The sequence below is a fragment of the Henckelia pumila genome, chromosome 4 (assembly GCF_033568475.1).
Source record: "Henckelia pumila isolate YLH828 chromosome 4, ASM3356847v2, whole genome shotgun sequence".
In the NCBI taxonomy this organism is placed as follows: domain Eukaryota; kingdom Viridiplantae; phylum Streptophyta; class Magnoliopsida; order Lamiales; family Gesneriaceae; genus Henckelia; species Henckelia pumila.
In genome coordinates, this window is record NC_133123.1 from 67,861,430 (window position 1) to 67,933,518 (window position 72,089).

Consider the following 72,089-nt stretch of genomic DNA (forward strand, 5'->3'; position numbering starts at 1 on the left):
TATTTATGTAATATCAAATGTAACGTGTAACCCAACGCGTAAGCCTCTGTGTACAAGTACCATGACCCCTAATTTGAAATGAAACTTGTGAGTTTTCTTTTTGGTTCTCTAGATTGCCTTTATGATTATAATTTCCTTGTAAATGTATGAAATCCAATACTTAAATAAGTTTTCAGCTCTCATACGGAGACATAAAGACAATTCATAATCATGAAAAATTCAGTCTGATAGTACGCTAACACAACTCTAATTTATTTCGTGTCCCAACGTACTTATATATTCCATAAAAAAATCTGATATGTCCAGATTATCATTCTTTCACGAAACAAATGACAAACACTGCAACCTCAAATCTGGTCTATGTTCCCTTATATTTTAAGTTATGCATCACCTAAAATAAAATAATGCTGATTTACGTTTTTCCTACAAAGGTATTTGAATGAAATTTTAATTTCTTATTATTCTCGGTCTTAAGTTGCAATTAATATTTGATTTTGCTTTCTAGACAAGATAAAATAATTGACAAATATATTATGTATATCTCAAATATTTTGAGAATTATATTTGCCATGTTTAAGTATATCTTGATAAGGTAGATCATTGATATATTAAATATTCGATATTATCAAGATATGATTTTTTAAGATTTGATAGAATTTTATTCCTACTTAAACATGTTTCTTTATTCATGTAGGACTCTATCTAAGGAAGTCTTCTAGTCTTGGACTCCAATCTATAAAGAGAGACTTTCACGCACAAGAAAGTTAGAACTTCATACGTCGACTTCCAGAGCACAAATTGAAGATTTGTAGATACGAAGTTGAAGGTTTCTGAAGACGTTTTGTAATCATCGTTATTGCTTATCCCCGTGTTGCCATTCGTGTTAAAGACATCAGAGACAACACTGTGGGAACTGTGTTGTTGAAGATCTTTTCGTGTTTCTTCAATTTAGGCTACGAGAGTTGCATCTATTGTTTTTACTCTGTTATTTAGGATGCAAGTTTGATTTCTCAATTTGTTGAGAAATTTAGGATTTATTGATCTTTAATAAAATCACTAGGATTATTTTGTAAGACTGATCTTACGTTTACTAGTGATATTTAGCCCTAAGGCACCCGCACGAGTTTTATACTCGTGCAAAATTAATCACTTGTGTTTTATTTATGCTTTAAATTTTTGCTGCACTGTGTTGTCTGTGATGTTACAACACAAAGGACAACACTGTCTGTTTCACATAACAAACCACGTACAACGTTTTTTTCACGTGGTATCAGAGCCACCACTTGACTTTACTAAGTGAGTTCCTGGTTTTTGTTACAGGTTTGTTATGGATACTACGTACACTACTTCAATACGTCAACCTATTTTGGATGGGACAAATTATGGCCCTTGGAAATTGAAGATGAGCATATGTATTCAATCCATTGAGTCCAGGGCCTGACAACGTGTTCTTGATGGTTGGTCACCGCCTATGAGAGATGATGATATATCCGGACCAAAGCCAAGAGCACAATGGACAACCAATGAAAATACTGCGGCTATTTATAATGCAAAAGCTCTTAATGCTATTTTTACTTCTGTTGATATGAACATGTTTAATCTAATTGGTGACTGTATTTGTGCAAGGGATGCTTGGAAAAAACTTCAAACTCATTGTGAAGGCTCGGCAAGTGTCAAAAAGACAAGAATGCGTCTCATAAATTCAAATTTTGAGAAAATGAGAATGGAGGAATCAGAGACCATCATGGAATATAATGGAAGACTGATGAGCCTTTCAAATGAATCATTTGTACTTGGTGATCCTATTTCGAACGAGAGACTTGTGTCCAAAGTGCTTCGTTCTGTTCCTAAAAGATTTTACACCAAAGTTTGTGCTATGGATGAATCTAAAGATACATCTATAATGGGTTTGGATGAATTGATAAGTTCTCTTCGTACATATGAGATGGAGATGGAAGCCAAAGATGACACAAAAGATCTTGAAGAAGACTCTATTGCCTTGATTTCGAAGAAATTAACTGATTATCTCAAGGTAATGAAAGAAAAAAAGGATGTGAAAGGTGCACAACCGTCGAAATTTCCTAGACTGCCTACTTCAGAGAAGCCTCAAAAACCATCTACTACTCGAGGACCTCGTCAAAGGTATGAAGGTAAGATTCAGTCCTCAAGTAAAAATTTTGATAATGTTCAATGCAGAGAATGTAAGGGATATGGACACTATTCATATGAGTGTGCCAATCGCCTTCGTAAAGGTATGAATGTTTCTCTGAGTGATGATGATTCTGAAGGAGAACAGGAAAAGGCTGAACAGGTAGATCTCATATCTTTTACTGCTTTGCTAGAAGGAAAGAAACATTTTCAGATTAATCCACTTGGTGTTGGCTCCGGTGTTGCAACACCTGGGCGCAACACAGTTCAAAAATCTGTATGTTTTGTTGTTTTTAACCTTGATAATTTCAGAAATCGTGAAGAACAAATAGCTGAAGCATATACTCTGGAAGGTATACAAACACTCTATGAGGAGATGTACAGTGATTGGATCAAGAGAAATCAGTTAAATACAATTCTTTCTAAAGAGAATACAGAATTGAAAGCTGCTATGGCTAGACTGGAGGTTCTCATGAGTAAAAAAGATCTGGAATTAGGATTACTGAATTCGAATCTTGAAAGAGCAAAAACAACACTTGCTAAATTTAATTCCAGTTCAAACAAACTTGATACTCTTTTAACTATGGGTAAGAATGACAAGTTTGGACTTGGTTTTACAGAAAGTGTTTTTGAAACTGGTGAATCTTCCAAATCACCAGTGTTTGTGAAGGAAGGTATTGATTCCTTGAACCATCCTTCAATTGCTTCTAAAGGTAAGAAACCTATTGTTGAAAAGAATGTTTCTGTCCAAAAGCCAAAACAATGGAAGCGTCCTTTTGTTTGTCATTACTGTCTCAAACCTGGTCACATCATGCCATTCTGTCATAAGCTTAAGAATGATTATATTTTGTGGGAATCTAAGCAGGTGTTGCCTCCCGTGTTGCACAACACCAAGTGCAACACTGGCAGAAAAGGACCCACTGTGAAGAAAGTTTGGGTACAAAAGTCTGATGTTAAAAGTTTTGTTATTTATACTTCCTTGAAAGCTAACACTGCAGGATATTGGTACTTTGATAGTTGAAGTTCTCGGCACATAACAGGTTTGAAAGATCACCTCACGGACTACATTGAACAAAATGGTGGTAAAGTGACCTATGGAGGTGGTGCAAAAGGAAGAATTGTTGGCAAATGAACACTCAATGTGGAAGGATTTCCAAAGCTTCATAATGTGTTGCACGTTGAAGGACTTAATGCAAATTTGATCTCAATTAGTCAATTGTGTGATGATGACTTGCATGTGAAGTTTGATAAGAATACTTGTGAAGTTTTTGATAATGCTAATCATTGTGTTATGACAGGTACAAGATCAGTTGATAATTGCTACCAACCTGGTGAGGAATTGACTTGTAGACACTCAAAGGTTGATGAGTTTAGTCTATGACACCAAAAGCTTGGACATGTAAATTTCAAGACTTTAAAGAATTTGAGTAAGTTTGAAGCTGTCAGAGGTCTTCCAAATCTAAATTCTGGTGTTCCATACGTTTGTGGTGCATGCCAAAAAGGTAAGAAAACCCGTGTTTCGCACCCCGTGTTACAACACTGCGGGACAACACAGTGTCTTGAACTTTTGCATATGGATTTGATGGGTCCCATGGAAGTTGAAAGTTATGGAGGTAAAAAGTATTCTTTGGTATGTGAGATTTACATGGGTGAGATTTACATGGGTGAGATTTCTTAGAGAAAAATCAGACACGTTTGATATTTTTAAGAAGTTGTTTACCAAGATTACTAACCTACATACTTTGACAGTAGCAAGGATCAGAACTGATCATGGAAAGGAATTTGAGAACTCATCTTTTTCTTCTTTGTGTGATAAGAAGGGCATTTCACAAGAGTTCTCTGCTCCAAAAACTCCTCAACAGAACGGAATTGCCGAAAGAAAGAATAGGACGTTGCAGGAGATGACTAGGGTGATGATGAGCTCAAAAAATATCTCCAAGATATTTTGGGCAGAAGCATTAAACACAGCATGACATATCTCTAATTATGTTTATTTGAGAAGTGGTTCTTAAATAACTTCCTATGAAATCATCATGGGAAAGAGGCCAAATCTCAATTATTTTTATATTTTTGGCTGTGTGTGCTATGTTTTGAATGATCGAAATCACCTAGCAAAATTTGATTCCAAAAGTGATAAGTGTTTGTGCCTTGGTTATTCCACAAATAGTCGTACTTATAGGATGTATAACCTTAGGACCAGAACAATTATGGAATATATTAATGTTGTTTTTGATGATGGTGCAGATCTCAAAGGAAAAAACTACTGAAGATGATATTGAAGGCTTGCTGGAAATTCTTCTCTAAGAACACGTTGTTGTTCCTAATGTTACAACACCAAACACAACACTGGTTCCTCCAAAAACTGTTCATGAAGAAAATTCTCAAATTGATGAAGAAACTAAGGTATCTATTGAAAAGGACATTCCAAGCAAGATACAAAAGAATCATCAATCATCACAGATCATTGGAGATGTTCATGGAACAAGGTAAACCCGAGCTAAGGACAAAGTTGACTACCGCAAGATGGTTGGGTTAGTATGCATGAGTTCCGTGTATTCACAGGTAATGCATTCTTGTTTTGTCTCCAATGTTGAACCTAAAAATGACAATGATGCTTTGAATGATGAATTTTGGGTAAATGTCATGCACGAGAAACTTGAGAAATTTGTCCGAAATGATGTGTGGTTTTTAGTTCCACATCCTGATCATGGGAATGTCATTGGTACAAAATGGATTTTCAAAAATAAAACCGATGAATCAGGAAACATCATTAGAAATAAAGCAAGGTTGGTTGTTCAAGGGTATACGAAGGTTGAGGAGGTTGATTTTGATGAGACCTTCGCTCATGTTGCCCGCATTGAGTCATTCCGACTATTGTTAGCTATTGCATGTCATATGTGTATAAAACTTTACCAAATGGATGTGAAGAGTGCGTTTTTGAATGACATTTTAAATGAGAAAGTGTATGTGAAGCAACCCAAAGGCTTTGAGGATCCACACCACTTGGATCATGTTTACAAGTTGAAAAAGACACTTTATGGCTTGAAGCAAGCTCCACGAGCTTGGTATGGTAGGTTTACCGAGTATTTGCTCGAAATTGGCTTCAAACGAGGTGAGGTTGACAAAGCCCTTTTTATTCAAAAGACCAAAGGTGAAATTCTTATTTGTCAAGTTTATGTGGATGAAATTATCTTTGGTGCTTCTTCTCAAAAGCATATTGATAGTTTTGTTGAATGCATGTCTTCTACTTTTGAAATGAGCATGGTAGGAGAATTAACTTTTTTCCTTGGATTGAAAGTTAAGCAATTGAGTGATGACATTTTTCTATGTCAAAGTTAGTATGCAAAGAATTTGGTGAAAAAGTTTTGTAAAGAGAATGTTAAGAACATGAAAACTCCAATGAGCTCGAGTGAAAAATTGGGAAAAGACAGTGTTGCGGCTGGTGTTGACAACACCATGTATCACAGCATGATAGGGAGTTTTTGTATTTGACTGCTAGTCGTCCTGATATCATGTTCAGTGTGTGTTTATGTACTAGATATCAATCTAATCCAAATGTAACTCATTTAAAAGCTCTTATGCGAATTTTAAAATATGTGTTGGGTACATTGGATTTGGGATTGTGGTACACAAGGGAACTAACACCAATCTTGTTGGGTTTAGTGATGCTGATTGGGCAGATGATCTTAATGATAGAAAGAGCACTACGGGTGGGTATTTTTTTTCATGGCAATAATTTGGTTTCATGGTATAGCCATAAGAAAAACTATGTGTCACTTTCGACTACTGAATCTGAATATGTAGCAGCCAGAAGTTGTTGTTCACAAATTCTTTGGATGAACCAAATGATTGAGGACTATGGTTTTAAGAGTGAACCCCCATTATTTATTGTGATAATTCGAGTGTTATTGATATATCAAAGAATCCAGTTCAACACTCTCGCACAAAATACATTGACATACGTCATCACTTTATTCGAGATTTGGTTGAAAAATGTATGATTCGAATGGAGTTTGTTGGAACCAATAACCAATTGGCAGATATTTTTACTAAAGCATTAGATCATGAGATATTCTCAACCCTTCGAAGGTCTCTCAGCATGTGTGCATTGTAATTCTTTACTTGTGTTATTCTCGGTGTTACAACACCTTAGACAACACTGGCGTTCTTCTTTTCATGCATTTTTAGGTTTTTAGGCATTCTGCAATCACTTTGTGTTGTGTAGTGTTTAATCTCTACTATGCTGATTCAACTAATGCCAAGTTTTTCTGAAAAATTTTTCCTTTTACACGCTGGTCCTTGATATTCGAACTCTGACTAAACCACTAAGTAGTTTAGGGATGTACGTGTATTCCATGTTCTTGTTCCATGTAAAAGGTGGTTTCGCAAATTTAGTGTTTAGCTTTTTAATAAGTTTGATGACCAATGTCATGAAAACAAACTTTATCAATTATCAGAAGAAAATGGAAAAATCTACCTATTTGAGTCCAATGAAGACTGTTCTTTTAGTGTGCAGGCTACCACTTCTGGAATTTTCCAAAACCAAGGGTAATCAAGTGTGTAAGTTCCAAATACTTTTTGAAAAACTTTGGTGTTGTTGATGATGTTGCAACACGAGAAGCAACACTATACTTGTGAACATATCATTTGCTTATGATTGCATTTTTATTTTATGTTACATTCTGTTTAGGCATAAAATAGGTCATGCATATGCATTTTTGCTAATAGGGATCTATTTTTTTGGGTAAGGTTCTAAATAGACAAATTTTTATGATTTACCCTATTTACTAAAAATTGAATTTTTGTGATTGATTTTTGTTTCAGTGGAGTTAAGCTGATGTGGAATTATTTCTGGAAAATTTGGGCTGAAATATATATCGGATTATTGCCTTATTTATGGGATTTTATCTCTTAATCTCGGTTTTTAAATTTTGGCCGTTAGGAAAGTTACCTTTAGTAACTTGGAGAGATAAGAGATCAGGGTAATTATGAGTTTTTTAGAGGGAAAATGTTACCGTTTGAGATAAGATTCGTATATATTTGTTTTCTTTGTTATCAAGTCTTATCTCCTTCTTGATTTGTTCTTTAACCTGATTTCTTTCTCTGCAAACCTTACCTCTTTCTCACTCTCAAATTGTGTTTTAAAATGGCAGGCTTTGATCCTCAAGATATCAGAAGCGAGATGGGACATGTGGATTCCGATGTTGCCTCCGATGTTACAACACCGGAAAACCCATCTTCTGACCCTTCTCTGTCGATTGTCCATGTTCCTATGGAACCTGTTCCACTTGCCGTTCTCATGCCTGGTGAACCTGGAAACGAGATCGATGTGGAGAATTTGCCCAATTTTGATGTTCTGAACCGTGTTCATCCTCTTCTACCAATAGTCCGCAGATCAAAAAGGCAAGCAGGCTATGATCCCGATTTTACTCAGTCCAAGAGATTTTACAAAGGCCTGCGCATATCTATGGCTGAAGAAGATCGAAGCTTTGGTGATGATTCAGAGGATGCTGATTATGAATTTGTCGCAAGGAAGAAACCCTCACCCTCTGCATCCGCCTCTGCCTCCGCTCCGATTATCGAATCTGCTTATGAGAGCGATGATTCAAGCTCTGTTGATGAGGTTCCTCCTACGGACATTCCTGCAGAAGCTGTACCTCAAGAAACTCCTTTTTCTGATGAAGATGCCACTCTGGCACAAATTTTAGAAAGCCTTAAGGAAGGTAAGGCTACTTCTTCTGTTCCTCCCTCTGCTCAACTCTCTAACGATGAGCCTGATACTGAGATGATGGAAAAATTTGCCGAGGGCAAAGCACATCAAGATACTGATAATTCCTCCTCATCCTCTTCTGCTGATTCTGCTGCAAGTTCATCCGACAAAAGTGCTGATATAGGAGAGGAAGAATACTTTGAGGATGTTTCCAGCATGGATGCTGATTAAGAGCCTATAGAGAAAGAGGCCATTTCTGCTGGTGAAGCCAGTGTTGCTGTTGGTGTTGTCAACACCACAGACAACACTGTTGATGAGGACTATGACACTGATGCCGCTCATTCCCTCATGTTTTATTTTGGTGAAGCTGCTGCATTTTGGCCCCTTTACATCCACAGAGGACTGCTGGATGAGAGAAACATTGATGTACGCTCCTATGATAGGTACAATCTCGTTGATTTTATTAAAGTTCGCAAGCTCTACTCTACTGTCATTTCTGTTGTGCCATATTGCAAGAAGGCAATTTTGGAATTTTATGCAAATCTTATTGCCTCGGTTGGAGATCCAGAATCTGCCAAGTTGATAGTATTATTTTGTTTGCATTTTTAGTGTCATTTTGTTAAGTGTTTTGCATGCATTTTGTGTCATTGTTCATGTTTTTTTCTAGTTTTATTTTATGTCATGCATTGAGCTTCTTAACTTAGTTTTGATTTATTGTGTAGGAATTACCATGTTTTGATTAAAGAAATCGAAGTGCGTCCATGCGTCCAAAGAAAGCAGCAGAGCAGATTTTTCATCACAAAAGCATGCGCTCGATCCTGGCATTTTCCCAGATCGAGCGCGGTCATGAGATTTTCAAGACAGTAGGCTGCCTCAACTCGCCCGCTCGATCGCACTTTCTTCCCGGATCGAGCGCGCCCAAGGAATTTTCAAGGCAGAAAGTTGCCGAGTATCGCGCGCTCGATCCTAGCAATTTCCAGGATCGAGCGCGCGGGTCTGTTGCGGGAAGAAATTTGTAATTTTGGAAAATCTTTTAATTAAGGCTCTAGACTTTTATTAGGCTTTTAATTCCATTTTGGAGAGATTATCAGATTATTCTACACGCTTAGAACGCGAAGAACTCTCTCTGGACGGCTAGGTTTTCATCTATATTTTCTTAATTTTATTTTCTCTCATGAATTTTTGTAGAGAATTCATGAGTATTGTTGGCTAAACCTTTATACTTGGTTGAGGGAGATGAAACCTTGATATATTTTATTCATGAGATTTGATTCGTAGTGTTTAATTCTTGTTAAGTATCAATATTTGTTCTGGTTTATTTCATGTTTATATGCGAGATTTTAGGATTGGCCATCTTAGGATTTTGTTTTGCAAGCTATAGCTAAATTAGAATTCAAATCCGTAATTGTTTGAATGAACTAATTTGCGAAGCAACTACGTTTGATATTTTCTGTTGTTGAATTTATTAAATTGTAGGATCAATTATTGACTAGGCTAAATACAACCGCTGGTGTTTGTGTTGTCTAGGTTCGTCAGTTTTACTAGTTTGAATGCTACCGTGAATTTAAATCGAGATTGATGTTATCTGGGTTAATTTATTGGTAAGGGTTAATCTAGAATGCTGTTTTTTAATTAACTAAAATTAAGGTGAAACAGGAATTTGATTTTCAATGGCGAATATTTAATAGGATTAATTATTCTTAGGGAATTGATGATTGAATGAATGAATATCAAGGGTGTAGTCAACTGATACCAAGTCTCGTATCTTATTGATTTCTTCAGTTTAATTTTCAATCTTGATTGATAGTTATAGAATTTTATTATAAATTAGTTTGAAATTTTTAGTAGTTAATCTCAACTTCAAAACCCCCTTTTATTTTAAAGAACACTTTTAAATTTCCCTTTCCTCGTGGGAACGATACCTACTCACACTACTACATTTTTAGTGATTATCTGATTGAGTTGGGTAATTTGGGCGTGACACGATTAAGCGCTACTAAATTTTGGCGCCGTTGCCGGGGAACGGTGCTAATTTATTGTGTTCTTAGTTTATTTTATTTTATTTTATTATTCCTCGTAGTGCTACTCTGGTTTGTTCATGCTTTTAGGTGAATATTCGGAAGAAGAAGAATTTACATACGATCCATAGATAGAAAGAACCTTGCTTAAGCGACGGAGAGAAGCTCGTAGGAGGCAAGAAGAGGACGAAATTAAGACTGAAATTTCTAAGGAAGATATGGCGGCGAATGCGAACTTGAGTTTGAGAAAACTTGGCACTCCTGATCTCACTCAGCAGCCTTTATGCATTACTTTTTCTACTCTAGAAAATAATGCTAATTTTGAATTAAAATTTGGACTGATACATCTATTGCCTGCTTTTCATGGTCTTACAGGTGAGGATCCGCACAAGAACTTGATGGAATTCTATGTCGTATGCACCAGCATGAAACCACATGGAGTGACAGAGGAGCAGATCAAACTCAGAGCCTTTCCTTTCTCTTTGAAGAGCGCTGCAAAGGATTGACTATACTACCTACCTTCTGGATCCATCACCAATTGGACGACACTGAAGAGAATTTTCTTAGAGAAATATTTTCCAGCTTCAAGAGCGGCAAACATCAGAAAGGAAATTTATGGCATCAAGCAGCAGATGGGAGAGTCACTGCATGAGTATTGGGAGCATTTCAAGAAACTATGCGCCAGCTGCCCGCAGCACCAGATAAGTGAACATTTATTAATTCAATACTGCTATGAAGGGTTGTTGTCTCATGACAGGAGCATGGTGGATGCGGCCAGTGGTGGAGTTTTTGTCGATAAAACTCCAGTACAAGCAAGGAATCTAATCGAGAGTATGGCTGCCAATTCTCAGCAATTTGGCACCAACAGAAGTGATCCTGCGCCAAGAAAGAGTAATGAGGTAAACATTTCTTCCCTTGAACAACAACTGAGCGAACTGACGTCTCTTGTGCGTCATATGGTTGTAGGGAATGGACAGATTGCAAAGGTATGTGGAATTTGCACTCAAGTGGGACATACAACTGACATGTATCCCACTCTTCAAGAGGGATCTGCGGAACAAGTCAATGCAACAGGAGGATTTCCAGGGCCACCTCAGCAGAAGTATGATCCTTACTCTAACACATACAATCCAGATTGGAGGGATCATCCAAACCTCAGATATGGCAATCCTCCAGCGAATCAATCTGGACCTCAAGCACAATTGCACAATCAAGCTTATAGGCCACCGTATCATCCTCCACCACAGCGCCCACAAATTCCAACACCGGGTGAGTTTTTGGAAAATATAGTTAAGGATCTTGCAACTAACACTATGAGTTTTCAACAGGAAACGAGAGCAAGTGTCCAACACTTGAACACTCAGGTGGGACAGTTGGCAACTGCAATAAAAAAATTGGAAGCACAACAGTCTAGCAATTTGCCATCACAGACAGTAGTGAATCCAAAGGAAAACGTGAGTGCTATTATGTTGAGGAGTGGACGGGAGCTGCATATTCGTGAAGGATTGGTCCAAGAACTGGTAGGGACTAAAAATGACAAGGAGTCTAAGGTGGAGGAGAGTGAGCCTATTCCAAAAGATACACCAAGAGGTAAGTTCCCTCCTCTATCTGAATATAAGCCTGTTGCCCCTTTCCCCATGGCACTAAAGGATTCTAGGAAAGATGAGGGGATTAAGGTGCTCTATGAAACTTTTCGTAGATGCGAGGTAAATATTCCACTGTTAGATGCTATTAAGCAAGTACCTCGCTATGCTAAATTTTTGAAAGAATTATGTACTGCGAAAAGAAAACAAAAGTTGAAGGGATGTAAGAGAGTTGAATTGAGAGAACAGGTCTCTGTCGTCATTCAAAGAATGGTACCTACAAAATGCAAGGACCCAGGTATGTTCTCGATTCCATGTAAAATAGGAGATAGTTAGCTTGATACGACCATGCTAGATTTAGAAGCATCTATTAATGTCATGCCATACTCTGTTTATGCTTCCTTAAAATAGGGCCTTTGAATGAAACTGCCATTGTTATCCAGATGGCTGATAAATCTACTATTTTTCCAAAAGGATTGTTAGAGGATGTTCTTGTACAAGTTGGTGAATTTGTCTTTCCTGCTGATTTTTATGTTCTTGACATGAAAAACAATGAGTTGAATAGTCTTATTTTGTTAGGAAGGCCATTTTTGAAAACTTCAAAATCCATTAAAGATGTTGATAACGGCACTCTCACTATGGAATTCGATGGGGAAATTGCGAAGTTTAATATTTTTGATACCCCGAAAACTCCTAGAAGTGAAAGTGTTGTTAATTTTCTTGATGTCAATGACCACGTCTCACAAGGAAAGAAGAAGTTTGTACTTGAGGATAAGTTGAAATAGACTATTGCAATGCCTTCTGAAATTTTTCTCTCTGATATGTAGGTACCTATAACTGAGACAAAACATCCTCCTGACCGAGCGAAAAGAATCGCCAAGAAGTCAAAGCAGAAAAAGCATGGGACATTGACTGGAAAATTTTTGAAGTGGGTGAAGGTGGACAAAGGAACCAGATTTAAACCACCTTGAGGAACTGCAGCATTCAGTCGAGCCAACAGCCGTAAACAAAGGCGCTGACTGGGAGGCAACCCAGTATTTCTATTCCTTTTTAGTTTTTGTTTTTGCTACATTTTAATTTTTTTGTTTTGTTGAATTTTGTTTTTAATTGATTTTCGGAAAATTTTTGGAAAATTAAAAAAGTAATTTCTGAAGTAGTGCGCGCTCGATCCTGGCATTTCACCGGATCGAGCGCACAATTTTACCAAAGTTACTGTCCGCATTTTTAAGAGGCGCGCTCGATCGGGTATATTTCTAGGATCGAGCGCGCCCCTCATCTCGCCTTATTTCTGTGCAGTTTGATGAGTTTAGTCTATGACACCAAAAGCTTGGACATGTAAATTTCAAGACTTTAAAGAATTTGAGTAAGTTTGAAGCTGTCAGAGGTCTTCCAAATCTAAATTCTGGTGTTCCATACGTTTGTGGTGCATGCCAAAAAGGTAAGAAAACCCGTGTTTCGCACCCCGTGTTACAACACTGCGGGACAACACAGTGTCTTGAACTTTTGCATATGGATTTGATGGGTCCCATGGAAGTTGAAAGTTATGGAGGTAAAAAGTATTCTTTGGTATGTGAGATTTACATGGGTGAGATTTACATGGGTGAGATTTCTTAGAGAAAAATCAGACACGTTTGATATTTTTAAGAAGTTGTTTACCAAGATTACTAACCTACATACTTTGACAGTAGCAAGGATCAGAACTGATCATGGAAAGGAATTTGAGAACTCATCTTTTTCTTCTTTGTGTGATAAGAAGGGCATTTCACAAGAGTTCTCTGCTCCAAAAACTCCTCAACAGAACGGAATTGCCGAAAGAAAGAATAGGACGTTGCAGGAGATGACTAGGGTGATGATGAGCTCAAAAAATATCTCCAAGATATTTTGGGCAGAAGCATTAAACACAGCATGACATATCTCTAATTATGTTTATTTGAGAAGTGGTTCTTAAATAACTTCCTATGAAATCATCATGGGAAAGAGGCCAAATCTCAATTATTTTTATATTTTTGGCTGTGTGTGCTATGTTTTGAATGATCGAAATCACCTAGCAAAATTTGATTCCAAAAGTGATAAGTGTTTGTGCCTTGGTTATTCCACAAATAGTCATACTTATAGGATGTATAACCTTAGGACCAGAACAATTATGGAATATATTAATGTTGTTTTTGATGATGGTGCAGATCTCAAAGGAAAAAACTACTGAAGATGATATTGAAGGCTTGCTGGAAATTCTTCTCTAAGAACACGTTGTTGTTCCTAATGTTACAACACCAAACACAACACTGGTTCCTCCAAAAACTGTTCATGAAGAAAATTCTCAAATTGATGAAGAAACTAAGGTATCTATTGAAAAGGACATTCCAAGCAAGATACAAAAGAATCATCAATCATCACAGATCATTGGAGATGTTCATGGAACAAGGTAAACCCGAGCTAAGGACAAAGTTGACTACCGCAAGATGGTTGGGTTAGTATGCATGAGTTCCGTGTATTCACAGGTAATGCATTCTTGTTTTGTCTCCAATGTTGAACCTAAAAATGACAATGATGCTTTGAATGATGAATTTTGGGTAAATGTCATGCACGAGAAACTTGAGAAATTTGTCCGAAATGATGTGTGGTTTTTAGTTCCACATCCTGATCATGGGAATGTCATTGGTACAAAATGGATTTTCAAAAATAAAACCGATGAATCAGGAAACATCATTAGAAATAAAGCAAGGTTGGTTGTTCAAGGGTATACGAAGGTTGAGGAGGTTGATTTTGATGAGACCTTCGCTCATGTTGCCCGCATTGAGTCATTCCGACTATTGTTAGCTATTGCATGTCATATGTGTATAAAACTTTACCAAATGGATGTGAAGAGTGCGTTTTTGAATGACATTTTAAATGAGAAAGTGTATGTGAAGCAACCCAAAGGCTTTGAGGATCCACACCACTTGGATCATGTTTACAAGTTGAAAAAGACACTTTATGGCTTGAAGCAAGCTCCACGAGCTTGGTATGGTAGGTTTACCGAGTATTTGCTCGAAATTGGCTTCAAACGAGGTGAGGTTGACAAAGCCCTTTTTATTCAAAAGACCAAAGGTGAAATTCTTATTTGTCAAGTTTATGTGGATGAAATTATCTTTGGTGCTTCTTCTCAAAAGCATATTGATAGTTTTGTTGAATGCATGTCTTCTACTTTTGAAATGAGCATGGTAGGAGAATTAACTTTTTTCCTTGGATTGAAAGTTAAGCAATTGAGTGATGACATTTTTCTATGTCAAAGTTAGTATGCAAAGAATTTGGTGAAAAAGTTTTGTAAAGAGAATGTTAAGAACATGAAAACTCCAATGAGCTCGAGTGAAAAATTGGGAAAAGACAGTGTTGCGGCTGGTGTTGACAACACCATGTATCACAGCATGATAGGGAATTTTTGTATTTGACTGCTAGTCGTCCTGATATCATGTTCAGTGTGTGTTTATGTACTAGATATCAATCTAATCCAAATGTAACTCATTTAAAAGCTCTTATGCGAATTTTAAAATATGTGTTGGGTACATTGGATTTGGGATTGTGGTACACAAGGGAACTAACACCAATCTTGTTGGGTTTAGTGATGCTGATTGGGCAGATGATCTTAATGATAGAAAGAGCACTACGGGTGGGTATTTTTTTTCTTGGCAATAATTTGGTTTCATGGTATAGCCATAAGAAAAACTATGTGTCACTTTCGACTACTGAATCTGAATATGTAGCAGCCAGAAGTTGTTGTTCACAAATTCTTTGGATGAACCAAATGATTGAGGACTATGGTTTTAAGAGTGAACCCCCATTATTTATTGTGATAATTCGAGTGTTATTGATATATCAAAGAATCCAGTTCAACACTCTCGCACAAAATACATTGACATACGTCATCACTTTATTCGAGATTTGGTTGAAAAATGTATGATTCGAATGGAGTTTGTTGGAACCAATAACCAATTGGCAGATATTTTTACTAAAGCATTAGATCATGAGATATTCTCAACCCTTCGAAGGTCTCTCAGCATGTGTGCATTGTAATTCTTTACTTGTGTTATTCTCGGTGTTACAACACCTTAGACAACACTGGTGTTCTTCTTTTCATGCATTTTTAGGTTTTTAGGCATTCTGCAATCACTTTGTGCTGTGTAGTGTTTAATCTCTACTATGCTGATTCAACTAATGCCAAGTTTTTCTGAAAAATTTTTCCTTTTACACGCTGGTCCTTGATATTCGAACTCTGACTAAACCACTAAGTAGTTGAGGGATGTACGTGTATTCCATGTTCTTGTTCCATGTAAAAGGTGGTTTCGCAAATTTAGTGTTTAGCTTTTTAATAAGTTTGATGACCAATGCCATGAAAACAAACTTTATCAATTATCAGAAGAAAATGAAAAAATCTACCTATTTGAGTCCAATGAAGACTGTTCTTTTAGTGTGCAGGCTACCACTTCTGGAATTTTCCAAAACCAAGGGTAATCAAGTGTGTAAGTTCCAAATACTTTTTGAAAAACTTTGGTGTTGTTGATGATGTTGCAACACGAGAAGCAACACTATACTTGTGAACATATCATTTGCTTATGATTGCATTTTTATTTTATGTTACATTCTGTTTAGGCATAAAATAGGTCATGCATATGCATTTTTGCTAATAGGGATCTATTTTTTTGGGTAAGGTTCTAAATAGACAAATTTTTATGATTTACCCTATTTACTAAAAATTGAATTTTTGTGATTGATTTTTGTTTCAGTGGAGTTAAGCTGATGTGGAATTATTTCTGGAAAATTTGGGCTGAAATATATATATCGGATTATTGCCTTATTTATGGGATTTTATCTCTTAATCTCGGTTTTTAAATTTTGGCCGTTAGGAAAGTTACCTTTAGTAACTTGGAGAGATAAGAGATCAGGGTAATTATGAGTTTTTTAGAGGGAAAATGTTACCGTTTGAGATAAGATTCGTATATATTTGTTTTCTTTGTTATCAAGTCTTATCTCCTTCTTGATTTGTTCTTTAACCTGATTTCTTTCTCTGCAAACCTTACCTCTTTCTCACTCTCAAATTGTGTTTTAAAATGGCAGGCTTTGATCCTCAAGATATCAGAAGCGAGATGGGACATGTGGATTCCGATGTTGCCTCCGATGTTACAACACCGGAAAACCCATCTTCTGACCCTTCTCTGTCGATTGTCCCTGTTCCTATGGAACCTGTTCCACTTGCCGTTCTCATGCCTGGTGAACCTGGAAACGAGATCGATGTGGAGAATTTGCCCAATTTTGATGTTCTGAACCGTGTTCATCCTCTTCTACCAATAGTCCGCAGATCAAAAAGGCAAGCAGGCTATGATCCCGATTTTACTCAGTCCAAGAGATTTTACAAAGGCCTGCGCATATCTATGGCTGAAGAAGATCGAAGCTTTGGTGATGATTCAGAGGATGCTGATTATGAATTTGTCGCAAGGAAGAAACCCTCACCCTCTGCATCCGCCTCTGCCTCCGCTCCGATTATCGAATCTGCTTATGAGAGCGATGATTCAAGCTCTGTTGATGAGGTTCCTCCTACGGACATTCCTGCAGAAGTTGTACCTCAAGAAACTCCTTTTTCTGATGAAGATGCCACTCTGGCACAAATTTTAGAAAGCCTTAAGGAAGGTAAGGCTACTTCTTCTGTTCCTCCCTCTGCTCAACTCTCTAACGATGAGCCTGATACTGAGATGATGGAAAAATTTGCCGAGGGCAAAGCACATCAAGATACTGATAATTCCTCCTCATCCTCTTCTGCTGATTCTGCTGCAAGTTCATCCGACAAAAGTGCTGATATAGGAGAGGAAGAATACTTTGAGGATGTTTCCAGCATGGATGCTGATTAAGAGCCTATAGAGAAAGAGGCCATTTCTGCTGGTGAAGCCAGTGTTGCTGTTGGTGTTGTCAACACCACAGACAACACTGTTGATGAGGACTATGACACTGATGCCGCTCATTCCCTCATGTTTTATTTTGGTGAAGCTGCTGCATTTTGGCCCCTTTACATCCACAGAGGACTGCTGGATGAGAGAAACATTGATGTACGCTCCTATGATAGGTACAATCTCGTTGATTTTATTAAAGTTCGCAAGCTCTACTCTACTGTCATTTCTGTTGTGCCATATTGCAAGAAGGCAATTTTGGAATTTTATGCAAATCTTATTGCCTCGGTTGGAGATCCAGAATCTGCCAAGTTGATAGTATTATTTTGTTTGCATTTTTAGTGTCATTTTGTTAAGTGTTTTGCATGCATTTTGTGTCATTGTTCATGTTTTTTTCTAGTTTTATTTTATGTCATGCATTGAGCTTCTTAACTTAGTTTTGATTTATTGTGTAGGAATTACCATGTTTTGATTAAAGAAATCGAAGTGCGTCCATGCGTCCAAAGAAAGCAGCAGAGCAGATTTTTCATCACAAAAGCATGCGCTCGATCCTGGCATTTTCCCAGATCGAGCGCGGTCATGAGATTTTCAAGACAGTAGGCTGCCTCAACTCGCCCGCTCGATTGCACTTTCTTCCCGGATCGAGCGCGCCCAAGGAATTTTCAAGGCAGAAAGTTGCCGAGTATCGCGCGCTCGATCCTAGCAATTTCCAGGATCGAGCGCGCGGGTCTGTTGCGGGAAGAAATTTGTAATTTTGGAAAATCTTTTAATTAAGGCTCTAGACTTTTATTAGGCTTTTAATTCCATTTTGGAGAGATTATCAGATTATTCTACACGCTTAGAACGCGAAGAACTCTCTCTGGACGGCTAGGTTTTCATCTATATTTTCTTAATTTTATTTTCTCTCATGAATTTTTGTAGAGAATTCATGAGTATTGTTGGCTAAACCTTTATACTTGGTTGAGGGAGATGAAACCTTGATATATTTTATTCATGAGATTTGATTCGTAGTGTTTAATTCTTGTTAAGTATCAATATTTGTTCTGGTTTATTTCATGTTTATATGCGAGATTTTAGGATTGGCCATCTTAGGATTTTGTTTTGCAAGCTATAGCTAAATTAGAATTCAAATCCGTAATTGTTTGAATGAACTAATTTGCGAAGCAACTACGTTTGATATTTTCTGTTGTTGAATTTATTAAATTGTAGGATCAATTATTGACTAGGCTAAATACAACCGCTGGTGTTTGTGTTGTCTAGGTTCGTCAGTTTTACTAGTTTGAATGCTACCGTGAATTTAAATCGAGATTGATGTTATCTGGGTTAATTTATTGGTAAGGGTTAATCTAGAATGCTGTTTTTTAATTAACTAAAATTAAGGTGAAACAGGAATTTGATTTTCAATGGCGAATATTTAATAGGATTAATTATTCTTAGGGAATTGATGATTGAATGAATGAATATCAAGGGTGTAGTCAACTGATACCAAGTCTCGTATCTTATTGATTTCTTCAGTTTAATTTTCAATCTTGATTGATAGTTATAGAATTTTATTATAAATTAGTTTGAAATTTTTAGTAGTTAATCTCAACTTCAAAACCCCCTTTTATTTTAAAGAACACTTTTAAATTTCCCTTTCCTCGTGGGAACGATACCTACTCACACTACTACATTTTTAGTGATTATCTGATTGAGTTGGGTAATTTGGGCGTGACACGATTAAGCGCTACTAAATTTTGGCGCCGTTGCCGGGGAACGGTGCTAATTTATTGTGTTCTTAGTTTATTTTATTTTATTTTATTATTCCTCGTAGTGCTACTCTGGTTTGTTCATGCTTTTAGGTGAATATTCGGAAGAAGAAGAATTTACATACGATCCAGAGATAGAAAGAACCTTGCTTAAGCGACGGAGAGAAGCTCGTAGGAGGCAAGAAGAGGACGAAATTAAGACTGAAATTTCTAAGGAAGATATGGCGGCGAATGCGAACTTGAGTTTGAGAAAACTTGGCACTCCTGATCTCACTCAGCAGCCTTTATGCATTACTTTTTCTACTCTAGAAAATAATGCTAATTTTGAATTAAAATTTGGACTGATACATCTATTGCCTGCTTTTCATGGTCTTACAGGTGAGGATCCGCACAAGAACTTGATGGAATTCTATGTCGTATGCACCAGCATGAAACCACATGGAGTGACAGAGGAGCAGATCAAACTCAGAGCCTTTCCTTTCTCTTTGAAGAGCGCTGCAAAGGATTGACTATACTACCTACCTTCTGGATCCATCACCAATTGGACGACACTGAAGAGAATTTTCTTAGAGAAATATTTTCCAGCTTCAAGAGCGGCAAACATCAGAAAGGAAATTTATGGCATCAAGCAGCAGATGGGAGAGTCACTGCATGAGTATTGGGAGCATTTCAAGAAACTATGCGCCAGCTGCCCGCAGCACCAGATAAGTGAACATTTATTAATTCAATACTGCTATGAAGGGTTGTTGTCTCATGACAGGAGCATGGTGGATGCGGCCAGTGGTGGAGTTTTTGTCGATAAAACTCCAGTACAAGCAAGGAATCTAATCGAGAGTATGGCTGCCAATTCTCAGCAATTTGGCACCAACAGAAGTGATCCTGCGCCAAGAAAGAGTAATGAGGTAAACATTTCTTCCCTTGAACAACAACTGAGCGAACTGACGTCTCTTGTGCGTCATATGGTTGTAGGGAATGGACAGATTGCAAAGGTATGTGGAATTTGCACTCAAGTGGGACATACAACTGACATGTGTCCCACTCTTCAAGAGGGATCTGCGGAACAAGTCAATGCAACAGGAGGATTTCCAGGGCCACCTCAGCAGAAGTATGATCCTTACTCTAACACATACAATCCAGATTGGAGGGATCATCCAAACCTCAGATATGGCAATCCTCCAGCGAATCAATCTGGACCTCAAGCACAATTGCACAATCAAGCTTATAGGCCACCGTATCATCCTCCACCACAGCGCCCACAAATTCCAACACCGGGTGAGTTTTTGGAAAATATAGTTAAGGATCTTGCAACTAACACTATGAGTTTTCAACAGGAAACGAGAGCAAGTGTCCAACACTTGAACACTCAGGTGGGACAGTTGGCAACTGCAATAAAAAAATTGGAAGCACAACAGTCTAGCAATTTGCCATCACAGACAGTAGTGAATCCAAAGGAAAACGTGAGTGCTATTATGTTGAGGAGTGGACGGGAGCTGCATATTCGTGAAGGATTGGTCCAAGAACTGGTAGGGACTAAAAATGACAAGGAGTCTAAGGTGGAGGAGAGTGAGCCTATTCCAAAAGATACACCAAGAGGTAAGTTCCCTCCTCTATCTGAATATAAGCCTGTTGCCCCTTTCCCCATGGCACTAAAGGATTCTAGGAAAGATGAGGGGATTAAGGTGCTCTATGAAACTTTTCGTAGATGCGAGGTAAATATTCCACTGTTAGATGCTATTAAGCAAGTACCTCGCTATGCTAAATTTTTGAAAGAATTATGTACTGCGAAAAGAAAACAAAAGTTGAAGGGATGTAAGAGAGTTGAATTGAGAGAACAGGTCTCTGTCGTCATTCAAAGAATGGTACCTACAAAATGCAAGGACCCAGGTATGTTCTCGATTCCATGTAAAATAGGAGATAGTTAGCTTGATACGAACATGCTAGATTTAGAAGCATCTATTAATGTCATGCCATACTCTGTTTATGCTTCCTTAAAATAGGGCCTTTGAATGAAACTGCCATTGTTATCCAGATGGCTGATAAATCTACTATTTTTCCAAAAGGATTGTTAGAGGATGTTCTTGTACAAGTTGGTGAATTTGTCTTTCCTGCTGATTTTTATGTTCTTGACATGAAAAACAATGAGTTGAATAGTCTTATTTTGTTAGGAAGGCCATTTTTGAAAACTTCAAAATCCATTAAAGATGTTGATAACGGCACTCTCACTATGGAATTCGATGGGGAAATTGCGAAGTTTAATATTTTTGATACCCCGAAAACTCCTAGAAGTGAAAGTGTTGTTAATTTTCTTGATGTCAATGACCACGTCTCACAAGGAAAGAAGAAGTTTGTACTTGAGGATAAGTTGAAATAGACTATTGCAATGCCTTCTGAAATTTTTCTCTCTGATATGTAGGTACCTATAACTGAGACAAAACATCCTCCTGACCGAGCGAAAAGAATCGCCAAGAAGTCAAAGCAGAAAAAGCATGGGACATTGACTGGAAAATTTTTGAAGTGGGTGAAGGTGGACAAAGGAACCAGATTTAAACCACCTTGAGGAACTGCAGCATTCAGTCGAGCCAACAGCCGTAAACAAAGGCGCTGACTGGGAGGCAACCCAGTATTTCTATTCCTTTTTAGTTTTTGTTTTTGCTACATTTTAATTTTTTTGTTTTGTTGAATTTTGTTTTTAATTGATTTTCGGAAAATTTTTGGAAAATTAAAAAAGTAATTTCTGAAGTAGTGCGCGCTCGATCCTGGCATTTCACCGGATCGAGCGCACAATTTTACCAAAGTTACTGTCCGCATTTTTAAGAGGCGCGCTCGATCGGGTATATTTCTAGGATCGAGCGCGCCCCTCATCTCGCCTTATTTCTGTGCAGTTTTATGCTCTTTTCCCCCACTCCCCCTTTCAAAATTTCCCTCGGCCCTTAGAACCCTTTTTCCCCAAATTTTCAAAATTTCACAATTGTTCACAATTTGTTATCCATCTATTACAGGATCATTCAAGGGCTTGGAATCTTCATTTCTTCCCTCCTCTCTACTTCTCCACGGCCATATTTTGCTAGAAATGCCGGAATTGTTGGTGTCCACAAGGTGTTCGACGAATTGCCTCATCCACCAATTCTTGCAAATTTTTGGGTGCTCATGGGTCCAAAATGCACTACAGAGAGAGGCGAATCTTCTCGCCAAGGTACACGAGCTGCAACCGCATCCTTAAACTTTGCCAGCCGTTTTGTCAATCAAGCGGCCCGGGATCGCTACGACCACGCCAAGAACCATCGCTCCCCTATTAATGAGAGGGGTTTTGATCTAGATGTGAATGTAAATGAAGTGATGGTTCAAGTCTTGGCACGTGGGTGGGGAACGTTCTGTATGCAACCCGCTCCATCCATCGTCCCTCTTGTTAGGGTATTCTACGCTAATGCTGCAGAGCGGACGGATGGCAAGGCCTTTGCCTGGGGCACTTTGGTTTCCTACGTAGCTTCTGAGTTGAATGCCATGCTAGAGACACCAGATGTCGATGACATCATATTCCAAAGCGCTACCCTTTACCCGGATGTCCACGAGATCCTTTATCAGCTGTGCTTTACCGGGGCTGCTTGGTTGGATCCGGTTACTTACAAGTGCTTCAAAGAGAAATATCTTTTTGTGAATCCGGCCACCTGGTACACATTCCTATGCCTCCGTCTAATGCCAATCTCACACACGAGTGAAGTTCATGTTGAGCGTGCTGTGTTGCTATATGCTCTCGATGTTGGATTCCCGGTCAATGTGGGTCGAGTTATTCATGAACAGATACGGCGGTCGGTCACTTCTAGGACATCCGGTCTTTTTTTTCCCATGATCATTACACAGTTATGCATGCGAGCTGGTGTGCAAGCTAGAGCAGACAAGGAATGGTTGCAGCCGATGCGACCCATTGACCAAGCAGCTGTTGATGCCAAAAGGGCTTATAGGCGGAGCCAATTTGTGGTGGATGAGCAGTTTGTGGCGGTACACGATCCGGTGCATCCTATTCCACCTCCACGCCGCCCTACTGCAGTTACTGTTCAAGAGATGGCCACTTTCACTCAGCACCAGAACACGTTCAATGCGGCCACAGCTGCAAATTTTCAGGTGTTAGACTACATATCTCGTGGCATCTCCGAGAAACTAGGGATGGATCCCACCACGCTCCCAGTAGCTGTTCCTTTCCCGCCACCTTTTTAGTTTCCATGGGTCGACCCAGTGCCACCGCCAGAGCATGATGAGGACGGGGCGGACGCGAATCCATAGATTTGGGGAGTTTTCTTTTTACTTTTTGCATTGCATCGTTTTATTTTTTTGTTTTTATTTCTACTTGTTTTGTTGTGTGCTTTTGTATAGTTTAGTTCTCAATCATTGAGGACAATGTTTCGTTTAAGTGTGGGGGGGTGCATTCATGCATTGCATTTCATTGCATTGTTGTTTTTGTTGCGTTGTTGCATTTAGTTCATTTTATGATTTTAGCATTCTGTTGCATTTTGTATTGAGTTGAGAAAGAAACGGGTAGCCTGGCCAATGATGAAGCTTTGTTTGTGAATTCCATGCCTATCTGACAAGTTTTTGCACTGATGGAACTCAGTAGACGAGTGAACTCCTACATACTCTGTGAATTATACTCAAGTCTAAATTTTGAAACATACAAACATGGATAGGATTGAGGCATTGTTTGGATTAGTTGGGCCTAAATTTTCTTGAATCTTTTGTCCTTAGATGCCCTTTGAGCTTTCACATATATATGAGCACATGAGGTGCATATTTCTGAATTTTGTGCAAAATCATCGTTTACTGTTGATGATTTCTCTTTTATGCACTATTAATATTTGTATGAGTTGATTGTGAATTGAGACATGTCTAGAACTTGTTCAAACACCCCTCAAGGCAAAATATGGGTAAACTGTGACTTAGGAGTGATGTAGGCAATTTTTTTGAATTCATTTGAGCTTTTCAAGACACCCACTTTATTAATTATCCCTAGTACCTTGTTTGAGCCTGATTGAAAAACGAATGGCATTCGTGAAAACGTATGGTAAACCCCATTTGGCATTATTTCAAGGTCCTACAACTACTACCCATAGCCTAAACACTGTTTCCTACATTTAAGGTAGTGAGTTGAATGTTAAAATTATTTTATGCTCCTGCGTTGAATGGTTAATATGGAACGGTTTCATGATAGCTTGAAAGAAAAGAAAAAAATAGTAGTGAAAAGGGGATGGAAAAAAAATGATGAAAAAAAGTGGTGAAAAAGAAGGAAAATTTAATGGTGAAAAGCATTAGAAAAGAAAAAATGGAGATCAATGAAGTGAAAAGAGGTGTAAAAGCTGAATGAAAAGGAGTGAACTCTAAAGATAGACATATTTACTCCCTCTTTGAATTATTTTCCTTTATTGTAGCTATAAGTCAAGCCTACATTATAAGTCAATTAAGACCTATTGACCGAGTCACAATCGCCAAATATACTAGTGGAGAGGGGTTGCGAGAATTTTGCCTATGGACTGTCGATTGACACTATTGATGAGTATGAATTTTTTATCAAAACACGCACACACTAGATTTCTTTGTGTTTAACCGATTGTGAGTGTGTTGATTTGATTTCTATTAATTGTAATCCTGTAAAATCATGAAAAGTTCTCATGATCTATGAATGTGTGAATTGGATTTGGAGGCGAGTGTTTTGAACTTGAGTTGCGGGGTTTATAAGTTTGTGAGGTGAAATCAGTCTGGTTTTAAAAATTTCAAAACAATGTGAGTTGGATGGATGGATGTGAAAATTTTGAAAGATGAACTGAGGCCAGTGCTTCGTAGTATTTCTTGATTCTTGTTTGCATATTTTGTTTTGTATAACTTGCTCGAGGGCGAGCAAGGTTCAAATGTGGGGGAATTTGATAGTATTATTTTGTTTGCATTTTTAGTGTCATTTTGTTAAGTGTTTTGCATGCATTTTGTGTCATTGTTTATGTTTTATTCTAGTTTTATTTTATGTCATGCATTGAGCTTCTTAACTTAGTTTTGATTTATTGTGTAGGAATTATCATGTTTTGATTAAAGAAATCGAAGTGCGTCCATGCGTCCAAAGAAAGTAGCAGAGCAGATTTTTCATCACAGAAGCAAGCGCTTGATCCTGGCATTTTCCCAGATCGAGCGCGGTCATGAGATTTTCAAGACAGTAGGCTGCCTCAACTCGCCCGCTCGATCGCACTTTCTTCCCGGATCGAGCGCGCCCAAGGAATTTTCAAGGCAGAAAGTTGCCGAGTATCGCGCGCTCGATCCTAGAAATTTCCAGGATCGAGCGCACGGGTCTGTTGCGGGAAGAAATTTGTAATTTTGGAAACTATTTGAATTAAGGCTCTAGACTTTTATTAGACTTTTAATTCCATTTTGGAGAGATTATCAGATTATTCTACACGCTTAGAACGCGAAGAACTCTCTCTGGACGGCTAGGTTTTCATCTATCTTTTCTTAATTTTATTTTCTCTCATGAATTTTTGTAGAGAATTCATGAGTATTGTTGGCTAAACTTTTATACTTGGTTGAAGGAGACGAAACCTTGATATATTTTATTCATGAGATTCGATTCGTAGTGTTTAATGTTTGTATGCGAGATTTTAGGATTGACCATCTTAGGATTTTGTTTTGCAAGCTATAGCTAAATTAGAATTCAAATCCGTAATTGTTTGATTGAACTAATTTGCGAAGCAACTACGTTTGATATTTTCTTCTGTTGAATTTATTAAATTTTAGGATCAATTATTGACTAGGCTAAATACAACCGCTGGTGTTTGTGTTGTCTAGGTTCGTCAGTTTTACTAGTTTGAATGCTACCATGGATTTAAATCTAGATTGCTGTTATTTGGGTTAATTTATTGGTAAGGATTAATCTAGAATGTTGTTTTCTAATTAACTAAAATTAAGGTGAAACAGGAATTTGATTTTTAATGACGAATATTTAATAGGATTAATTATTCTTAGGGAATCGATCATTGAATGAATGAATATCAAGGGTGTAGTCAACTGATACCAAGTCTCATCTCTTATTGATTTCTTCAGTTTAATTTTCAATCTTGATTGATAGTTATAGAATTTTATTATAAATTAGTTTGAAATTTTTAGTAGTTAATCTCAACTTCAAAACCTCCTTTTATTTTAAAGAACACTTTTAAATTTCCCTTTCCTCCTGGAAACGATCCCTACTCACACTACTACATTTTTAGTGATTATCTGATTGAGTTGGGTAATTTGGGCGTAACACGATTAAGCGCTACCACAAGTATGGACTTATCTATCTTAGAGGAAGACTGTTTGAGTTCACTCCGTCGGTGATTAATGCCCTATATTCTACTCAGGATGTTGAAGATGGTGTTCATCCTGATATTAATTCAGTAATATAAGTTTTGACTGGTGGGTTGGCCACAAGCTTCTCTGATCACTTCTCGGCCGGCCAAGCTTACATCATTCTACTCTGCTTTGCACAAGATCTCTGTGCATAATTGGACGCCCTCCTCCAACTCCAATGTGATCACAAGACCACAGCCATTCATTCTTCATTCCATAGGCACAGCCAGTGCTTTTAAATTTTGAAGGATGGTATTCCAATCAGTGATGCCATTTGCTAATGGAGGTCTGAAGTCCACAAAATTACCTTTTCCATCCTTGATTTATGGCCTTTTGGAATCATAGGGTTTCATTCAAAATATCACTGAAGAACTCTCTGAACTCCCTGATGACTTGAAGATCGCAGCTGAACTTTTGAAAGAAAATAGGAAGATTGATCTTCCTTGGAGTGAAGTAAGTCACAATTCTGCTGCTGAAGTTGCTGATGTTGTACCTGGTGTTGCCAACACGGCTGACAACACTGAAGAAACAGTGCCTCCTACTCCTCAGGAATTCACTACTGCTACTATTCAGCTCTTAATGACTCGTGCTGAGGAAAAGATTGTTCAAGCTCAGGAAGACATTGCCTTGTATAGCACGGTCTTGACTGATTGTCGAAGAAAACTTGGCATTTTTGGCCAAACAGGAGGAGATAATGCAAAAGATGAAGCTGGTCCATCTGGGACTAAAGTTGATGAAGATGAAGCTACTGCTCAAGATGGATCTGATAGTGATCAATTTTAAATTTTGCTTCTTCTCTCATATTTGATTTGTTGTTTAGTTTTGATTTTAATATAACTATTTTGTTAGCTCTAGTTATGTGCCTTAATTGCTCTGATATGATTTAACTAGACTAACTACTTCTACCCCATTTATGCTCTGAATACGATTTATAGAATCCCTAACTCATGGTTCATGTTATCCTTGGTGTTGCTAACATGAGGGGCAACACTTCAGGGGGGATACTTACAATTCAGGGGGAGAAGGATTTTTAAAATCAGGGGGAGTTTATGTATAATTCTTACTTGTGCTTTGTTTTGTCCAGAAAGCAAAATGGGGGAGATTGAAAGGAATTTTAATTCCTTAATATTCTCGGTCTTAAGTTGCAATTAATATTTGATTTTGCTTTCTAGATAAGATAAAATAATTGACAAATATATTATGTATATCTCGAATATCTTGAGAATTATATTTGCCTTGTTTAAGTATATCTTGATAAGGTAGATCATTGATATATTAAATATTCGATATTATCAAGATATGATTTGTTAAGATTTGATAGAGTTTTATTCCTACTTAAACATGTTTCCTTATTCATATAGGACTCTATCTAAGAAAGCCTTCTAGTCTTGGACTCCAATCTATAAAGAGAGGCTTTCACGCACAAGAAAAGTAGAACTTCAGGCGTCGACTTCCAGAGCTCAAATTTAATATTTGTAGATACGAAGTTGAAGGTTTCTGAAGACGCTTTGAAATAATCGTTATTGCTTATCCCCGTGTTGCCGTTCGTGTTGAAGACATCAGAGACAACACTGTGAGAACTGTGTTGTTGAAGATCTTTTCATGTTTCTTCAATTTAGGCTACGGGAGTTTCATCTATTGTTTTTACTCTGTTATTTAGGATGCAAGTTTTATTTCTCAACTTGTTGAGAAATTTAGGATTTATTGATCTTTAATAAAATCACTACGATTATTTTGTAAGACTGATCTTACGTTTAATAGTGATATTTGGCCCTAAGGCACCCGCACGAGTTTTATACTCGTGAAAAATTAATCACTTGTGTTTTATTTACGCTTTAAATTTCCGCTGTACTGTGTTGTCTGTGGTGTTACAACAAGAAAAAAAACACTTCCTGTTTCACATAACAAACCACGTACAACGTTTCTTTCAGTATTTGGTATTTATGTCTCAAATTTTCAATCAATACATAATAAATAAACATAAACAAAGAAGATGAATAAATTATTTAAAACCAGAGGATAAGTGTAGTAACCTGTATCTAAAATGAGGTGATTAAGAGAATAATCACAATTAAATTAAGACAAAGGGGTTCGGAAGGTGACATGGCAGTTTGGATGAGAAGATCCGATCGGACGGTCCGATCTTGTTTAGGCTGACGTCATCAAGTTGGTCAGCATGGTGACGTCATTATGACGACAGTGATGGGACTTCAGATGCTCTGAAAGTGGTTTTGTACGTTCCGAACAGGAGTTTGGACAGGTGTGTGGTTGCATGAGATTGGATTGACACGTGATCGGGACACGTGGCGATCGGACGTTCCAAACCGGGATCGGACGGTCCGATCGAGCTTTATAAATATGGGTCCGAGAATCCAATTCCTTGCACCATTTCAAATCTTCTTCTCTTGTTTTCTAGCCCATTTAGGCGATTCCTAGCCTTTTAGGCATAGTAAGGGAATTGGCCAGGCGTTTCGGAGGCCGTAGCAGAGTTGTGCCCAAGAGTTGGGACTGTTTAAAGCAAAGGCGGACGACGAACGCATGTATAACTTTAAGTTCCTAAAAATATTAGAGAGTATCTATCAGCTTATTTAAGGCTTTAAGAGTTTTGTTAGTGACTTGGATAATATTTACTTGTAGGCTTGGAACCTAGAGTGATGTTATTAGGATTTTGCCTACCGTGTTAGAGGTACGTAAGTACTGGCCGATATAGTTGACATGATATGATATTATATGTTGCATTTGCATGTTCCTTGTTTATACCATGTATTACTACTTTAGCACATGCATGATTTTATTCTAGACTATATCCCGTGAGAGGTGGGTCGCGACTGTTTTCATATAAGGCTCATATCTCGTTACGAAGATGGGTCCGGTGGGGAGGCTCAACCCCGTATGTTTTTTTTTATCACTGGGAGACGCCGTGATGGAGGAGACTGATGCAACAGTGATAAGGGAGTATACGAGTACCCCGCAGACTAGCTATCCAACACGCTACTGTATATTCACTGGCGCCCCTGAGCAGACTGAGTTTTATCGGGTTTTAAATCCATCCTTGCATTCTTCATATTTGTTTATATATCATTGCTTCTTATTGAGCGATGTTGCTCACGTCCTGTGTTTTTAGTATCTTGGATACCGTGGTGGTGGGACAGGTCTCAAATTAGATGACGCAAGCGGTTCGCGGCATGGAGGAGACCAGGCGCTGGGCAGGCAGTGAGTTGTGGTAGTTGTAAGGATTTGATACCCTATTCGATTTGGTTGTATTATACAGTACTATTTCATAGTTTTAGTGTCTCTTGTATTCCGCCGACGGTGTTGAATTTAGTTTTTTTTTTCTTTCCGCTAGCTATTAAATTCTGATTATTCATGTGTTTTGCTTAAGTATTATGCATGGTTAATTAACTCTGATTAGTGGAAGATCTGGGTTGGGTCGCTACACTTGCGTCCGATCAGATTGTCTCATCCGAACTGCCACATCACCTTCCGAACCCCCTTTTCTTAATTTAATTGTGATTATTCTCTTAATCACCTTGTTTTAAGTACGAGTTACTATAATAAGAATCCATCTTCTCATGTATAGATGCAATTCTAGATGCAATTCAGAGTGTGAGAAGGATGAACACATATTTATCAACCAATTCACAAAACAAAAAAAAATGTGAAACGATCTCACGGGTCAACTTGTGAGACAAATTTTTTATTTGGATTGGATTACACATGAAAAAAGTATTACTTTTGATTAATAAAAAAAAATTATTACTTTTTATTATAAATGTTGGTTTGGTTGAATGAGACCGTCGCACAAGAGACTTACTCTAACAATTCTAAAACTATGTCTTAACGTGTATTAATTAAACCAACCATATAAAATTTTTTAAAAAAAAACGATTTTTAAAATGTAAAATAAAAAATCTCCACTTCTTTAATTTAAATCAATATAATTTATTTAACTAATTTAATTATTTAATTAATGATGATAAATAATAGTAGATGAGGAAGAGATATGAACAAACACCCAACGTTGAATAATTAATCACTAAAAGACAAATATATTCATAACTCTAATAATTGAGAGATGACATGTGACATATAACCCGTCCCCATCACTTACAAATAATTAACTTCAACTAGGCATGCTTAAGGATCCCACCGAACCGATTCCAATCGGTTTCGGATCCAGTGAGTTTGGAACCGGTTTAGAACTGATTTCGGCTCCATAACACCCTTGGAACCGATCCAAATCATGAGCCGGTTTGATATGAACCGGACCGATTCTGGTTCGGATCTAATCGGTTTCAGGTTTTTTAAATCTTTGACATAATTTTTTTAAAAAATGAAAATAAAGATTCGAAAGTTGCGTACATGTTTTAATTTTTCAAGCCCAAAATTATTAATTTCCAAAGTAATTTAAGCATTGAATTACATAATTGAATGTCTAAAATTCATCACGATTAACTAAAAAATATTTTGAATACTCCGGATCTCCATTAGAGCTTGAACTTAAAATTTGTCGATTGCTCCAGTGGTCCTATTCATTTTTTCGGCTGCAAACCAATCTTGGAGGCATGTTAGCATGCTAAGTGTTTCAGGCTTTAAATTAGTTGTTTGATCACCAATGATTCTGCCACATACTGAAAATGCTGATTCGGAAGCAATACTTGAACTTTAAACGGCTTGGATGTTTCTTGCAATTGCCACTAACACTGGATAAAGTTGAGAATTTACTTTCCACCAATCTAGAACATCAAAACTCTTGGTAGTCTCAATATATTGGCTCAGATAAATTTGGATCTCATTGTAATTAGTTGTTGTCGTTTTTCCCTTCAACTTGTGTCGTTTCAAACTTTGAAAGAAGTTTAGTGCTCCACTTTTTTCTTTCTCTATCGGTCGCTCATCCGGTTGTGCACTCGATTCACCTTGTTTTGTAGTATACAAATCAAATAATTCTTGGAGAGAATGTGTTATTGACTTCTTTTGATCGTCAATATTATTTTCAAGAAGTTTAGAGTAATATTCAAAATGTATGTATAACTCACCTTGACTTTGATTAGGATCAATTAATGCTGCTAAGCCATGCAAAATTGGGATATTCTCCCAATATTTTAAAAACATTTCTTCCATATTAAAAAAAAATCATGCATAAATGAATTATCACGATGTTCCAAAAATTAAAAATCATATTGAAAACCAAAGGCAAAAACATGATTGAAGTGGGGTAGTTAATGCCAGAAACTTTTTTGGCTGCTTCTTTAAAAATTTCTAACAAAGAAACACAATTATCAAAACATTCCAATCATCGTTAGTCAAGATTAAAGCCTCTGCCACAATATTATTATAATTTGAAGTAACTAAATCTTTAAAACGCAACAAAGTTTGAAGCAAATTATATAAAGAATTCCATCGAGTTTCAACTGGTGCAGGAAATTTTTTAAATCTAATACCATTTGATTCGACTAGTTTTTTTCAATCATGTTCATATCTTATTTCACATAATAATTTTCCACATGCTTTGAATTTTTCTATTACAATACACAAATGATCATTCAAGGAACATTTAACACATAAGTTGATAATATGACAAGCACGTCTAACATTAAGCAACTTACCATCTAAAATCGGTTTTAATGAATCCTTTATGTATCTAATTACAAGACAATGGGAACTCACATCATCTAATGTAATTGACATTATTTTATTTTGTATTCCATAAATATTAGCAACATTACAAACATATCTAGCTATAGTATATCCATTGTGTGACGATTCTAAATAATCGAGTGATAAAATTATTTTTCGAATACACCAAGTTTCATCAATTCAATGACATGTAACAACAAGATACGATTCAAATTTCATATTAGTCCAAATATCAGTCGTCAAACTAACTCTACACAAAATCTTTGAAATATGCAATTGTAGTGTTTCTTTATATTCCTTATATATATCAAAGAAATATTTCTGAAGTGTGTGTCTAGAAATATTGTGAAAACCAGGTTTAATAGTACTAGTTTCTTTATATTCCTTATACATATCAAAACAACATTTCTTAAGTGTGTGTCTAGAAATATTGTGCAAACCAGGTTTAATAGTACTAATAAACTCAACAAAATCTTCTTGTTCAGCTAGTATAAAATGTTGATAACATTTCGTAACAAATTTAACAATGGATTTTCGAGAAATATCTTTAGTAATCGTAAAAGAGTTACCACTTGAAGGATTAATTTGTTGTTGGGTTGGTTCTCAGCCGAATGGTTGTAGAGTATCCAGGTCAAGTTTATGTATCTTGACTAAATGTTTTTTCAAAGTACCAGAACCACCGAAATCACCACACGTTTTGTAAGAATATTTGGTTTTGCAAATTTTACATACGACAAAAGAGTTGTTCGTACCTTGTTGTTCAATATCAAAGTGATACCAAACTTTACTTCGCTTTTCTCGGCTTGTCATCGTAATCATTGACATTGTGTTGCTTTACCGAGCAGACGATGGTGTCCCGACATCTAAATTAGGGATTTTCACAGCTTATTCTTCCTCGTTCCCAGGTTTGACTTCATTAATTCGGGGATATAGGGAAAATCTTGACCAAGATCGAAAATACGTTCACCATCATCATCACCACCACAACCACGGTTTGAAGATGACACCATTGATTATAGATTTGAATTTAGAGAATTATAAATTTGAGAGAAAATCATAGAGAAAGTAGAGTAGATAATTGAGAGAAATTGTTGTGCAAAATGTAAAAAACTATCTAGTATTTATAGTAGATTTTTGGGGTGTAAAAAATTTAAAAAAAATACAATTTGTCCCCCAATTTTTAGTCCAAATTGTAATTCCTCATTCTTATGCAGTAGCCGTTTGGCAACGGCTACTGCATGGGGCCATGGGCCAACTGATACAATTTGTAGCAGTTGGCCAACTGGCCCAAATTCAATTCTTTTAATTTGACCGGATCCGGTTCTAGATCGGATCTGGTTATGGTCCGGATCCGGTCCAAAAACCGGACGTATGATAGGTGTGTTTTAGTTGCATATTTTAATGAAGTTTTACTGTCGTTTAGCATGCATTTATTTAGTTGATTTAAGTATTTTGTTTATATTTCATGCATCATGTATACATAACATGCTCCCGGATTTATTGTGTAGGAAACAACATTTATGAAGAAAGTTTGGAGTGCAAAATAATTGAAGAAGAGAAGCAAATAAAGAAGATGGAAAAGTAGAGCGGTTCGTTAGAGCTGTTAACGAACAGCTCTACCCAACAGCTCTAACGAAGCGCCCTTGAAGGAGTGCTATAGCTATAACGAAGAGCTCTTACTGTAGAAAAGGAAGGAAAGAAAGGATGAAGCGTTGTTGAAGAAATCTTAGCGCAATAGCGCTATGGGAGAGAAACAAGTGAGCAGCGCTGTAGATAGATGGTGGAGCGCGTTAGCGAAAGGATGATGCGCTATTGAAGAATTAGAGAAGCGCAATTGCGCTGATGAGGAGCGCAAGAAGCGCAGCTGGGATGCGCTAACGCGCAAGGAATTAAAGAAGTGCCCTTGTTGTTGTTTGCGTACAGATTTGTGCAAGAGTAAAGCATTCGCTCGATCGGGTGTTCTTTACCGATCGAGTGGGACACTTGAAATATCGGGACAGTAAGTTGGAATAATTCTCTCGCTCGATCCAGCCAATTCATCCGATCAAGCGAGCTATCGTACAAAATAAAAAAAATAGAATATCGAGATTTTAAAACTCTTATTTTGCGGGCTTTAATTCGTGGGCTTTCAAGCCATATAAATATTAGAACACAGAAAATGGGGGGATTGAAGAGAAGAGGAGGAGATTTCTGAGACGGCTGAAGTAGAGGAAATTCATCAAGGCAGCTAAGCTTTATTTTCCCTGTTCTTAGTTTAATCTTTCTAGTTTTTTTATTCTTGGTTAAGGAAGATGAAACCCTTGATTTTATTCACTTTGTGAGATTTTGATTTTCAATGTTTGATTTTTATTGAGTATCAAGATTATTTCTGGTTTATTTCATGCTTGTGTGTTTGATTATTAGATTGATCACGTGATAATTCTTTCGTACAATCTACCGCTAAATTAGAATTCAAATCCGTAATTTTTTGAATCATCTAATTTGTGAATCAACTGCTTTTAATATTTTCTGCTTTTGAATTTGTTAAATCGTATAGGAACAACAATTGACTAGGCTAAATACATCCGCTGGTGCATGTGTTGTTTAGATTCATCAGTTTTACTCATATGAATGCTACCTTAGATTTAAATCTAGATCACTGGTATTTGGGTTGATTTATTGGTAAGGGTTAATCTAGAACGCTGGTGTCTAATTAACTAAAATTAAGGTGAAACATTAATTAAATTTTCAATGGTGAATATTCAATGAGAATTAATTATTTTTAGAGAATCGATGATCGAATGAATGATTTCAAGGGTGTAGTCGACCGATACCAATGCTTGTTTTTAATTGATTTCTCTAGTTTAATTTAATCTTGCATGTTAATTGATTTAAATTCCAAATCCCCTTTAATTATTTCCAGTATTTTTAAGAACACAAATAAATTTAACTTTCCTCGTGGGAACGATCCCTATTCTTGCTACTACATGTTTATTGAGTTAATCTGAGTTGAGTTAATTTGGGCGCGACACGACTAAGCGCTACCAAATTTTGGCGCCGTTGCCGGGGAAGGCGTTTAATTTATTTGTGTTTTTGTTTTTATTTATTTATTTTTTCACCGTTTTTTTTCCTGTTTTTTCAAGATTTTTTGTTGTGTAATACTTCGAAATGTCAAATTGACAAGTATTCACAAGTTTTATCCAGCAACACGGAGAGCCATTCTATGCAGCATGGGGGAGATTCAAGGATTTGGCAACCATTTTTCGGTATCATGATTTTTCTAACTGTTTTCCCTTTACATTTTTTTCTTGATGGTTTGGATGAAGTGACAAGAAGATGGGTAATTGAAGGATCTTTCGCAGCCGGTAGTTCATTATTTTGCCGAGATAATGATAGTTTGATGCATCTGTTGGATGATATGGCAGAATTTGACTATTATCGGTATTGAGATCTTACACACCCGGATTTTACAGACCAACCATTCGGGCTTCAAAAGGAGGAGGAAAGTTGTTCTCAATTGATCTTACATCCGCTGGAAGATATAATGAGCAAGCTTGTAGCATCGACTGTGGAAACTGTAGAAGATCTAAAAAATTCTAGATGTCACCTTGTGGAGAAAATGGAGAATATCAAGAGATCAATCTGCCATGAACACAAAGAACAAGAAGTGAAGCAAGATACTCAAGCAGTGACCAACCCAATTTGGTTTAATGATGATGACTCAGAGAACCAGGATTGGGAGTCCGAATCAATTTCTACTGAAGATTTAGAGGCATTTGAGTCTTCTCTTCTTATTGAACCGCAGTCGGAAGATGTTCTGGATGAAATAGCGTATGATGGAAATTTGTTGCCATTTGAGTTTGAGGATGACGAAATTCAAGATTCTATAGATTTGAGCTCATTGATAGTATTCTCATACACACATCCCCAAAATCCTTCCTTTCCATTAGTACCAGTTTCAAAATATGTTGGCTTCCTAGAGCCCACCGAGACGTTCTCTTCCCATGTTTACCAGCCTCTATGGAGCGTTGCTGAGGTGACGAGCTTTAACTATTTACTTCTAGCCAAGATTGAGGGCATATGGAACAAAGACCCATTTGTGGTGTCATATGACACTTACTTTGGGCGTCAGCCGCTCTTTGAGGAGTGCTTCTGAGGGTCGGGCCGACGACTGTAAAAAGAGGCGCTGACTGGGAGGCAACCCAGAGTTTTTTTTCTTTTCTTTAGTTTTTATCTTTCATTTTGTTTTTGCATTTATTTTTGTTGTTTTCAGAAACCGAATGCCGCCACCTCCGCAGTCAAAGTCAATATTATTCTTCTGTGATTCTGTCAGACGTTGAAAAGGATAGTGCCAACACTTAAACCAGGGGAGTTTCATTTTACATTTTTGCATTGCATTGTGTTTAGTTGTTTGTTTGTGTTTTGTGTTTTGATGCATTGAGGGCAATGCTTCATTTAAGTGTGGGTGTGTATTCATATTCTTGCATTTGTTTTGTTGTGTTATTGCATTTAATTTGTGATTTGTTGTTTCGTTGTTTGTGTTGTTCGAATGCATGAGTTGGGGATGATATTTTAGCCTATGATGAGGTAGTTGAAAAATGATGAATTTTTGAAAATTTTTGGATCTTGATCAGATTTGAGAAACCGTAGGTTGTTTGTTGAATATTTTTAAGCACGCATGTTTAACCTGATGAATTGTAGTGATGTATTAGATACTGTAGATGTCTGTTGGACCATTGCACGACAATAGGTGTTTGGGGAACTTGATAGTGCTTGAATCTTGATGATCTATTTGATATGGCATATACACTCTTTGGCGCACCTTTTAAACAATTCTTATGCTATGTTTACAAAAATGCAATTGACTCCATCCGGGTTGCGAGCGAGATGTTTGAAATCCGATTCGTCTTGTTTTGTGGCAATGTATGCGGATAAACTAGTGTTAAACTTTTGAAATTTTTTTGAAATAACAATTCCATCCGGGCTTGGAATGTGAATGAAATTATATTCACTATTTCCTAGCTAAGTTTGCGGTTTCCATGGGATTGTAGTTCCATCCGGGCTATAGAAGAAGGGATTGAAATTCGAATCCTATCTAGTTATAGCTAAGTCTGCGGGTAATTATTGGGACTTTTAAAATGTCGGGTGCAAAATCCGACGGTGCGTAATTATTTCTCAAGGGAGTTGTGTTGTGTTGATAGATTGTTGAGAGGAGAGTTCTTGATTGTGAGACTTGCACTGAATTGTTTTAGGTTGGCGAACAGTCTTGAAGCTTTGTCTTTTGAAGTTTCATGTAGCTGGGGTAACATGTCACACACGCACGATCGCATTCGACTGAATGTTTATCAATGATAATCGAGAGTCGTTGCGAGTTTGTTTTTTGTGGGAAAACTTCTCTGAGGCTATGATGTCATGATTCATCCTTGCTTATGTGTTTGTTCTGTTTCATATTGCTTTTGCATAACTTGCTCGAGGGCGAGCAAGGATTAAGTGTGAGGGTATTTGATAGGTGTGTTTTAGTTTCATATTTTAATGAAGTTTTACTGTCGTTTAGCATGCATTTATTTTGTTGATTTAAGTATTTTATTTATATTTCATGCATCATGTCTACATAACATGCTCCCGGATTTATTGTGTAGGAAACAACATTTATGAAGAAAGTTTGGAGTGAAAAAAAATTGAAGAAGAGAAGCAAATAAAGAAGATGGAAAAGTAAAGAGGTTCGTTAGAGCTGTTAACGAATAGCTCTACCCAACAGCTCTAACGAAGCGCCCTTGAAAGAGTGCTATAGCTCTAACGAAGGGCTCTTACTGTAGAAAAGGATGGAAATAAAGGATGAAGCGCTGTTGAATAAATATTAGCGCAATAGGGCTATGGGAGAGAAACAAGTGATCAGCGCTGTAGATAGATGGTAGAGCGCGTTAGTTCTTGTGAGCAGCGCAAGGATGATGCGCTATTGAAGAATTAGAGAAGCGCGATTGCGCTGATGAGGAGCGCAAGAAGCGTGGCTGGGATGCGCTAACGCGCAAGGAATTAAAAAAGTGCGCTTGTTGTTGTTTGCTTATAGATTTGTGCAAGAGTAAAAGCATCCTCTTGATCGGGTGTTCTTTACCGATCGAGCGGGCCACTTGAAATATCGAGACAGTAAGTTGGCATAATTCTCTCGCTCGATCCAGCCAATTCATCCGATCGAGCGAGCTATCGTACAGAATAAAAAAATAGAATTTCAAGATTTTAAAACTCTTATTTTGCGGGCTTTAATTCGTGGACTTTCAAGTCATATAAATATAAATATTAGAACGCAGAAAGGGGGGATCGAAGAGAAGAGGAGGAGATTTCTGAGACGGCTGAAGTAGAGGAAATTCATCAAGGCGGCTAAGCTTTATTTTCCCTGTTCTTAGTTTAATCTTTCTAGTCTTTTTATTCTTGGTTAAGGAAGACAAAACCCTTGATTTTATTCACTTTGTGAGATTTTGATTTTCAATATTTGATTTTTATCGAGTATCAAGAGTAGTTCTGGTTTATTTCATGCTTGTGTGTTTGATTATTAGATTGATCACCTGATAATTCTTTCATACAATCTACCGCTAAATTAGAATTCAAATCTGTAATTGTTTGAATCATCTAATTTGTGAAGCAACTGCGTTTAATATTTTCTGCTGTTGAATTTGTTAAATTGTAGGAACAACAATTGACTAGGCTAAATACATCCGCTGGTGCATGTGTTGTCTAGATTCATCAGTTTCACTCATATGAATGCTACTTTAGATTTAAATCTAGATCGCTGGTATTTGGGTTGATTTATTGGTAAGGGTTAATCTAGAACGCTGGTGTTTAATTAACTAAAATTAAGGTGAAATATTAATTAAATTTTCAATGGTGAATATTCAATGAGAATTAATTATTTTTAGAGAATCGATGATCGAGTGAATGATTTCAAGGTTGTAGTCGACCCATACCAAGGCTTGTTTTTAATTGATTTCTCTAGTTTAATTTAATCTTGCGTGTTAATTGATTTAAATTCCAAATCCCCTTTTATTTATTTCCAGTATTTTTAAGAACACAAATAAATTTTACTTTCCTCGTGGGAACGATCCCTACTCTCGCTACTACATGTTTATTTAGTTAATCTGAGTTGGGTTAATTTGGGCACGACACGACTAAGCGCTGCCAATGTACTAGTTAAAAAAATCCTGAACTGGTTCAATACATGTTCCAATCCCGGTTATTCCATGTCGGGTTCGGTTCCGGGCTTAAAGGGTCGGTTCCGGGCTGAACCGGCCCGTTAAGCATGTCAAACTTCAACTATGCAATTAAATTAATAAAAAATAGTGTTAGGATCGTTCAAAATGTTCTTTTCTTCGGGGCTTGGAATTGGTTTTAGCAGCTTTGCAGGTGAATCTCTTTCCAGATGGCAAAGCAGTAGTCAATTGGTAAAGTGCAGAAACATGCTTCTAAAGTTTGCTGAAGCTCAAAATATGTAAAGCAGTAACAACAGACTTGATTCTGTAAGTTCAAAGGATAAAACCTACAACGTCTCCCCTCCTTCTGTTTCCAGAAGGTATCACTAGAATATTTGATTAGTACACACATTTTGATACAACCACTTCAGCAGGGCTTATCTACTGCCTACTGAAACTCCTAGTTCTCACAACACGTTTGCAACTCTCACATTTTTGAAAGAATTTCTTCCAAAATTTTATAAAACATATACTCTGATGATAATAATACAATGAATTGAATGCACAAATCATCTAACAGACCTGATATACCAATGATGAGTGTGGGAGAGTATTTATTTTGGAGTGTAGAGTATTTGAGACTGATATATTTGACTTGATCGTGGATTTCTCTGTTTGTCTCTACACGAATGAGCCAATGAGCTTTTTATAGCTTCTGATCCAATATTAATGAATGACTCTATTAACTCTTTCATTTATTGTACTTGTAAACAAGGAATGTGTTCCTTAGTATGTCACATCTTTTATACTCAAAAAGGATGTGCATGAAATGCGCTATTTAATGCTAGTCCGCGACATTAAATGAATTGTACTATGAAGGCAAAACGACTAATAAATGAGGTGGCCTTGAATTGTGCCGCATATGCTTCACTTTGTTTCTTAAATCTCTGCCTTTTCACGCAAAATCACCCTTTCTCACCATATATGCGGCTCTTTCCCTTCTCAATTTTTCTGGACTTACACAGCTGCGAGCAATTTAGCAGATTTCCATACTCTTTCTTCTTCAATTTCTTCTTCTTTTCATCTATAAATTCACCAACTCATAATCCTCCTACATACACATAAACAACAACGAAACCGCATAAATCTGCTCAAAACAACGCAAAATTAAATTAAAATCATAACTAAATTAAGTGCATAAAATGCATTTATCAGTGGTACTTTTGGACCAATAATAACTTCATCATCATCACATAGATGGAATGAATCTTTTTCTATGTTTAATAATCTAACAACCATTGGAGCACTTAAACGATTTGATTTATCCATATTAAAATATTTAAGGAACTTTTCTGTATAATTTGACTGATGAACAAATATTTCACATTCTTTTTGTTCAATTTGCAAACCCAAACAATACTTGGTTTTTCTAAGGTCCTTCATTTCGAATTCTTCCTTCAAGTACAACGTAACTTCTTGAATTTCATTACTCGTTCCAATGATGTTTAAATCATCAACATATACATCAATAATTACGCATTCGAATTTTTTTTCTTGATGAATAAACAAGGGAATATTGGATCGTTTACATATCTCTTTTCATCAAGTGTTCACTTAGCCGAATATACCACATTCGATCAGATGACTTTAACCTATATAATGATCGTTTCAATTTCTCAAAATTACATTCTTTGGGTTTTGAACTTTGTGCTTCAGGTATCTTAAATTCTTCAAGTATTTTCATATATATATATATATATATATATATATATATATATATATATATATATATATCGAGTTATCCGTATAAGTAAGTTGTAACAACATCCATAAGATGCATTTTCAAATTTTCAGACACCGCCAAACTAATCAAATACGGATAAGTAATTGCATCCATAACGGGAGAATACGTTTCTTCATAATCAATTCCAGGCCTTTGAAAAAAACCTTGTGCAACAAGTCGAGCTTTATGTCTTACTATTCATTTTTTTTCATTTTGCTTTCGAATAAAAACTCATTTGTATCTAACAGGTTTTACACCTTCAAGTGTAAGGACTATAGGTCCGAAAACGTTACGTTTATTTAGCAAATCCAAATAAACCATGATGGTTTCTTTCCATTTTATCCAATCCTATTGATTTTTAAATTCACAAAAAGATTTTGGTTTGATCTTCATTCTCATTTATGATTTCAGATGCCACTTTATAATAAAATATCTCATCGATTTCTTCTACATTTTTTCGGTTCCATATTTATCCAGTATTAATTTAATTGATAACGAAATCACGATTCTCATCAGTATGTGGTTCAAACAAAGCATTTTTCTCATCATGTGTTTCTTCTGGAACATCATTCTTTATTTTATGGTCATCATGTTTCTCTATGCATTTTCTTTTTTGATGATTTTTATTCTTAGAGCCGAATGGCCTTCCACGCTTCAACCATTTTATGACATCATGAGTGTCTTAAATTTGTTTATTTGGAATTTCAATTCGAGCATGAGCATTTTCAGCGGTTATATATGATTTAGTTATCCCTTTTGTGTTTACAAATGCATCTGGTATTTGATTTGCTATTCTTTGCAAGTGCAAAATTTGTTGTACATTTCACATTGTTTGGTTTTTGGATCCAAATGTAACAATGATGATACATGCCATGTAATTTCTTTTTTGATATGTTTCTTCTCTCCCCATAACATTGGGAAGATTTCCTCATTAAAATGATAATCAGTAAAACGTGCTGTAAACACATCATCCGTCTTAGGCTCGAGATATCGAATGATTGATAAACTATCATAGCCAATATAAATTCCGCTCTTTCCTTGAGGTCACATTTTTTTTCATTGAGGCAGTGCAATAGGCACATATATTACACATCCAAAAATTCTCAGATGAGAAATGTATGGTTCTTTACCAAATGCAAGCTGCAATAGGGAGTATTTATGATATGTACTTGGTCTGATGTTGCATGTCCCCGTATAGAAATAGGTAGTTTTGTTTTCATAATCATTGGTCTAAAAATCAGTTGTAGACGGTTAATCAATGATTTAAATAATCCATTATATATATGCACATGAGCAACAGGATGTTCAACGTTGGCCGATTGACTAGCACTACGACCTAGTCTTGCAGCACTGCACAACATATTCCATGTATCAATGCTTTGGAAGTACATCTCAAATTCATCTCATGTATTGGATTTTGAGACTCTAAAGCTGTCACAAGAGTTATATTTGGAGGAGAGACCAGTCTGATCCTATCATGTGAGGAGCGGAGGTTTAGGACACTAGTTATCCCTATGGTAAAGGTCCAATGGTTGAATCATTCCGAGGAGAAAGCTACTTGGGAGACCGAGGTCGATATGAGGACACGTTACCCGAAATTATTTGGTATGTATCTCAATTTCGAGGATGCAATTCAATTTAAGGGAGGAGAGTTGTGACGCCTGGAATCTTCTCACGTAAATTCGCATGCATAATTAGGAAAAATAGTTAAATTAAAATAAATAAAAAAGCGTTAAATGACTTTATATGCTATTATGTGATTTATGTGTAGTATTTGCATGTTTTAAATTTTATTTTAGCATTTTGTTATGTGTCATTTCTTACAAATCATGCACTTGCCACGTACGGGAGTTTAGAAAGTGGAAAAACATGTCACCTAAATTAATTAGCGTTTATGGAAGATTTAGTCAATAAAGATCTTATTGAATTATTTGTTCTGTTAATAACGTAGTGGTTAGTGGTTCCTAATTCTTAGCATTAATTTGTTATTCTGTTATTGTAAATGGTTAGACTATTTCTTTTATAAATAGTCAGGAGCTTATGGAATAAAGGATATTGGATTGAATTCACAACTTTCACTTATTTCTGTTGCCTCCTTTTGTTTTCTGCTCCCTTGTTAAATTATTACATAATTTTTGGTACCAGAGACATCACAACACATACACCATGGATACTCGTGGCAAAACTAATGCCGAATTCCGCAATGACGTCAATGAAGCATTAACCCGACACGAATCCAACTTTGATCAAGTACACACTACTTTGCAAATGGTGTTAACCGAGCATCAAGCCCTTCGAACTCTACACACTACCCATCCGGACACCAGTGAAGTTGATTGGATGAATTTACACACCCACACCACTCTCGCTCCAACACCACCCATAATATCCATCATCACCAGCTTAAATTGTCTTTTCCAAATTTCAATGGTGAGTACTCCATTGGTTGGGTCTATAAAGCGGAGCAATATTTTGCCTTCCAAAATATAGTTCCTGACCAACAAGTGCAGCTAGCTTCCTTTCATTTAGAGGGCATTGCGCTCCAATGGCATCTGTGGTTGACGAAATTCCATGGGCCACTCACCTGGGAGGAATTCACCAAAGTTGTTCTTCTTCGCTTTGGCCCGACTGATTATGAAGATCCCTCTGAAGCTCTCCATCGACTCGAACAAACCTCAACGGTATCGGCATATCAGGAAGCCTTTAAACAGCTCTCACATCGAATCGATGGTCTTTCCGAATCTTTTCTTATTGGCTGCTTCATTGCCGGTCTTTGAGATGACATCCGCTTGGATGTAAAAATAAAACAACCCAAAAATTTGGCATATTCTATAGGAGTTGCTCGGTTAATTGAGGAATGTAATCAGTTACACAAGAAACTCAGCCAACCCATCCGCTCCACATCCACTTTCGTAGCCCCAAAGGCTAGTGCACTTCCAACCGATGGAATATTGGGCCCCTCACCCAAGAATAATATACCTTCTATTCCTCCAACATTTCGCCAAATCACCAATCAAGAGGCTCGTGAGCGTCGAGCTAAGGGCTTGTGCTATTATTGCGATGAAAAATTTGTCCCCGACCATCTTTGAGACCGACCACAATTATTCATGATCTAGGATACACATATCATATGTTTTGAGGACGTTGAAATTGCTAACAAAGTCCCAGAAGCTCTCGAGGAAATGCCAGAAATTTCTTTTCATGCAATCGCAAGGACTACTCATCCCCAAACATTGCGGGTCGCCGGCAGGATGCGAAATAAGGAGATTACCATGTTAATCGATAGCGGCAGCACTCACAACTTCATTTATCAAGCCATTGTCACTAAGTTTGGCTTACCAGTGGTTCATGATAAGAAGTTTCAAGTTATGATAGCGAATCGTGAGAGGATTGGTTGTTCCGGTTAGTGTCAAGCTCTTCCTATCAAAGTTCAGGGCCTTTCCATCATAACCGACTACTATGTCCTTCCTGTTGCAGCTTGCCAACTAGTTTTAGGTGTCCAATGGCTCGAGACACTAGGACCCATTGAGACATATTACAAGAAGCTCACTATGACCTTCCATGTTGACGGCATTTCTCACACGTTTCAAGGCTTGAAACATGCCACCATTTCAGCTTTACATGAAAAAGAAATAGGTTTCCTCCAAGGTTTATTCCAAATGGTCTTAACTTCTGCCAACAACACTCACTACAAAAATTTTTTGGATTCAGCCACGGCAAAAACCGTGGTTAAAACCGTGGCTAAATTTTTTAGCCACGGTTTTAACCACGGTTTTTTAAACCGTGACTAAATGCACCGTGGTTAAGATCATCCACGGTTGTAAACCGTGGCTAAGTTTAACCACGGTTTTTATAAAAACCGTGGTTAAAATAACCACGGTTTTTATGAAAACCGTGGTTAACATTAACCACGTTTTTTAAAATAACCGTGGCTAAGTTAACCACGGTTTTAAAAAAACCGTGGCTAAGTTAACCACGATTTTTTAAAAAATCGTGGTTAACCGTAACCACGGTTTTTTAAAAAATCGTGGTTAACCTTAACCACGGTTTTTTAAAAAATCGTGGTTAACTTTAACCACGGTTTTAAAAAAAATCGTGGTTAACGTTAACCACGGTTTTTTTTAAAACCGTGGTTAAATATGACCACGGTTTTTAAAAAACCGTGGTTATGGTTAACCACGATTTTTTAAAAAACCGTGGCTAAGTGTTTTTTTTTTTTTTTGTCATGATTTAAACTGGAGTTTGCAACATCACAAAATAAGATGAATCGCATACACAATAAATACAACCACAAAATTAACTGAAGGATAATTTACATAGAAATGTGAGAAACCAATTTCGTGATAACTATTCCGAGGCATTTACATTCAAATATCAAACAAAACACTGAAAATATCATAAATTCGTGGACGACTCACAAATATACTACGACGCAAAATACGATGTACACTGATAATTTCACAAATTCGTCGACGGCTCACGAATATACTACAACAAAAAATACGGTGTTCGAGCTTCAACAATTCAAGCGAACCAACCCAACAGTCAACCTGAGACAAGGTACCCAAGAAAAAGATTTAATTTTTGACAATTTATGTGAAAATATGTCACACGAAATTACTTACCTACTCATGGTTGAGTCTCATCGTCATCGTACTCATCATTGTTTGTAGCAAGGTTCGCGTCCAATTGGAAAGATGAAGTACGTCTTTGTGATGACAATCGATGAATGGAACCCCTCCCTGTTGGTGTCCCTCTGCTTGCTGGTGAGCCTCTAAATGCGGGTGAACCTCCACTGATCCCATCTCTGCTCCCTTGCGACGACCTGCGTGTATGTGCTGGGGTGCCACGACCACCATGTGATGCTCCTCGACCCTGAGGGGTATTGCCGCTCGATGAAGATGCACGTTCAATAAATTGACGGAACGATTCCTCCAAAGAGGCCACACGTGCCCTCAATGCCTCGCACTCCCTGGTTGCTTCGAGGGCCTTCTGATCTGCCTCATTGGCCCTTTGTGTAGCAGCTCGTGTCTCGTCACGAAAAGCTTCCAAACTTTGTCCTCCGCCTGCAAAGCCTCTCTGTCGTGGAGCCATCACCGCTGGATACATCGTATTGGCCAACGTCGACAAGCCATACATCCTACCATTTCTTCGCCCACCGCTGATGAGCTTAAAATGTTCATTAATGTCATTGTTTGTAGGCTCGGGATGTATAGTCCCATCCTCCAATGGAGTCATGGCCTCCAACATGTACGCTTCCATTTGTTCCTTTACAAAATAAACAAAATATGTTTAGTTATTTGAAATTATATATTTAAATACAAAATATTTATTCAATTATAAAGTTATGACGCATACATGTAGTTTTCTAGAACGCTCATCCACGAATTTCCCGTCAGACATCCTATGCGTGTGCAAAAATAACTCCCACGCATTCGGCTCGTGCTTGTTCTTCTTACGCTGTAACAATACATTATATCATATGTCATTACAATTCTAGATCAAATAAAATTGCAATGTCTATTGACTATTACATAATAAAACGAAGTTAATTAGTTAGTGAAAATATTACCATGTTTGATCTTGAAGTTTCCATATGTGATACATCTAATAGAAGATTCTCTTTGATTTTTTTCTAATAAGTTATATATTATTAAAAAGCATTAGTTTATCAGCTGGAAGTAATAATCTGTAGTGAAATGAGATAAAAAAAATACAAAGTATAAGTATCAAAGTATATTTATTACTGCGAAAGATAAATACCATGTCGACAACATGCATTGCATAAGACTTGGATCCACCAGTATGCTTCGTCTGGCCTGTCCCAGGACCTGCAGGCTCGGAGTGCTTGTTCGCCTTGTATTTTTTTGACGTGTCCAGCCAAGCTTGAGAAGCCCACACCGCCGTCCACTTGGACCACGTCTCTTCAGTGACTGTATCAGGATGTCTCCCCTGCCCACGCCATCGGTGGATAGTCTGACGGTACAGTTCTTTAATGTTGATGTACCAAACCCTCTTGACATCTGAGTCAATGGCTACTTCCCATCTGTACCTCTTCTGCTCAATCATTTAAGAAATTATTCAATAGTTGAATGTGTAAAAATATTAACAAGGCATGCTATTGTCAATTACAATGAATATATTCTTACCACGAACTCATCCCAATACCATTGTCGTTGATCAGTTGTCACAAACTTCCAAGAGTATCCATCCTCGCAAGTTTGCGTGTAGAATAAAGAAGTCATGTACGAAGAGACTTTATGATTCTCTGGGGCAAACCTTAAACGAGAAATATAAAATATAAGCATAAATTTGACAAGACGCACATTTATTCAATGATGATTACATGATAAACATTTCAAACTTACTTATCATATTCCAACCATATGAACTCTCGTGGATCTTGGTCAGTCTCGTCCTCGGAATATGGTTCCGCCATGTCTTAATATTAAATATCTACAAATGAATAAATATTAATTGTAACAATAAGATATTGGTTGGTTCACAAAGACATACTAACTATGATATTGGATAGAGATTATGCTACCGCTGTTAAACAAGTGCTTAAATATTCAAGTTCGAAAACTGGGAATGCAGCTCAATACAGTGGTCAAATTATGTTTCTTTTTCTTTCTTTTTTTTGAAAATGTCAAATTATGTTTTCTAGTGACTAAATTGTGAAAATTCCTACTCACCGTGAAGACATGTAACTGCTCGAAGCTTTATCAAGGAGGAATCAATTTATATTACATCTCTTCCCATTACATCAAACTTAATGAATAATCAAGCAGAAAAGTTTCCATCCAATCCTTCTCACAGATTCAAATTCAGAATCCCATGCAATTCTCATGTGAAGATCATAACAAGACACTTCTCATGTAAATATAAAAAAAAGTCAATTCTCATTTGGTTCTGCAGAAAAATATGTGCATCAAGCTTCCTGGAGTTATTTTTTTACTTATTAGCATGCACCGATGTTAGATCCCAAAGCCAGGAACCACAATCACAAAACAAGTTGCCATCTCTTTTTAACAAAGAAAAACATTGAATACTTAATTGCTATGCATTGAGGTACCAGAGAGATTTATTGTTGTCTATGAAAGGTACATCGTCACTCTAATACTTCTGAGGTCTGGGTTCTAATTTCATTTCTGGAAGCACATGCCCTTTTCTTTTTCTTTCTTTTTTTTTTTTTCATTTTTGCTTGACAATGGTGTTAATTGATATCTCTTTTGATAATCACAGTGTGGTCAGGTTGCGATTTGCCCTAATATATCTATTGAAACATGATTTAATATAAAAGTTGAATTTATAACTTCATATTTTCAGGATATAAAATAGGAAGTTAGCTATCTCGATTTTAAGGTACGCTTTCAATTTCTTGTAAAATTTCGGTTGCATAAAAATTGAAAGAAAATAACAAGAACAATAATAATAATGATAAAGAAGCCAACTTTGTTCAATAGGGAAGAAAGCCAAGAAACTACGAATATTACCAAAACTTTTCCCAGTTCAATAGCAGATTCTCAAAATTACAACTACTGGTAGGTGTTCATGCAGTTTCGGAGAGACAAATATGCGCTCACATCGACTCTCAATCATCAAAGTACGAGCTCACATCAACAATATGATCAACAAGGTAAACAAACGAATGTTAACAATGCATTTATCTTTTTTTTATACGGTTACTTATAATCATAATCATAATTAGTAAAATAATCAAATACATGATTAAATTTCAGTCAATATACGTATACAATTAATAAATAAATTACGTCTTAATTCAATTGATTATGTCCACCTATATCTTACGTACTTTCATTTTCCTAATGACAAAATTTTTTACAAAAAAATCTGAATGTCTGGATAACAAATTCTTTAAATCCATCGGTACCTTCAAATATAACAACTAGAATTAACAATAAATCATATATCAATTATACGACTTGAATTAATTAAAAAACCCCCAAATTCAAAACCCTAATTTTCGAAATATACCTCTAGGATTCGAAATAGAGCTCCAAACAACAAAACAACCTTTCTCCTAGGCTAGGCGGCGGTCGGCGACGGCAAAAGAGGCGGGGAAACGATGGATGTGTGAAACGTAAATCGAGCGGAACGATCTCAAAACTTATGAAAATGGGTAGTGGAAGATAGCCTCGTCGATAGGATACTAAATATATGCGCAAATCATTTTTTCAAGAACAGGAGGCGTAAATCGAAGCTTCAAGTTCCGTAAGGGAAGGAGGGAATGGAGAATAAGAAAAGGAAAGTGCCGCGCAGGTAAATGAAGCTTCAACTTTCGTATATATGTGTGTTAAAAATATATACATATAACATATATTTATTTTTATAATTTATTTTTATTTTTATTATTTTTATTTATTTTGTTTAAATAAATATTTTAATTAAACATCTCAATATTTATTCTAAAAAATCCTTAGATAAGATGAACTATATTAAATCTGTACAATTATTGTAAAATGTATAATGCATATAAGATAGTGTTTCCATTTATACATATACGAAAATATTTTTGGAATAAACATATCTTAAAAAAAATAAAATTATTTTAATATTTTAATTTAGAAAAATTTATGTTATTTGGAATTTTTTAAAATAATATTTAATATTTAATGGGTAGAGGGTATGATGCGAATTTATGAAAATATTTAAGGATATTTTGAAGAGATGAAATGTTAAAATAATAATGGTTAGATATTATAAGAGTATTGAAACATATATTTACTAATATACACTAATAATATAAAATAAAAACAATAAATTTTATAATACCGACAATGGTAATATAATACTACTTAAATCATAAAAAAATACAACAATTTAATAAAAAAGTTAAAATTGCAACATTAATATACAGAGAAACATGCAAGGAGTTATACAACATTACTCAGTCACTTTCAACATCGAAGTCTTCGTCGCTGCTTTCCAGTACATCTTCGGTTCCACTGTTTGAGCTTACCGCGTCAATTTCATCGTCAAAGTTAACGGTGACATCGACAAGGTTTTCTGAATTCAACAGAAATTGTGTTTCGACTTCATGAACTTGACTTTCATTATTCTGAAATGCACTTGTCGCGTCGTTCAATACGTTATCGTCAGTTACGATGTCTGCAACATAAGCTCTCTGTCTCAAACCGCTTACGTAAAGCCAAGCAGAAGGGGTCCTGTTCGAAGTTGGGTACTGCAAGAACACGACCTGTGAAGCTTGTGTAGCGAAGACGAAGGGTTCGTTTGTGGAAAGATGTCGTGTCCGGTTCACCTCAACAATTTTGTACTTACCATGAACGCGCGTACCTAGCCTAGGATGTGGATTGTACCAACAACATTTAAATATTATTGTTTGCTTCAACGGAAGACCAGGGTATTCCACCTCGATGATCTCTTCGATGAAGCCGTAATATTCGGTTTCAACACCGTCACTCGAATGACCACGAACTTGAATGCCTGAATTGTCTGTGGCTTTAAACGTTGTGTCATGAACAGTGTAGAATTTAAACCCGTTGACACAATAACCTCTGTAAGTATTAACTTTTCGCAACGGACCCAGTGCTACTTGTTTAATCAGTTCTGAGACGAACTCCCCTTGTTCTTCGATAGCCTATGACGAGCATACAATATTATCATTACCACCTCGAATGTGCTAAGAGTATTAAATATCAAATCTTAAATTACATTTAATCTTACTCTGATGTAATATTTGAACCAATCGAAGAAGTTTGCCTGTATATTGGAGTCTAAATCTTGATGACTTATCCCAGGAATCTCTGCACGCATTTGGTCCTCGTAAATGCTGTGCATATATGAAATGGTTGTCAAAATGAAATACTACGGAAATATATACATATCAAGAAGATTGAAATCGTGAACATAACATTGCATACCTCAAATAGGACTTCAGTTCAACACAGTTCAACAAAACATATGTCGCTACGACATGATATTCCTCGTTTGACAGAAATCTAGGTCTTTTACTACCGATATGTCTACCACGTACCATAAATATTGCAAAAAGCTCTGACCCAATCTCGTTCACAATGTTTTGTTGTTGGCGTCTAGTCTTCCGCTGTCTTGTTTGTATCGAGTCACCAAAGTAATGCTCGCAAAAAATGGAAGCCTCACTGACCAAATAAGCATTGCATATGGATCCCTCCACGTGTGCTTTATTACGAACCGTGCTCTTCAATCTTCGTAAAAATCTTTCGAAAGGATACATCCACCTAAACTGCACTGGACCAGCAATGCGAGCTTCGTGGGGCAGATGGACGCAAAGGTGTTCCATACAATCGAAGAAACTTGGTGGAAATATCTTCTCCAACTTACAAAGAATTACCGGTATCTGCTCATGCAAGCGTATCATGTCACTCTGTTTAATATTACGAGCAGTTAGGTCTGCGAAAAATAGACTTAACTCGGTCAATGCCTCCCAAACCTCTCTGGGTAACAACTCCTTGAATGCAACGGGTATTAGTCGTTGCATGAATACGTGACAATCATGACTCTTCATACCGAACATCCGCAATTTGTTCATGTTAACACACCTGGACATGTTCGAGGCATAACCGTCTGAGAAACGGACATCCTTAAGCCATCTGCAAAGAACCTCCCTCGCACTACGCTCCAAAGTATAACTAGCCTTGGGATGTCTACCTGTAGACACGTCTGGATGTAACTCAGGTCTGATACGCATTTCAACCAGATCAGCCCTTGATTTTGCATTGTCTTTCGTACGTCCGGGGACATTCATGATTGTGTTGAAAACATTGTCAAAAACATTCTTCTCGATGTGCATCACATCCAAATTGTGTCTGATCAGATTCGTACGCCAATACGGTAACTCCCATAAAATACTGCGTCTTCTCCAACCACATCTTGCCACATTACATATCTCTCTGTTTCGGATCTCTGAGTCGACATCGTATGAAGGTATAAAACCATAACCATCTATATCATTTAGCAGCTCGGTTCCTGTTCTGATGGCAGGAGCAGGATGCAAAACAGTTCTCCCTCGTACAAACATGTTTTTCTTGCGCCGTAGTCGGTGATCATCGGGCAGAAACTTCCTGTGGTTGTCGAACCATGACGTCTTACCACTGTGCACTAGTGTGAACGCTTCAGAATCAGACATGCAATAAGGGCATGCTTGTTTTCAGCGGTGCTCCAACCGGAAAGCATCGCATACGCTGGGAAATCACTTATGGTCCACATCAACGCTGCTCTCATCGTGAAGTTAGTGTGCGAGTGTATGTCGTATGTGGCAGCACCATCGTACCAAAGTTCTTGAAGCTCGGCAACCAATGGTTGCAAGAAAACATCAAGCTTATCCTTCGGGTTACTCGGTCCAGGTGCGATCACAGAGAGGAACATGACCTCATCTTTCATACACATCCAGGGTGGCAGATTGTACGGGGTTAAAATGACGGGCCATGATGAGTATTGTTGTCCCGTTTGGCCAAATGGTTGGAACCCATCTGTTGAAAGTCCTAACCTGACATTCCGGATTTCTGCAGCGAACCCGGGGTGTGTTTCGTCAAAATGACGCCATGCCGGAGAATCAGATGGGTGTGTCATTGTCTCCATGTCAAAATGGTGGTCGTGATGCCATCGCATATGGGAAGCAGTCGCGGTAGATGCATATAACCGTTGGAGACGAGGAGTGATAGGAAAATAATACATCCTCTTATACGGCGTTTGTTTCTTATTATTCTGGATTCCATGCCGACGAGACGGTTTGTAACGAGGATGTTCACAAATCTTGCATTCGGATAAGTCTGAATCTGTACCCCAGTAAATCATGCAATTGTTGTTACAAGCATCGATTTTCTCGACGGGAAGACCTAGATCTTTGATGAGTTTCTTCGTCGAATAAAAACTGTCAGGCATGTGGTTATCAGCTGGACATAACTCTGACATTAACTGGCACATGTCGTCGAAGTTTCTTTCTGACATGTTGTGCTCATGTTTCATCTTCAATAACCTCGCTAGGACAGACAACAAAGAGTGACCGTGTGGATTTCCGTCCCAGATTTCTTTCTCCGCTGATTTTATGAGCTCATATAATCCTTTGATGTAGTTGTTGGGGATTTCTATGTGATCAATATTGGGGTCTACGTACTGCGACGGACCTTCTTCCTGATAATCTGCAGGTATTTCGTGACCAAGATTTTGATTAGTGAGGAAATATTCTTGATCATGACTATGAAAACTTTGATCTGCAAGTATGTTTTCGGATTCCCAACGCCTGTTCTGAGACCGTGAAGACGACGGAACATCTTGATTGGTATTTGGATAATTTGGACGAATATACTCTTCTCCGTGAAGATGCCAATTGTAGTAGTTCGGTACAAAACCATATCGACCTAAGTGCGCCTTCACTGTGTTGTCATCTAAGAATACTTTGTTTTGGCACTTTTTCTGATTACAAGGACAACGTACTTTACCCGCTGACAAACATTCAACGTGACTAAGAGCAAAGACCAGGAATTCCTCTACACCATTAATATACTCGTTAGTAATATAGCCATTTTGCAATCTACGATACATCCATCCTCTGTCAGTGTGATCCATATTTTCCTACAATAAACAGAATCAGAAAATATGTATGTATTCATTAGCTTACAATTATATTTTTATAATTAATTAAATGCATATGTCTCATAAAATAATTATAACAAAAGATTTAATTATCATGATAGTCTTCTCCATCGCTGTATTTTTTTCACAAATAATATTGATTAACAAATTATACAATACAGCCTTGATAAAATTTAATATATCATGCCAAAAATATTTTTTGATACCATATATATTACCAATTGGAAATTTACTCAACTAAATGTCATGTTCATGAAAATAAATTAGTTAACATAAGAATAAAATAAATTAATTAACAATAAAATATTTTTTTTGGGTTTTTTTTCCGTTACATTAAAAGCATAGATTAATTTGAAATAAATTAAATTTTACTAAAAAAATGAAAAACTAAATATTTTGCATTATGTCTTATATAATTTAAAAATCCTATAGTACATGTTTCGCAAACCCATTTAACATTGGTTTAGTTTTATTTAATTTATATTACGTCAATTTTTTTTAATAAACCTTTTTATATAAGTAAACATATTTAATAAAAATTTGTGAAAATATTATAATCTAATACATAAATTGTATACTTATCTCTATCAATTATTTTATTCCAAAACACATAAATGATATAATCTCCAATACATAAAAAAAAATTCATTCTTATATAGACTGATAGTAATACAAATCCAATAGTCGCACAAAAGTCCACCTCTTTCCACGTTAAAAAATTCATAATTAAAAAAACTTATAAATTATGAGAGGAATCATAAAAATAATTAAGTCAAATATAAAAAAGTAAAAAAATCAAAGCAATTATTTCGGAGTAGGAGAATCATCGAGTCGACGAGTCATTAAGATAAATGAAAGAATATAATTTAAACATGTATATGCTTTAAAAATATGTCGTGTATTCTAATATAATTTTTTTTTATGTATTAATGCGCATGACTTTCATATTAATGTTGAAATAAAATAACTAAAAAATTGAAATAACATTAATTCAATTAGGTAGTTAATTTTAACCAAAACAACTACCGAATGAAATATAAAAAAATAAGATCCAAAGTTGTACTTACCTCACCGAATGAAGAAGCCGCAAATAATTTTGTAAGTTAAGAAAATCAAAGGCGGCGACGAACGATGGCTGTCGAAATTGGGTTCCACGGAATTTTTTCTAAAATAAGAGAAATTGGTACTGAAAGAAAGCCCCAAACAAGAGGATTCCGAAACAACTCTCCGATCTAAATTTCGATCACCGACGAATTTTTTAGTGACGGTCAAAGGTGATTTTTGTTTACAGAATATTCTGAAAATTAAATGGACAATAGCGATCGAAGAGATGAAGTGAAAGCATATAATGGTTATTTAGCCACGGTTTTAAAACAGCGTGGCTAAATAACCACGGTTTTTTAGAAAGCGTGGTTATGTTAGCCACGCTTTTAAATAAACCGTGGTTAACTAACCACGCTTTTTAAAAGCGTGGCTAAATTTAACCACGCTTTTTTTAAACCGTGGTTAAATATAGCCACGCTTTTTAAAACCGTATTTATATTTAACCACGCTTGTAAAAAGCGTGGCTAAAATAGCCACGCTTTTTAAAACCGTGGTTATATTTAACCATGCTTATAAAAAGCGTGGCTAACATAGCCACGGTTTTTAAAAAATCGTGGTTAAATAACCACGATTTTTGAAAGCGTGGCTATTTTTAACCACGGTTTAAAAAAGCGTGGTTAAATTTAGCCACGCTTTTTAAAAGCGTGGTTAGTTAACCACGGTTTATTTAAAAGCGTGGCTAACATAGCCACGCTTTTAGAAAGCGTGGTTATTTAGCCACGCTTTTTTAAAAAAGCGTGGCTAATTTAGCCACGATTTTTTTAAAACCGTGGCTAAATCAATGTTTTTTTTGTAGTGACTGCACCCTCATACTCACCAGACCTCGCTCGCCTTCTCGCTGATTTTTCACACATATTTGCATCACCTACTCAATTACCTCCACGACGTTTGCATGACCATCATATTCCCTTGCACCCAAATGTCAAACCGGTCAGTGTACGCCCATATCGATACCCTTACTATCAAAAAACCGAAAATCAAAAAATTGGTAAAGGAGTTGTTGCAATCTGGATTGATCAGACCCAGTAATTGCCCCTTCTCTTCACCTGTTCTATTAGTAAAGAAGGTGGATGGAAATTGGCGATTCTGCGTGGATTATTGTGCTTTGAATAACATCACCTTGAAGGACAAATACCCAATCCCTGTTATTGACGAACTCCTAGATGAACTTCATGGTGCCAAATTTTTCTCCAAATTGGATATACGGGCTGGCTGTCATCAGATTAGAGTAAAAGAGGATGACATTCCCAAGACGGCTTTTCGAACACATGAAGGACATTATGAGTTCATTGTGATGCAATTTGGCCTCACTAATGCACCTGCTACATTCCAGAGTTTCATGAATGATCTATTCCGTTCCTATCTTCAGAAATTTATTTTGGTTTTTTTAATGATATTTTGGTATATTCAAAATCATGGGATGACCATATCACACATTTGAGACTTGTTTTACAAGTTTTATTGGCTAACAACTTGTTTGCAAAGGAATCCAAATGTAAATTTGGTGTTTCACAGGTTGATTACTTGGGTCATCGAATATCGAAACATGGAGTAGAGGTGGATCCAACTAAAATACAAGCGGTTCTTGAGTGGCCGACAACAACTACAACTAAAGGGGTTCGAGGATTCCTCGGTTTAGCAGGATACTACCGAAAATTTATTCGTCATTTTAGTTGTATTGCAGCACCTTCGACTCAGCTCTTGACGAAGGACGGTTTCACTTGGAACGAACCAGCTGCAGTGGCCTTCAACGAATTAAAGAAAGCATTAACCTCACCACCAATATTATTTCTTCCAGATTTTTCTCAAAGATTCGTGGTAGAATGCGATGCTAGCGGCATATGAATTGGAGCAATCCTTACCCAAAACAACCGTCCAATGGCTTATTTCAGTGCAGCTTTAAAAGGTTCTGCTTTAGAATTATCTACTTATGAAAAAGAAATGTTGGCTATGGTCAAGGCTATCATGAAATGGCGTCCTTATCTACTTGGGAAACCATTCACGGTGCGCACGGATCAAAAGATTCTTAAGTATTTATTGGAGCAACGAATTACTACTCCTACCCAAACTCGGTGGCTTCCAAAGCTCCTCGGTTATGATTATGAAATTGAATATAAGCGAGGACAGGAAAATCAAGGTGCAGATTCCTTATCGCGTGTCACTCAATTTCAATTTTTATCTGTTTCAGTACCACATGCAGATTGGTGACCAATACTACAAAAATAAGTTCAACAGAACCCATTTTATGAGAAATTCATAAGGGCAAATCAATCTTCCTCCAACCATCAACTGCTTTTATGGGATGGTGTCTGGTTTAAAGGTGACAAGCTTTTGTTAAGCCCCACTTCCTCCTTGATTTCTAAGGTACTTGCTGATTGTCATTCATCTCCAATTGGTGGTCATTTTGGCTTCCATAAGATTCTTTCTCGCATCAAACAAAGCTTCTTTTGGCCTAATATGTGTCAAATGGTGAAAACTTTCTTACAACAATGCGATGTTTGTCAGCGTCACAAGACCGATTGCATGAAACCTTCTGGGTTACTACAACCGCTGCCAATACCTAACCGTATTTGGACCGATGTCTCGATTGATTTTATTGAAGGACTACCACTATCTAATGGGTTTACTATCATCGTGGTAATCGTTGATCGATTAACCAAATATGCCCATTTCATAGCCTTGAAACATCCATTTACTGCACTATCTGTAGCCAAAGCATTTGTTGCAAATGTGGTTCATCTTCATGGCATTCCGAAGTCCATTGTTAGTGACAGAGAGAAGGTGTTTACTAGTACATTTTGGCAGACACTATTCCAGCTACAAGGAACCCAACTCTGCATGAGTTCAAGTTACCACCCTCAAACCGACGGCCAAACAGAGATCGTGAATCGCACCTTAGAACAATATCTGCGCTGCTTTGCGGGTGATCAACCGCGGAAATGGGCCGACTGGATTCCATGGGCTGAATTTAGCTAGCTACAACACATCAATGCATTCTTCCACCAAAACCAGTCCTTTCGAGGCTGTTTATGGCATTCCTCCTCCAAGTCCACTAGCTTATATTCCGGAAACATCACGAGTTGACACTGTGGATGAGTAATTATGTGACCGAGATTCAATTATCCGAGAGTAACGACGTAATCTCTTGGTCGCTCGAGATCGAATGAAAAGTAAAACTAATCGACATCGACGCGAGGTTTACTTCTCCACCGGGGATTACGTGTACTTAAAGCGGCAACCATATCGCCAAACTACTGTGGCTTTTCGACGTTCCATGAAGCTTGCTCCTCGCTTCTTTGGTCCATATCAAATAATTGAGAAATTTGGTGTCGTAGCGTACAAACTAGTGTTATGGATTATGCCGGAGTGATCATGACGATAATAATTGCGGAATAAAATAATCAACAAGAACATCAAAGATTTATGTGGTTCACCCAATATAGGCTACGCCCACGGAGCTGCTGCAATATTTATAACCGGAGAAATATTATAAGTGTATACAAAACACTATATCTCACCAAACCCAAACCCCGAGTATTACAGAGAAATACTTCTCTAACTCACACAAGAGAACACTCAAGAAAACTCAAGAAACCTTTTTATTTCTCTTTCTTATTTGCTCTCGATTTTTGGGATGCATAAATTGAAGGAATGAGGAGCCATTTTATAGGCTTCCTTCACGCGTCATTTACGCGTGAATTAAATTCCACCTCCCTACTCCCAACCAGCACCTTCCATCTGCCACCATCCCACTTTAAATGCTTGAATTGATTTTACACCTAACATTTCTCCCACTTGAAGACTTGATTTCAATCATGGCTTCACACAGTCAATGCAGCAGCTCGGGCTTCCTCTCTTATGCTTGCAGTCCAACTGAATTCGAGCATAACTTCAGTTTGTCAGTGGTCACCGCCTTTGTGAACATATCAGCTGGATTTTTACTTCCAGGAATCTTTTCAAGCATCAAGATTCCATCTTCTAGAACAAATCTGATGAAATGGTATTGAACTTGTATATGCCTCGTCCTAGCATGATAAACAGGATTCTTTGCCAAATGAATAGCATTCTGACTGTCACAGTGTAATGTGCTATATTCAAGCTTCTGGCCCAACTCTTCAAGGAATGATCTCAACCTTATCATCTCCTTGCTAGCTTATGTCACTGCAACATACTCAGCTTCAGTAGTCGAAAGTGCAACGATCTTTTGTAACTTGGACACCCAGCTTACTGCCGTACCACCCAATGTGAACACATATCCAGTAGTACTCTTCCTGCCGTCTAGGTCACCACCCATGTTGGCATCTACAAAACCTTGTAAGCCTGAATTTGTCTTTCTGAAGCACAGAGATGAACTAATAGTACCTTTCAAATATATGAGAATCCACTTCACTGCTTCCCAGTGTTGTTTCCCTGGATTGCTCATAAATCTGCTCACAACTCCCATTACATGTGTTATGTCTGGTCTGGTGCACACCATTTCATACATGAGGCTTCCGGCAACATATGCATAAGGAACCTTATTCATATAAGCATGTCCTGCTCCGTCGATGGTGATTGGGCTTTGGTTAGTTTGAAATGACTAGCCAAAGGAGTACTCACCGGTTTAGCTTCATCCATGTTAAATCTGCTAAGCAGCTTTTTCACGTACTCTGCCTGAGATAGCTTCAAGACTCCGTTCACCCTATCTCTCAAGATCCTCATACCAAGAATTTGTTTGCAGCTCCAAAATCCTTCATATCAAATTCTTTTGATAACTCTCTCTTGAGCTTATCAATCTCTTCCAGACAAGATCCTGCTATTAACATGTCATCCACATATAGCAGTAGAATGATGAATAAATGGTTTGTTGGGCTTAAATTATGACTAATGGGCCCTAAGGAGTTAGTGTCCTATTAGACATATAATTTAATCCAGTACAGAAATTATATATATCACACATAGGGATTTTCGAAAAAAATAACATTGCTTATCTTGCAATTTTCGAAAATCTCATATTATTCTAAGTTGGAATTTTTGAATTCCTTCTTCCTTTTGTAAGAGAATTCGGTCTGTGATTTTTCTGAAATTACATTCTGAATTGACAGATCAAATCTGTAAATCTCTTCGATAAACATCTGATTGATTTCTAGTGAAATCAATCAGAGGGTTTCTGTTTTCTATTCGTGGACGAGCGAGTCATCAGTTCCTGCGATTTACAACAAGAGCAGATTTAATCTGTTGGAGTCCATTAATCAAGCCATAGCTTGAAGAGGTAAAATATTAATTGTTATTATTATTTTACTTGTATATTTTAATCGTAAGGATTTGATACCCATGATATGGAATCGTTCCATATCAGAAAAGAAAAAAATTTTAAACTTCCGCTGCTCCGGGTATCAGATCTGACTGATCTGAAAATGTGTTCCAAAAGTGGCGTCAGAGCCAGGTTGATCTCAGATCAAACGATTAAAATTTATCGATTGTACAAAATTTTGGCCTCGGTTTTTGGAAAACAAAACAAAATTTATTTAAAAATTTTAAGGGCAACACGGGCAGCGATTGGATCGCTGCCCTGGGCAGCGATCGTCGCTGCCCAGGGGATCGTCGCTGCTCAAGGGCAGCGACGGGCTGCCCAGGCCCCACGTGGGGCTACCCTGCCCCACATGGGGGCGAGGCTGCCCGAGAATGTCCCGGGCAGCCCGGAAAATTAAAAATTATTTTTTTTTTAGTTTTAAATTTTTGAAATTTTAGTTTTTGGTCCGATCGAAAATTGTTTTGATTAGACCACGAGGCATCGGGTCAAATTGTTTGAGTCCTAAATTTTTAAAATTGATTTTTGGATAAATTTGAATTTTTGGAAAATTTATAAATTTTATCCGTTAAATTAGATTTTACAAAATTAATTATTTTGGTACAATTGATGATAAGATATTATCTTATGATTAAATTAGATAAAATTTGATTTTATCTTTTTAATTATGTTTCCATTGCATGTTATCCAATGATTAAATTATTGAATTAATTATTGGATAAGAGGATGATCGATTGCCATGACCAATTTTGTAGGTGTATGTTAGGTTATTTACATTTGATTTTTATTATTGTTGTTGGGTTTTATAATTGGGTTTAGTTTATAGCCCAAATTGATATATCATTTGTAATAAAAGTGGGCCTGGTTTATGGCTCGTTCCCACCCTTAAATATGTATCCCCTACTTGTCATCGAAATTTATTGTAAATTTATTAGACTTAGTGGGAGATAAAGATTTGAAGACAATGGTGGGCCCAACAGACAATAAAGACCGAATAAATATAAATTGGAAGTACAATATAATAGGATTGCATTGCATACTTGCATATCACCTAAGATTGGACTTAGACTCGTGATTGGCAACCACGGGTCGATAAGATCTATGCATCGATCATCCTTTATATAATATTTGATATTATTGTAGTATGCATGTTTAGACTAAATTGCATGAATCCCGCAAGCATACAAATTATTAAATGATGAGACAATTTTTCAAGATTAAAATCCCTCATTTTAAATATGATTTAAAATTGATATCAAGATTAACAAAAGGAAATTTAAATATTGTTTAAATATTCCTACCTTCCATCAACGATCAATGTATGAGATGCTATCCGCGGGCATGGTCCGGCTCATATTATTGGGGGGGCCCGTTCGTCGGAAATCTGTACATTGGATCGACACATGTTGTAAGTTGGGTGGAACTCCCATGGGATTGGCTCATATTATTGGAGATCCACATGGCGACCGTCCATCACAACTTAATATTGATGGGTCATCTTGACATGTCACAATAAACGGTGTCATATTATTGGGCTCTTATTGGACGTGAGGTAAAAACATGGGGGTTGCTTTGGAAGCAATTGGGCGATCTACCTTTTGAAAATTATGGTTGGCTGATATTATTCGGAACTATGGTTTGTCAATTGGAATCCATGTTCCCACTAAGTAAACCAGTTTCTAGTTTTCACTAGAGGGTAGTGAAATCGTTAAAATAGTGGGAGTGTGATTCATAAAATTATCGCCTTATTTTATGTCTTAGTAAATTAATTAAACAATCACCGATTATTGTCTGTTTCTTTCATTATGATGAATTCGCGCAATCCACATGTTTCTATTCTCAAACAAAATAAAATGACTAGCGCAAACTATAAGGATTGGTTCCTTAAGTTAAGATTGTCCTGAGTTCGGAAAAGATTTTCTATGTGCTAGAAAAGGCTCCTCCGAAAACAGCCCCGGCTGATGTAACTTCGGAAAGGTTGGCCGAACTAGAGAAATGGTGGGACCATGATCTTGTAGTGACCCTTACCCGGATCATCTACTAACAGAACTTAGGCATGCAATTAACTTAATTAATCAGATATCAGAATAGAACTGCGAAAACCATAAACATTATACAATCCCAAGTAAAGGAATCTGTAATTTATCCAAATAATATACAACCAAATAGAATAGCTGTATCAACCTCAAAACAACAGAAATAAAACCTAAACAAAGCTCCAGCTGGTCAACCACCGACTAGCCCCTCTTGGATCCACCCGCCTCGTCCAATCGCAAACCTGCCCCATGGAATAGGGTGTCCAGAAACACAGAGTACGAGACGTGAGCATAAAACGCTCAGTACGAGAGTATGAGTATACATGCATGCAAAGTGAACTCCCTATAAACTCGAGGTCAAGGATCAGATAAAAGAGACAGACCGGGCCCTGGTATGTAGCACGCTGTGTCGTCGCTTCAGGAGGTGGCTCCCATACCATAATACCAGTGGATATGCCGGACCCAAATCGATGGAAGTCCAACCACTAACAGGATAGGGAAAAACCCTACTAACAGACATCTCGAAGGAGATAGCTCAGTATGCAAATGAATGCAGCATAAATCAATGACATATAAACCATGCAGTCACATAATACATGCATACTCAGTCAGGATATCTCGAACAGTACTTCCGTACCTCAAATCAGTGCAAGCTCTACCAACTCTAGGTCCACGCCTATAGTCTGCTCTACACTGCCAAATGATACTACTATCATTAAAGTGCTCTAAAAGCCTTAACTAAGCTATTGCATACTCCTAAATATTTATAGGAAGCAAAAGCTATACCTTCGTCCATCGTTAGCCCTTTGATGTCGATGCCTCCATAACTTGGGCACAACTCCGAACGCCTCGCCGACCACCGGGTCAAGCCTAGGAAGGCTAGAACAACTCAAATAGACTAGAAAGGAGAGGGAAACACTCGGAATTGGCAATTGGAAATGAAGCCTCGGCCCTCTATTTATAGACAACGATCGGAACTTCCGATCCTCGATCGGAATGTCCGAACCTCGATCGGAATGTCCGATCCTGCCATCGGAGCTTTCGAAGATCCTGATCTGCCACATGTCAAAATATCACTTGTTGACTCCGGATAGGGTGATCGGAGCTTCCGATCCTGATCGGAGCTTCCGATCTAACCACACGTCATGGATGACGTAATATCATCGGTGCCTCCGATCGCTCATCGGAGCTTCCGATCCTGTTCGGAGCTTCCGATCGTGCCTTCGAAGCTTCCGATCCGTCCGATACCCAATTTATTTAATTAGCATTAATCCTTTAATTACTCAATTAGGGTACGGGCTACTACATTCTCCCCCACTTAAGATATTTCGTCCTCGAAATCAGATCTTAAGTACTGAATGTAATACAGAAATCAGAAACATTCTTTATTCAAATCAAACGTTTACAGAGTTTGTAACTGAATACAACTTAAGAATGAAATCAAAACAACTCAGGATGGTCTTCACGTATCCTGTCCTCAAGCTCCCAAGTAGCTTCCTCAGTACCTCGGCGCTGCCACTGAACTAAAACCAAAGGAATGACTTTGTTCCGTAAAACCTTATCCTTATAATCCAGGATACGAATAGGTTTCTCAACATAGGTCAAATCCTTGTTCACCTGAACCTCAGACCGCTGCAGAATATGAGATTCATCTGCCACATACTGTCGCAACAGAGATACGTGGAACACGTCGTGAATACTGGATAGATGCGGCGGCAAAGCTAGTCGATAAGCCAAATCGCCAATGCTCTCCAAGATCTCAAACGGACCGATAAACCTGGGAGACAACTTGCCCTTAAGGCCAAATCTGAGAATCTTGCGGAAAGGTGACACTCTCTGAAACACTTTCTCCCCGACATCGAACTGCAAAGGCCTACGCTTGATATTAGCATAGCTGGCCTGACGATCCTATGCAGTCTTAATCCGTTTCTTGATCTGATCAACAATGTCTATCGCCTGCTGGATAAACTCCGGTCCCTCAGCCTGTCTCTCCCCCACTTCTTCCCAGAAGAGTGGAGTACGACAACGTCACCCGTACAACGCCTCAAAAGGTGCCATCCCAGTACTAGTATGATAGCTGTTGTTGTACGCGAACTCGATCAATGGCAAATGATCCTGCCAGGCTGAACCAAAATCCATGACGCACGCTCTAAGCAAATCCTCCAAAGTACGGATAGTGCGCTCCGACTGACCATCAGTCTCCGGATGATAGGCAGTACTCAAACTGAGAGTAGTACCCATCGCACGCTGAACACTCCCCCAGAATCTAGAAGTAAACCTGGGGTCCCGATCGCTGACAATGCTCGCAGGCACTCCATGAAGTCGAACGATCTCCTCAATGTACAACCGTGCCATACGATCCACATTGTACTCCCGGCTATAGGCAATGAAATGCGCTGACTTTGTGAGTCGGTCCACCACAACCCAGATAGCATCACAGTTCCTCGGGGATACCGGCAAATGGGTCACAAAGTCCATTGTGATAAACTCCCATTTGCATTCAGGAATAGGCAAACTGTGAAGCAATCCTCCAAGTCGTCGGTGCTCTGCCTTGACCTGTTGACACACCAAACATCTCGAAACAAACTGATAAACACTGCGTTTCATTCCTTTCCACCAGAAACGAGTACGTAGATCCTTGTACATCTTGTTGCTCCCAGGATGAATACTCAACTTAGTGCGATGTGCCTGAGACAAAATCTCCTCTCGCAACTCTTCATCCTGTGGAATCACAAGCCTACCAGACAAACACAGAAAGCCATCTGACTGATAATGAAATCCAGATGAGCTACCCTCGTTAGCTAGACGAGCTAAATGCTGGGTCTTCAAATCAGACATCTGAGCATCTCGGATCCGCGAATACAAAGCTGGCTTAGATAATATCGCAAACATCTGGATACTCTGCATACCTTTATTATGCTTGAAGGTATAACCTGAAGTACAACAGTCACTGATCGCACTAGACATCGAACAAGTCTGAAGTGCGGATAGTCGCACCTTGCGACTCAAAGCATCAGCGGTGAGATTAGCAGCTCCCGGATGGTACTTTATCTCGCAATCATAGTCCTTAAGCAAGTCCATCCAATGTCTCTGCCTTATGTTCAACTCCGCCTGAGTGAACAAATACTTGAGACTCTTATGGTCGGTGAAGATCTCAAATTTCTCGCCATACAGATAATGACGCCAGATCTTCAAAGCGAACACAATGGCTGCCAATTCCAAATCATGGACTGGATAGTTGTCCTCGTGAAGCTTCAGCTGTCTAGAAGCGTATGCGATCACATGCCCATTCTGAGTCAGGACACAACCTAACCCCTGAAGAGAAGCATCAGTGTATACCACATACCCTCCAGATCCTGACGGTAATGCCAACACCGGCGCAGAAGTCAACCGCCGTTGAAGCTCACAGAAATTCTCCTCACACTCGGAGGACCACTCGAAGTCCACACCCTTGCGAGTAAGCTGCATCAACGGTCGAGCTAACTAAGAGAAGTTCAGAATGAAGCGACGATAATACCCTGCTAGACCCAGAAAACTACGGATCTCAACAACCGTCGTCGGACGCGACCAATTAAGTACCGCTTCAATCTTGCTTGGATCAACAGAAATCCCCTCCCTGGATATGATATGGCCAAGAAAGACCACTATATCCATCCAGAACTCACACTTGCTCAGCTTGGCGTACAACTGCTCATCTCGAAGAGTCTTCAGTACCAACCGCAAGTGAAAAACATGCTCTTCCGTATTACGCGAATACACCAAGATGTCGTCAATGAAGACCACGACAAACTTGTCCAAATACTCCCTGAAGACACGGTTCATCAGATCCATGAATATAGCCAGCGCATTAGTCAAACCAAATGGCATCACTAGGAACTCGTAATGCCCATAGCGAGTACGGAATGCAGTCTTGGCTACGTCCTGATCACGGACTCTCAACTGATGATACCCAGATCTCAAGTCAATCTTGGAGTAAACTGACGTGCCCTGCAGCTGATCAAACAAGTCATCAATACGAGGCAATGGATACTTGTTCTTCACAGTGACTCGATTCAGCTGCCGATAGTCAATGCACAACCGCATCGACCCATCCTTCTTCTTCACGAAGAGAACAGGAGCTCCCCAAGGAGATACACTAGGACGAATGTATCTCTTGTCCAAAAGATCCTGTAGCTGATTCTTCAACTCACGCATCTCTGACGGAGCCAGAAGATACGGTGTTCGAGAAATAGGTGAAGTACCCGGCATCAACTCTATGCCAAACTCGACTTCCCTAGCAGGAGGAAAACCCGGAATCTCATTAGGAAATACATCTGGAAATTCATCCACAACAGGAATGCTCTCTATCCCAATACTCTCAGCGGACAAATCAACTGCATAGATAAGGTATCCTTCCCCGCCAGACTCTAGAGCTCGACAGGCTCTCAAAGCTGATACCAAAGGCATCGGGGGTCGCGCTCCCTCACCATAGAAAAACCAGCTCTCACTCCCCTCTGGATGAAAGCGTACTAATCTCTGATAGCAGTCCACTGAAGCTCGATAGGTAGTCAACATATCTATTCCCAGAATGCAATCAAAGTCGTCCATCGCCAGGACCATGAGATTTGCTAACAGAATGTTCCCTTCGAACTCTAAAGGGCAATCCATCACTAGAGGCTTAGCCAAAGCATATTGGCCCGTCGGAGTAGAAACAGACATCACTACGTCTAGTGCAATGCATGGTAACTTTTGCCTCTTAACAAAACATGCAGAAATGAAGGAATGAGATGCACCAGTGTCAATAAGTACAAGAGCAGGTATACCATAAAGCATAAATGTACCTGCGATGACTTTCTCTTTCTCCTCCACTGCCTGATCATGCCTCAAGGCAAACACTTGGCCAGAAGCTCGTGGCCTCAAATGAGAACTCTCAGCAGGCTGTCCCTGTGACCTCTGCTGAACGGTGGCCTGAGAACCAGATCCTGAACCAGAACCAGAACCAGAACCGCCTCCCCCAGACAGTGGACAATCCCTCCGGATATTACCAGTCTCTCCACAACGAAAACAAGCTCCAGAAGCTCTACGACACTTGTCGGATGGATGGTTCTTACCACAGTGATCACACTTGTCCTTCTTACCGTAACGGACAACACCTCCAGAACCAGAGGAAGAAGTAGATCAAGACTTCTTGATAGATTGGGCACGGGGACCCAAAGAACTAGCAGGCCTCGATTGAGGGAAGGACCTGTTCCGCAGAATGCTTTCCTCTGCCTGGTGACAACGGCTCACCAAACCCTCGTAGGACATGTCATCGCCAACCGCCACACGGTCATGGATCTCAGGGTTAAGGCCCTGAAGGAACAGATTATACTTCATCTCTGAGCTATCAGCAATCTCGGGGCAATAGGATAGCAGATCAAAGAACCTCTGCTGATACTCATCGATAGACATGGCTCCCTGTCGCAGACTCAGTAGCTAGCCTGCCTTCGACTGACGGAGTGCAGGAGGAAAATACCGCTTTTGGAAAGCTGTGCGGAACTCGGCCCAGGTGTCCACTCCTCTCGCCGCAATAAAGGGTGCAGAAGTAAACCTCCACCACCTACGGGCTCGCCCATCCAGAAGATAGCCAAGGGTCTCCATCTTCTGCTCCTCGATGCAGTGGAAAGTCTGAAAAATCGTCTCCATGCGGTCTAACCAATTCTCCGCATCCTTCGGAGACTCACCTCCAACTAAGGGCATAGGACCCATAGCTAAGAATCGACGCACAGTGAAACGCTCGTCGTCATGATGACGATGACGCCATTCATGACGATGCTCTCGGTCGGCATCACCCCAACGCCCACCAATACTGCCATGAGAAATCTGGTCATCACGATTTGCCATCTACAAAAATACCTCATGATGAGACTAAATCCCAAGAATACTTTTGCATGCTCTGATACCATAAATGTAGTGACCCTTACCCGAATCACCTACTAACAGAACTTAGGCATGCAATTAACTTAATTAATCAGATATCAGAATAGAACTGCGGAAACCATAAACATTATACAATCCCAAGTAAAGGAATCTGTAATTTATCCAAATAATATACAACCAAATCGAATAGTTGTATCAACCTCAAAACAACAGAAATAAAACCTAGACGAAGCTCCAGCTGGTCAACCACCGACTAGCCCCTCTTGGATCCACCCGCCTCGTCCAATCGCAAACCTGCCCCATGGAATAGGGTGTCCAGAAACACAGAGTACGAGACGTGAGCATAAAACACTCAGTACGAGAGTATGAGTATACATGCATGCAAAGTGAACTCCCTATAAACTCGAGGTCAAGGATCAGATAACAGAGACAGACCGGGCCCTGGTATGTAGCACGATGTGCCGTCGCTTCAGGAGGTGGCTCCCATACCATAATACCAGTGGATATGCCGGACCCAAATCGATGGAAGTCCAACCACTAACAGGATAGGGAAAAACCCTACTAACAGACATCTCGAAGGAGATAGCTCAGTATGCAAATGAATGCAGCATAAATCAATGACATATAAATCATGCAGTCACATAATACATGCATACTCAGTCAGGATATCTCGAACAGTACTTCCGTACCTCAAATCAGTGCAAGCTCTACCAACTCTAGGTCCACGCCTATAGTCTGCTCTACACTGCCAAATGATACTACTATCATTAAAGTGCTCTAAAAGCCTTAACTAAGATATTGCATACTCCTAAATATTTATAGGAAGCAAAAGCTATACCTTCATCTGTCGTTAGCCCTTTGATGTCGATGCCTCCAGAACTTGGGCACAACTCCGCTACGACTACCGAACACCTCGCCGACCGCCGGGTCAAGCCTAGGAAGGCTAGAACAACTCGAATAGACTAGAAAGGAGAGGGAAACACTCGGAATTGGCAATTGGAAATGAAGCCTCGGCCCTCTATTTATAGACAACGATCGGAACTTCCGATCCTCGATCGGAACGTCCGAACCTCGATCGAAATGTCCGATCCTGCCATCGGAGCTTCCGAAGATCCTGATCTGCCACGTGTCAAAATATCACTTGTTGACTCCGGATAGGGGTGATCGGAGCTTCCGATCCTGATCGGAGCTTCCGATCTAACCACACGTCATGGATGACGTAATATCATTGGTGCCTCCGATCGCTCATCGGAGCTTCCGATCCTGTTCGGAGCTTCCGATCGTGCCTTCGGAGCTTCCAATCCATCCGATACCCAATTTATTTAATTAGCATTAATCCTTTAATTACTCAATTAGGGTATGGGCTACTACAGATCTCAAGGCCAAATGTTACATGCAAAGCTGGACAAGTCTAAAGAAGTTTGCCATCACTGCAAGAAACCCGGTTACTGGAAGCGCAACAACAAAGAATATATCGAGCAGTTACGAACTGCAAATGATATATTTTATACTGAAATAAATGTTTCAATTAATACCACTTCTTGGGTATTGGATACCAGATGTGGTTCTCACATTTGCAATGAGTTACAGATGATGACAAGAAGTCGTAGGCTAAGGATGGGTAAGACCCAATTAAGGCTCGGAAATGGTTCCAGATTTGAAGCCATAGTTGTGGGAAACGTTTGTTCAATTTTGCAAAACAATTTTAAGCTATTTTTGAGAGATGTTTTATTTGTCCCAAATTTGATTAAAAACATTATTTCTATGCTTGATAGAGATGATTCTTCTTGCAATTTTGTGAATGGGATTTACAATATTTACAAAAATGAATGTTTTGATTGGAAATGGACAACTTGAAACGATCTATATAACTTGAAATTAAAAGACATTCCAGTTAATTATGTTGATAAACCGGAAACAACAATAAAAAGGAAAAACGATAGCGAAAACCCGGCAAACCTTTGGCATGCGAGGCTAGGTCATATTTCCTCAAGGAGGATGAACAAGATAGTGGGAGAGGGCATGTTTGATATGTCTAATATTAACTCTCTACCAACTTGTGAGTCTTGTCTAAAAGGAAAAAAATGACTAAATCTCCTTTCAAAGGAAAACCTGAGCGTAGTCAAAATCTGTTGGATTTGATCCATACAGATGTTTGCGGCCCATTTAGTATTGGTACTAAATTTGGTCACACCTACTTTATTACCTTTACTGATGATTATTCTAGTTACGGGTATTTATATTTGATGAAATATAAGTCTGAATCATTTGAAAAGTTCAAAAAATTCAAGGCTGAAGTAGAAAACAAACTAGGTAGGAGTATTAAAGCACTTCGATCAGATCGAGGTGGAGAATACATAAGTACCGAGTTTTTGGGCTATCTAAAAGAGAATGGGATTCTCTCTCAGTGGACTCCTCCTATGACACATCAGCTAAATGGCGTTTCGGAGCATCGCAATCGAACTTTGTTGGACATGGTTCGATCTATGATGAGCTTCACTGAGCTCCCACCTTCGTTTTAGGGCTATGCACTTGAAAAGGCGGTATTGTTGTTAAACAATGTGCACACTAAAGCAGTGAACAAAATGTTGGAAAATGCATTCTCGGATCAAAGATGTGATATCCGGTGCAGCGGAAGTTTAAAAATTTTTATTTTCTTATATGGAACGATTCCATATCATGGGTATCAAATCGTAACAATTAAAATCAACATGTAAATAATAATAACAATTAAAATTTTACCTCTTCAAGCTATGGCTTGATTATGGACACCAACAGAATTTTCTGCTCTTGTTGTAAATCCCAGGAACTGATGACTCGCTCGATCAACTCCTGAATTAGGTCCACGAACAGAAAACAAAAACCCTCTGATTGATTGCACTAGAAATCAATCAGATGTTTATCAAAAAGATTAAACAGATTTGATCTGTCAATTCAGAATGTAATTTTTCAGAAAAATCACAGACTAAATTCTCTCAAAAAGGAGAAGGGATTTCGAAAATTCTCTTGAGACACTCTCTCAAATTTTTGAAAATTCCTTTTAATATTTAGATGTGATTTTCGAAAATTGCAAGATGGAATCAATTATTATTTTTGAAAACTATATATATATATATATATATATATATATAATTTCTAGACTAGATTAAGTTATAAGTCTATTAGGACACTAACTCCTTAGGGCCCATAATCTATAACTTAAGTCCAACAAGCAAAGCCTGTTATTATAGAAATTAATATAAAATTCATCATGACTCCAATTGATAAACTAATTTCACCAATGTGCACAGAAACCATTTCTGCACCTTTTAAAGTCAAGATAATTTTTCTGAATCCGAATTCAGTGATTTCCAAAAATGCTCATCCCTATGTCATTTTAGGAAATTCCACTCCCTTTAGTTAAGAAGTCCAACTTCTCTTTCGTTAAATTTAACTCTTTAAATTTAACTATCTTAACGGGGATTAGTAATCCATGACCTGTGTGACCCTCAATGGTTCAAGGATACAGCTAGCCGTGGGCTCACAACTCCTTGTGACTCGGAACAACAATTTCCGACTTACCCATCGAATCATGGTAAGAGCGCCTAGCAATATCGCCCCATGATTCCCTAGGTATCACTGATAGTGCCTGCAAGAAACAGTAGGTTTTGGTTAGCATACAGTACGGTTCTTTCATCCATATATCCCGATCGAATCAACAACCATTGGTACATCGAGAGTCGATAACTATGCAATGCATCTTGAAGATCAAATAGTGACATCGCATGTGCTACTAGGAAACCAAGTAACCTAAATCACATCGAGTACTCTGGCCAGAGATTTGTCACACTAATATCTCCTCAGATCGCATAGGATATCCACGCTCGCAAGCGTGTGGTGAATCCTTGACAACAAAGCATCGACTCCTATATGTGTCGTAACTGTATCCAATCCCGACACCTGATGACCCTCATAGAGTCGGTAAACGAGTCAAAGTATAGTACTAGCATATAGAGTCTCCATGATGTTTCAAGTAGTAAGGACTAATGGTGTACAACCAAAACCGCGGACTTATCCACTCAAATAATAATAACCACTTGGAAAGTCCG

General features: G+C 37.9%; 2 protein-coding genes, 1 long non-coding RNA gene and 1 other non-coding gene across 4 annotated transcripts; 1 reads left to right on the forward strand and 3 right to left on the reverse strand.

The window, feature by feature from the left end:
• Positions 1-1,471: 1,471 nt before the first annotated feature.
• LOC140861140 (uncharacterized) lies at positions 1,472-4,452 on the forward strand. The gene is made up of 8 exons (XM_073264150.1): positions 1,472-2,403; positions 2,461-2,735; positions 2,808-3,107; positions 3,189-3,268; positions 3,447-3,479; positions 3,539-3,778; positions 3,969-4,058; positions 4,393-4,452. The coding sequence occupies exons 1-8, from the start codon at positions 1,472-1,474 to the stop codon at positions 4,450-4,452; spliced, it is 2,010 nt and encodes a 669-aa protein (XP_073120251.1).
• Positions 4,453-35,267: 30,815 nt separating this feature from the next.
• LOC140870164 (small nucleolar RNA R71) lies at positions 35,268-35,372 on the reverse strand. The gene has a single exon (XR_012147139.1). It is a non-coding gene; the product is annotated as a small nucleolar RNA R71 (small nucleolar RNA).
• Positions 35,373-46,773: 11,401 nt separating this feature from the next.
• LOC140894550 (uncharacterized) lies at positions 46,774-47,510 on the reverse strand. Its single transcript, XR_012153857.1, has 3 exons — positions 47,427-47,510; positions 47,208-47,326; positions 46,774-47,115 (listed from the first exon to the last, which is right to left on the reverse strand). It is a non-coding gene; the product is annotated as an uncharacterized lncRNA (long non-coding RNA).
• A 4,669-nt stretch (positions 47,511-52,179) lies between these two features.
• Positions 52,180-53,646, reverse strand: LOC140861141 (uncharacterized). Its single transcript, XM_073264151.1, has one exon. It carries the CDS (start codon positions 53,644-53,646, stop codon positions 52,180-52,182), a length of 1,467 nt encoding a protein of 488 aa, XP_073120252.1.
• Between the last annotated feature and the right edge of the window lie 18,443 nt (positions 53,647-72,089).

Bases quoted from the DNA above. Each gene is read 5' to 3' on its own strand.
- LOC140861141 (XM_073264151.1), bottom strand. From the start codon at position 53,646: ATGGATCACACTGACAGAGGATGGATGTATCGTAGATTGCAAAATGGC.
- LOC140861140 (XM_073264150.1), top strand. From the start codon at position 1,472: ATGAGAGATGATGATATATCCGGACCAAAGCCAAGAGCACAATGGACA. The intron at 3,269-3,446 runs GTTGGCAAATGA...GTGTTATGACAG, and splicing joins GTGGTGCAAAAGGAAGAATT to GTACAAGATCAGTTGATAAT. The intron at 3,480-3,538 runs GTGAGGAATTGA...TGACACCAAAAG, and splicing joins TGATAATTGCTACCAACCTG to CTTGGACATGTAAATTTCAA.